Raw genomic sequence first — 72089 nt, forward strand, 5'->3', positions numbered from 1 at the left:
GTTACCACCTTTCTTCAAAAGAAAAACACACCATTAAACCCCAAACTACCCATAAATGCATAAACAACAAACAAAATATTTTATCTCTCACCCCTATTCCTACTTCTGCTATCAGAAAGTGTCTACATAAACCTATATGCACTACTAAGGCCACCGACTAATTGATTGCAGAATATATCAAACTTGTTGCCAACTAATTGATTGCAGAATATATCAAACTTGTTGCTGATGTTTTAGTATATCATGTCTCTATCCTGATAAATTGTTCCAATAAAAATGTGTCCTATCACTCTGGAAAAAATCTTGCATCATAACCCTGAACAAAGGGAGGGGTCTTCTATAGACCTCAAGAATTACAGGCCTATAGCAATACCCTGCACTCTGTTCAAAATCCTGGAAATGTGTACATTTACAACTCCTTAATTATAGCAAACAACCTTTCAACCTTTTCTCACCAAATCAGCACAGTTTCAGATCTAACCACAGTACAACCAATGCCCTACTGAGCTTTAGTGATATAGTTAATCACGATAGAAATGCAGGCAGCAGTGTATTTGCATGATTTTTTTTTTATCTCTTTTCTTTTGGTCTTGATGTATAGTCACTTGGTCAGTTACACAGCTACATGGCAGACTAAAAACAGAAAAAGAAATGGTATAATGCTTTTTCCATATTCTTACCTGTCTCATTTGGTGCTTGGCCCCTTCTGTTTATCCAATTCATAAATAATGTGCACACTGCCTCACAGCATGCCACAAGAATACAATATGTAGATAACTCAAAGCTCATCAGTACAGCCAAGACTCTAACAATGCTACAAGTAATCACCCAGCAGTCATTCTCCTCCAAGGAATTCTGCTAACAATACTACAAGTAATCACCTAGCAATCATTCTCCTCCAAAGAATTCAGGCTGGACAACCCTGAATTTCTATTGAACACCAAAAAGAAGACTAAACACATTTTATATACCCCAAAACAACTATATGACCAAAAATCTTCTTCACTGTAGCTTCAGCCAGCAACACAAAAAAGAAATGGATGCACATACAAAACTGCAAGCTGTGACCATAGATAGACAGGTGAAATTTAATCATCATATCCTTCAAAAAAATAGGGGAGATGATAAAATCTTTCCTCACTGATCTGACTAGAGAAAACATAGCCATAGAGTATCTACTTCCAACACTATTCTATGTCTCCCCAAATTTTGCAAACCTAAATTCATCTCTATCAAATAAAGTTGAGCAATGCTATAACAAAGTAGCAAAATTCACAAAAAGCAGTACAATAGAAGTCATCATTATTTTGCACTCATCATCATCCTTCGGCTTTTCCCGTTAGGGGTCGCCACAGCGGATCATCTCTTTCCATTTCTTCCTATCCTCTGCATCTTGCTCTGTCACACCAACCGCCTGCATGTCCTCTCTCACCACGTCCATAAACCTTATCTTAGGCCTTCCTCTTTTCCTCTTACCTGGCAGCTCCATACTTAGCATCTTTTTCCCAATATACCCATCATCCCTCCTCAGCACATGTCCAAACCAACGCAATCTCGTCTCTCTTGCTTTGTCTCCAAACTGTCCAACATGAGCTGACCCTCTAATATACTGATTCCTAATCCTATCCATCCTAGTCACACTGAGTGCAAATCTTAACATCTTTAACTCTGCCACATCCAGCACTGACTCCTGCCTTTTTGTCAATGCCACTGTCTCCAACCCATATAACATAGCTGGTCTCACTACCCTCTTGTAGACCTTCCCTTTCACTCTTACTGGTACCCCTCTGTCACAAATCACTCCTGACACTCTTCTCCACCCATTCCACCCTGCCTGTACTCTCTTCTTCACCTCTCTTCCACATTCACCATTACTCTGAACTGTTGATCCCAAGTACTTAAACTCATCCACTTTTACCAACTCTACTCCCTGCATCCTCACCATTCCTCTACCCTCCCTCTCATTTACACACATATATTCTGTCTTAGCCCTGCTGACCTTCATTCCTCTGCTCTCTAGAGCATATCTCCACCTCTCCAGAGTCTCCTCAACCTGATTCCTACTCTCACTACAGATGACAATGTCATCTGCAAACATCATAGTCCACAGGGCCTCCTGTCTGATCTCATCTGTCAACCTGTCCATCACCACTGCAAATAAGAAAGGACTCAGAGCTGATCCTTGATGTAATCCCACCTCCACCTTAAACGGATCTGTCACTCCCACTGCAGTCCTCACCACTGTCACACTACCCTCGTACATATCCTGTAGCACTCTTACATACTTCTCTGCCACTCCCGACTTCCTCATACAATACCACAACTCTTCTCTAGGCACCCTGTCATATAATTTCTCCAAGTCTACAAAGACACAATGCAACTCCTTCTGACCTTCTCTGTATTTCTCCAACAACACTCTCAGAGCAAACATTGCATCTGTAGTGCTCTTTCCTGGCATGGAACCATACTGCTGATCACTAATCATCACCTCCCTTCTTAACCTAGCTTCTACTACTCTTTCCCATAACTTCAAGCTGTGACTGATCAGTTTTATCCCTCTGTAGCTACTGCAGCTCTACACATCACCCTTATTCTTAAAGATAGGTACCAAAACACTTTTTCTCCACTCCTCAGGCATCCTTTGACTTTCCAAAATTTCATTAAACAATCTAGTTAAAAATTCCACTGCCATTTCTCCTAAGCACCTCCATGCTTCCATTGGTATGTCATCTGGGCCAACAGCCATTCCATTCTTCATCCTCTTCATAGCTGTCCTTACTTCCTCCTTGCTAATCTGTTTCACTTCCTGATTCACTATCCCTACATCACCCAACCTTCTCTCTCTCTCATTCTCTTCATTCATCAGCCTCTCAAAATACTCTTTCCATCTACTCAACACACTCTCCTCTCTTGTGAGTACCTTTCCCTCACTATCCTTTATCACCCTTACTTGCTGCACATCTTTCCCAGCTCTGTCCCTCTGTCTAGCCAATCGGTACAGGTCCTTTTCTCCCTCTTTAGTGTCCATTCTCTCATACAACTCTCCATACGCCTTATCCTTAGCTTTCGCCACCTCTCTCTTTGCCATGCGCCTCATCTCCTTATACTCATGTCTACTTTCTTCATCTCTTTGACAATCCCACTTCTTCTTAAATTGACCTGAGCTAAAACATAAACTGACTCACTCACAGTTACTAACAATACACAAGTTACTTTAAAATCCTGAACCAAAAAAAATCAGCATTAAACACTATCATTCAGCTTTAATTTCCAAATAAAGCCTACATGCCATCAAAAAGTCCTTGCTCCAAACAGCTAAAAAAAAAAAAAAAACACTGCAGGTCATTCACTATATTTAAAGTACATACCATATAAATGGAATTCTCTTCCAGCTCACTTGGGACAACCAACAACATAAAGGCATTTGAGTGACAGCTGGATACTTGGTTATATACCTGTGCACCCCAGGCTATACTTAAAAGTATACATTAATTATACCTCTATGGATTCCCAGAGTAGGCTACAGTAAGAATACAGTCTTTAAGCAAATCCTAAGTCTCCATGGGAATGTCTTCAATATCCTCTCAATTCTCATCCTTCAGACTACTAAGAAACCTCATCCCCTATCCATCTGTTCTTTACCTCTTACTTCCTTTCTTTCTACAAAACCGTTCATGCCTTCTTAAATGATACTTGCCTGTAAAGATTTACAAACAGTATCCCCTCTTCTTATTATAAATCAGTTTGTGTACTGCATTTTGCATAAGACATATGAAAAAAAATGACTGCTAACCAAACAGTAACAATTCTTCTTGTTTGGTCTTTATTATGGCAGATCTTCTCTTCCCATATATATGGGGTCTGTTGTACCACCACTCAGAGCATGTATAACTTGTAGCATTGATTATATTCATGTCATGTCTATACACCTTGACTATGACTAGTATAAATATTGTTTTATGACATGTATATCATATTGTTTCGTGTACTGTTTATCTCTCTTTAAGCTTGATTTAATGTGGATCTTTTTCTGTATGGACCTACACTGAAAAGAAATTATTGTGCAGTCAGACTTTCCCAATAAACAAATATCAAATAAATAAAGTTTGAATAAGTCATATACAATGGGATAGGTAGTATGAGGCCATATGCATTATGTGATACTGTAAAATCTTTAGATATTTTGCCTCATGGTGGCTGTAAGGTACACATTTAACTTTAGGGCACTAGTATTTGTTAACCAGGCTGTTGTCTCAGTTACAAAGACGTGCATCCTGTTCCATTATGCACTTTAAATATTGCTGTAGTACACTCAGTATGTTTATACCTTTGGAAAAAATAAATGCATGCTGAGATTATAAAACAATAACATGAGCTTTGGTCTCTAGAGTAGTGTGCTTTTGTAAAAAGAACATGACTGGTTTACATGGGTACTGGACAAAAGTCTGGGATACAGAGTTACCCTTGACAATTTACATGCAAGTCATACAGTATATTTTTCTTCATTAAGAATATCACTGACCAGTGGAACATGAATACATGTACTAAAAGTAAATATAATGACTTAATAGAAAGCATTCTAAGTAAAATAGATCATATCAAAATAATTAGTGAAACAGAGGTGATAAAATGCAAAGATCAGAACAGTTATCAGTAGAGGTTAGGACTGCAACTAGGACTAAACTAAAGGATGCTATGACTTCAGTGAGACAGGAAGCTGTATAAAGAAACACAGCCATAAAATAAACAGGAAAGCAGGGGATGCTGGTTACAACACTTGTAATGGCGACTCACTGCTATTAATGTAGTAAAGACTTAAGATTCATAAAGTAAAGCCTAAATGCTTTAATAATTGGAGGTATGTAGTGGTCGATGCATTGATTGTAAATCCTGCTACAGAAGTGAAAGCTGCTTATAAGGTTGCTGGCATTATTTTTATGGCTAGGGTGTAGTATATTAAGAAAAACTTAATGATGCTAGCAGCAATAGGTGTTTATAAATTATTATTGATACCCAATCTATTAACTGGTTTAATTCCTACTTAAGTAACAGACATCAAGCAGTACTCTGGAACTCCACTCTATCCTCCCAACTACCTGTCAACATTGGTGTCCCACAAGGGTCTATACTAGGTCCCCTCCTATTTTCTTTATTTATTAATGACCTACATAAGTTGCTCCCCTAGCTACATGTATACAATACGCAGACGATTCAACACTAATCTGCTCAGCCACATCTGTATCAGACCTTCACTCCCTCACACAACACATATTTAACTCTATAGAAGAATGGTTTTCCCAGCACTGTCTACTACTTAACCCTAAAAAAACTAAACTGCTCCTCTTTACACCTTCCAGCAAATCTCCCCATATTGATTTTACTATAACATCAAAAGATGGCATACCTATATCACAAGACTCCACTACCAAACTACTAGGCATTACCATTGACAACAACCTGAACTTTGATACCCATATTGACAACACACTTAAACCATTAACAAGAAAATAGGCTCTCTTTACAGAATCAAACCTTTCCTCACTCCTGAATGTAGAACAACTATCGCCCTCTCCCACCTGATCTCACCCCTTCTCTATGCCTCTCCCATATTTACCAACTTATCAAAAAAGAATCTATCAAAACTAGAAATCTCCTACCACAACATAGCCAGATTTGCCACAGGAAACCCCTACAGAACCCACCACTGTACCAATTTAAAACAACTAGGCTGGCAGGAATATCAACAGCAACTAAAAATTAACCAGCTTAGCATAGCCCATCAAATTCTTTATCAACCTGACAAAACACCTATACTTTCCTGTCTAATTCAACCATACCACAACCTAAAGTCCCTGAGATCTGCACACAAACTTCTGATAAACACTGTCAAGTCAAACAACAAGGCCGGAGACTGTCTTTTCTCAAACACTGTTGGAAAATATTGGAACCTGCTTCCCTCTGAACTCTCATCTATTCCTCAAAGTCTCCCTTTAAAAAGAAACTCAAGCTTTACCTCAAAACACAATGGCTGTGCCCCTGTACTAATCCTGACTAACTTTACTTCTTGTCAGCTGACTTACTTCACCCCTGACTAAGTTTCACTTTCTTTTCATCTATTTTTCCTCTATCCCTCTCTCTGTACATGTTTATTGTATACTTCTGTTTGTCATGTTCTACAATACTTTGTTCACTCCATCACTTTTGTACCACTTGTTTATTTTTTTTCAAAAATGCTTTTTAGCCTATTATTATGTTATTATATTTGCATGTAGTTCTTAATAGTTTTTACTTAGTATCATTAAAATTATATAAGCGGAGCTTATCTCCCCGGGCCTCTACTGAAAATGGACATATATCCAGCTAGACTAGCCCGGTCAACAAATGTAAAATAAAATAAATAAAATAAATAAATAATGTTATTACATATCAAAGTAGTTTAAACGTCATAGATATATTAAATAAAAGTTTGTATGAAATGTGTGGTAATGGGTAAATAAATGATGATTTAAGTTATTTTTAAGTAAGATCATTGACTTTTGAATTAACCGATGGCTTGTTATAAATATGAGTTGCTTCTTGGCATTCTTAGATCTTATGAAGTTGAGTGCAATAAAAGCTTACTTTTCAGTGTGTTTTGTTTTTTGCTAGTTTAAACAAAGTATTGTTTTTGGACTAACTTTTCATTTTGGATGCTTGTACTATTGGTCTGAATCATTGCAAATAATCTGTGTTTATCTGTGTATGTTTAACACAGAAGACCAGAAAAAGGGGGGCTGTACAGTAGTACAGTGAGTAAGACTGATGCCTCGGCTTGCTTTTCAGCAGAGATGTCCCATTTGTGAAGTCTGCTTGTCCTCTCAATGTCTGTGTGGGTTTTCACCTGGTGCACCTGTTTCTGTAACTTACAAAGAAATGCAGTAAGTGAACTGGCATTCTCAAACTGCCTGTATATGTGCATGTACCATATAAACAAGTGAGAATGTATGTTCTGTGATAGATCAATATTCCAAAATGTGTTTCAATGCCTTGTGCCCGGTGGCTGCTGGGATACATTCCAGCATCCCCATGATGGTGCAAAGGAAAATTAGGGTAACAGCAAATGGACAGATGGACAATAATTAAAGACAAACAGTCAGTGCCATGCTACATACATATGAAAAGGAGGCATACATTTCTAGTACAGGTTTGGGAAATTACAGTCAGTGTATGGTGTAGTTCTCATTCTGGTTATATAGATTACATGCTGTAAAGAACCTGCATTTAGTTTTTTTCTGAAGCTGAGAGAAAGTTGTGTCCCTTGCTCACTTTGGCATGAGATACACTGCCAGACATTTTGATCTGAGAACAGTGCTATTTGTTCATAGGTAGGTACTGGGCTATCGACCCAAGGGCCTACGTAAGCCTAGCCAACAAGGTATCCTGGCTTACACCACCCAAGAAAGTTATTTTCCTGTGCCACTGTCGAGCAGAGACACAGAAGTGATCCCTGGGGTGTATTTCTTATTTCCCATTCACTCATCAAGATTTTTCTTGAAGAGTGCTAATGAAGAACTTTGCTTAACATAGACGGGTAGCCTTTTCCAGAGTATGTGAAGTCTCTGGGACAGGAATCTATCCCTCCAGCATGCCCTGTTTATTGTGGTGACAAGGTTTAGGTCCCTAGAGTGTGTAGCTCGGAGGGATTGGGATTTCTTTAGGTGCAGCATGTCCAACAGCTCTGAGTTGGACATAGCTTTATATGTTAGGCAGAGATCACCTCGGAGTAGGCGATATGCTACGGAGTAAAGCTGGAGTTTTCTGAGGTGATCAGTGTAGGGCATTTGTTTGAGGCCAGTAATCCTTTTTGTGAGGTACTTCTGTGGCCTTTCCAGCTGCTGCAGATGTCTTGTGAGGTACATTCCAAAAGGGGTGTTGTACTCTATAATGGGTCTAATGAGTGTCGCGTAGAGGAGAACAATGACCTCTTTTTTCCTGGATGAGAATGCTTTTATGATGAGGTGTGCCACGTAGAAGGACTTCCTGACTACTGTGGTGATGTGACTATCAAAGGAGAGACTACTGTCCACCTGGGTCCCAAGGTCTCTTATCACACATTTGGTGTTAAGTAGATTGCTGCCTATGTGGTAGTTCATGGGGATGACACTGCAATTTTTGGCATTGAGCTTGAGGCCATGGCTCTGACACCAGGCATCTCTCTCAGTGAGGCCCTTCTGTAGTATGTCCACATCATTTGGAGACTTGACTATAGCTCCTAGTTTGCACTCATCTGTGAACTTCGTTAGCCAGAGGCCTTCTGTGTTACCCTGTACTTCAGAGAAGTAGATACCAAACAGGAGAGGTCCCAGGACGGAACCCTGTGGTACTCCACTTGTCACTGCTTTGAGGTCAGATTTAGAGTCTGCAACTTTTACAGTGTGGGTTCTGTCAGTGAGCGAGTTGGCAACCCATCTTGTGGCATAGGAATTTATACCTAGTTTAGTGAGTTTAGCTATAATTTCAGAATGGGGGATGGTGTCAAAAGCCTTGGCGAGGTCAAGATAGGCTGTGTGAACCAACTTACCCTCATCTCCGGCTTTGGTGACTGCCTCAAAGAAGTCGATCAGGTTCAGGAGGCATGATCTGCCTTTCACAAACCTGAACTGGGTGGGATCCAGAGTATCGAGGTTACCAATGTCTTTGTTTATGAGTTCCATGATGATACGTTCCATGGCCATGCAGACCAGGCTCGTCAGGCTAATAGTTTGATAGCTCCCGGGATCAGTGGTGGCTCCCCCTTTGTGGAGTGGGATAACTGTTGCTGTGTGCCATTCAGTGAGCACAAAGCCTGATGCAAGGCTATTATTGAACATGGTGCTTAAGTGGGGAGCCAATTCATTCTGAGGTTCATGTAAAATGCAGCCTGGGATGTTGTCCGGTCCCATGGATGCTATGTTTTTGGCTTTAGAGAGTGCAGCTTTTACCTGTGTAGTTGTGATTACAGGGACTCTGCATTCTTCCTGTATAGATATGGGCCCTTTAGGGGGGGGGGTGGGGTAAAGTTACCACTGAACCTATCTGCCAGGATGTTGGCAATATCAGTTGGTTCTGTAATTTTTGTGCCATTGTGCTGTAACTCAGAGCAGATCTGGGTATTGCCATCGAGATTCTTGACATAGCTATAGAATACTTTGTGGTTGTCCTTAGAATTAGTAGCAAATTTGTTTTCGTAGCTAGCTTTGGAGGATCTTATAAGGGATCTCAGCTTCTTACTGAGGCTGACCAAGGAGCACCTCCACTCATGGGATTTTACTCTCTTTTGCAACAGTTTCTTCCTTCTGTTCTACAGTTTGTTTATGGCAGGGGACCACCAGATTGGCTCCCTTTTTTTTGAGGATAGCATCTTGGTTCTGTTTGGGATAGCACGATCCATGCACTCTTGTAAGTGCTTATAGAGTGCATTTGTGTAGGATTTGTGTAGGATTCAGCAGTTGTAAATGTATTGTCCATCTGCATGGGTGTCATGAAGTTCACCACTTCTGTCTTAAGAAGCATGAAGTCGGCTTTGGAGAAATTTTTTACCATGGTTTCCTTAATGGGGGGTGGGGGCGGGATGTGGATATCAGGACTGATTAGCTTATGTTCGGATCAGACTAGGATATTGTTGCCCCTGGTGGGGGTGTGGATATGTTGATCCAGGGCATTGGAGTTTATGAATTCCAGAAAGCATTGAGCTAAAGAGTTGGTACAGGAGTAGTTTTCCCAGTTAATGGTGGGGTAGTTGAAGTTGCCCATTATTAGGGTGTTTGGTTGAACCCTAATATTTTCCAGTACATCAAGAAAAGAGGAGTGGGAATCCTGGGGCATGGTGGGGGATCTGTAGCAAGCTACAATTTGGATTGCAGTTTTGCCCAGAGTTAGTTGCACTTGGATAACCTCGGATGCATTATGCTGAGCAACTAGCCTGGAGGTGTGGATATCATTAATGAATATGGACATACCTCCGCCTTTGGTGTTTCGGTCCAGGTTACATGGCTGAAAAGTGTGGTATGAGTTATAGCCTGGTAGTGCAGGGGTGCTCTCTGGAGCCTTGAACCAGGTCTCAGTCACTGCACAGATATCAATGTTCTCCATTTTAAGGAGTGCCTCGAGTGCATGCATTTTGAGATTTAAACTTCTAGCATTGAGTAGCATTACCCTCGGTTTTTGCTTGCCTGTTCCTGTTATGGTGGTGAATTTGTTATTTGAACCTTGCCTAAAAAAGGCACTATAGGGGCAGCAAGAGCCTTAGCCAGTATCCGGAATCCCAGGGGCGACAGGTGCAGGCCATCTGTGGCAAAGCATTGTGGTCTGTCGACCATGTCATCCCAAGCAGACAGATACTGGATCCCCTTAGAATGACACCAGAAGCTTAGCCAATTGTTGAAGTCAATCATTTTGTCCTTGTACTGCAGTATCATTCTGGGCGATGGCAGAATGCTACTCAGGTCTAGGGTCATACCTGCCTGGGCTACAAGATCGGAGAGCTCTTCCATGTCTCTTTTCATGTAGTCCAGGGAGGTATGACTCAGGTCATTCACACCAACATGGACAATGACGGAGTCATATTTGTACTTGTTGTGGAGTGACCTGAGTGCGTGGGTTATGTGGCGGATCCTGGCACCCAGCAGGCAGCTGACAGTAACCTTCTCCTTGTTTAGCCTGGTGAGTGGAACATCAGTATGCCTGACTATAGAGTCACCTATGACTAGTGTGCTGGGTACGTTGTTTTGCCTTATTGGCTGTGGTTGAGTGGCACACTGTGTCTGTGGGCTATGTGTCATTTGGGTTGTGTTGGTGGATGGAAGCTGCTTGCATTTCTGCTTTGGAGGTCTCTGTTGCTTAGACAGATTATTATTGAGAGCCTCCGCGAATGTTTTTGTGTTACTATGTGTGGATTTTTGTGTTGTAGATTTAGTGAGACTATGTGATGAGTGTGGTGTGGTGCAAATGTTTACCTTCTCCTCATGACTGTCAAGTTCAGTCTTGGTTGGAGAAAGCTTTACCTCCAGTTTGGCTAGATAAGTGAATCTCTCACAGGTTGTAGTGTTGGGTGGTAGGAGGAGAGGGTTGTCTGTGTACATGAGGCAATTTCTACATTGCCTCAAGATGCCCAGATTCATCAGATAAACAGGAGAGAACACTGGGAGCTGACCCTTGGCCATGCATGAATAAAAAAATATTTTCCTCCAGATAAGTGAGGAAAGTGAGTACAACAGCTGTTTTTTCTCTAAGCAAGTGAGAAAAGTAAGTACAAAAACTGTTTGCCTCTAGGTAATGAGGAAGGTTGAGTGCTATAGTAATTAGTGCTTACAAGTTCTGAACAAGTGCTGAGCACAAATAAGCAAATTTAAGTGTTAAAACTAAGAATCTGTATCTGCACTACAGTTACAGGACAGAAACAAGTGCAAATGCAGGCTTTCAAATCAGAAAGTTGAGAGAGATGGAAGAGATTGCCCAAACTGCCAGTAACTACAATTTTTGGGCTAGAACCACTCCTTATGTGGTAGACAGGTTACCTAGTGCTTACCACTCCCACTGATAAGCTAGAAGGCTTTCCTCCAACACAGAAAGGCTTTGGGGGCTCAGAAGCTTACATACAGTCCTGGATACAGCAAATCTGTATCTGGAACACTAGTTACAGGAAAGGTAGGAAACAGGTTTAGAGTTTTTTTTTTTTTTTTTTTTACAGAAAAGTAGCAAAAACAGAAGTGAAAACAATTCACATGCAGTGCAAGCTAGCACACTTGAGTATGTAGCAATATTGGACCAAACAGTTTAAAAAAATGCAATTAAATTAAAAAGGACTAAAAGTAAGTGCAGAAAGAGTTTATTAGGTAGAATGTGGTAAAGAGATGGAAAAAGGTTGGTCAGTAAGAACTAATGTAATGCATATGAAGAGGTTTAACAATGAAAAATGACTAATGGGAATATGCAAAAGGGGAAATCAGTAAGGATCATTGCCCACTAACTACATTTATCCACTTGAGTCCAGATCAAGAGCATGAGGGACTTCATCTGAGCAACTTCTGACAAAAATATCCTTGACAGATGTAAACTCACAACATTGCCAGAATTAATCACTTGGAATATAGCAGGCTTATAGAAAATTCAAACAATACAGCAGAAACTTTAGCTTTATAATACCCTGACTTCCTTTTACAAGAAAAAGACTGCTTGAAAAACAGTGTTGCCCTTAGCATAACCTCATTAGCTGTAGAAATATATGTTAGAAATATATAAACTTGAAAAAGGTTTTCAGCAGAGAATTACGTTTTGAACAGCAGCAACTCTGAAAACTATCCTCATATTTTTCATTTGAGTGTTGACTTTTCCTGTTTCTTTATGTTAGCAAATGCAGCACACATCTATTAGTAGTACATGGCAGTCAGAGTTCACCACCAACTTCCATGTCAAGAGCAACAGTTTGTATTTAGCAATCAAAAGCAGAGTACAAACCTGTTGCTACAGATACCAATGGAAGCTACAAATCGTTCTTTAGTTATGTTAGGAAATTAAGGAATAGTATTCAATGATGCTGTGATCTCATTATAATATCATGTATTATGATCCCAAGGATATAGCCAACATGTTAGCAGATAAATTTAGTGCTAACTTTACCTCCACCTACCCCCATCGCTGCCCCAACTATCCTGGAAAATTTAGTACTCACCTTGGATCATGTTATAGAATCCCTCTTAAACATATCTGTCAACTGTCCAGATTTTTACCTCATATTTTTGGTCTGTTCCTTGTAAAATGTGTGGTTGTCTGGCAAATCACTGTGATGATCTAAGGAATGAAGTCAGTAAATAATGACATACATTTGAGTTTCAGATTTCATATCCTTCAGAAAAAATGCATGTTAACACACATTCTGTTACGTTATCAACTTTGTAAGTTTATAAGAGCAGTATTTAAAATCTGTCCCTATTTTTGGGCCTTTGCCTCCTCCCCCAATTATGTCAGGCTTTGTTCAGATTTCTTGTAATAACAAGTTGAGAAGTATACTCTTAAAGGCTAAAAATAATACTTCTATGGGACCAGATAACATACCAGGCTGCATCCTCATCAGTGTCCAGTATGTATTATCTGAGACTTTACTTCAAATCCAAATCATTTGAACCTGATGCTGGGAGAACAACCACTGTGTCTCCCCTACACAAGGATGGCCCCTCTTCAGGCCCTGGTAATTATAGGCCCATCAGTTTCACCAGTCTTACATAAAAAGTCAGTGAGTATGTCATTGTAGAACTCATTTAAGCAGGCATAAGTAACTTAATTGATCTAGATACCACTCAGTTAAGTTCTGTAAAGGCCATGTCCTGTCTTCTGGTCCTAGTAATCTCCTCTGAACTGGTTATAGAGGGTGTGGTTAATGCTCATGACATGTATGCTGCTTAATTTCACCAGGCCAAGGCTTTTGACATTATTCTTCATGCTGATATTATTGAAAAATTAGATATACTTAATGTTATCCACTATGTCTTCCACTCAGTTACAAATTTGCTCTCCACCAGATCCCACATTGTGAAAATTGTTGGTACCCTTTCTAAATGTAAACGTCTAACTAGTTATGTATGTCAGGAATCAGTGCTGAACCATCTCTTGTTTGACATTTACTTTACAGACATTAAAGCTAATCTGCCATAAGTGTGGTTGACCACATTTGCTTATGACTGCAACCTGGGTACCCTTATATGCTCATCCTCTTATAATAAATTGCACCAGCAAGGGTTGGAATACACATGCACCTGGTGTACTGAAAACAGTGTCAAGCAAAAGTGAAAAATTACAGCAAAATAGCATTAGGCTCCTACCTTATTTGTTATACGTGGTACTCCTTCAAAGAGAGATGGTCAAAAGAGACCAGGATACTTTTATTACAATTTTCTCTCTCTCTCACAGATTATGTTTGTCACTTTTAGACATAGGCTCTAAGCTCAGTTAGTGCAATGTATTCACCCTGTTATGGTATTTTGCCTTACTCCACAATATGTGTGACCTCAAAAAAGTAAGTACATCTGGAATACATTCAAAATGCCGAATTGCAAAACATTGACCACAAAAGGTCTAAACACAAAACATTTAAAACCTAGATACACACAAACACCAACACCATTCCACACTATAATGAAATCTCATCAAATTACTGTTTTTGACCTTTTGTGTTTGATTGTTTGCCATTTGGCATTGTGAATGTATCATATATATATATATATATATATATATATATATATATATATATATATATATATATATATAACTTCTCAAATGAAAAAAAAAAGGCAGTACAACTGATTGATAATCAGCTGATTGCCGGTACGTGCAATCAGCTGATCACACATACTGTCTTTTATCAGTGTGAGACTGCAGTACAGTGGGGATCAGGGAACTTGCTCTTTCCTGCTCTACTATGATATTGGAGTTGATATATATAATTGGCAGGGGGTATGGGGATTGGGGGGGGCTTGTCCCCCTGCAAAAAAGTAAAATTTGTTTTTCGTTGAATCTTGTGATTCAAAGTATTGTGCATTTAAATCTTTGTGAGTGAAGCAGTTTTGAGTGTGTAACAGATATTCAGATTTTTGAACATCTGTCATACACACAAACACACACACATATGTCTGTTTGCAAAAACATTGCATCTGTGTTGTGTTGTCTGGGAGTTATTATATCGCTGATCATCCATGGCTGAAGAATCAATCAGTTTATGGGTATTTGTGACTTGATCCTTTACATGTGAAGCCAATGGAACCTGGGTCCATCAGTCATGCCAGAATAGTTTATTTATTTAGTTGTTTGTCTAATCATTTATTTAGGAGTAAATAAACCTGCCAGACTGACAATCTCTGCTCTTATGCTCCAGACCTGTTTAAAAATGTGACATCTTACTTTTTAACAAGTCTGTAATAGCACTGAGACATCTGGCTGATATACTGTAAATATGCATATTTAAGTATAAGTGCATGAGTATGTGATTCACCAGTGGAGTTTGCTTTGTGCCACTTGTTTTATAGCAATGAGGATGTGTGCGGGTTTTCACAATTTTTTTTGAGCAAAGGGAAAGAGTGATATAGTGATGAAATATATATGTAACAACTTTGTGGACTAAAAACTGAAGTCTGGGGTTACATATTTATGGGATTAGGAAGATGACAACTTCATTCGCATGCTGCACCCTGGACGTATATTTTTCTGATTATCAATAGAGGCACATAAGAAAAAGATTACATTTCCAACACTGCCAGCTGTGATTAATGTAGTAGTATTACCATAGGTAGATGCTTCTACCAAGCAAAAGGAAGCTTAAACGGGAAAGTGAAGAGGTGACTTGTGCCTGGCCTATAGGACAAGTCTATGACCCTGCCCTGATGGATATGCTGCATATCCACAAGTCAAACGGCACAAGAGTCACTCACTCTAGGCATCTTAACCTAGCTTGTGACATCAATAGAACATGCTGGAGAAACAGGTATATCTCCCAGAGATTGCCGCTACTCTGGTATAAACTTCCAATGCACATGAAGCAGAGCTCCTCACTAACCCTATTCAAGTGCAACCTGGACAAATGGATGGGAGACCGCAATTTCTCCCCATGGGTCGCAGCCATGTCCCTCATTGACAGGGGTTGTCAGTATTTATCATAGATGTGCTCTGTGAATTACGTCCATCTAATCAAAGACAATCGAGGCAACTCGGTATTAACATGGCTAGGCTTGTAAGAGCTCTAGTGCTGCTAGCCTACTAACCTCCTATGAACCTAAGAAATTTTCAGTGCCAACGAACTGGGTCTATATTACAACATTGAACACTTAAAACAGCAAACAATGTTTCATCGACCCTATTTCAGCGAAAGCTGAAAATGTCAACACCTCAGAACAGCGATTTCTTTCCTAGGGAAAGAAATCACTGTTTCAACCAAAAAAAAAAAAAAAAAAAACAGTACACAGTTCCAAACAAATACACACCTACCTTAACCCTAATTCTAACCCCCCCAAAAAAGTAAACAGCTGAAAACACATATGCACTTAACTCAACCATAAATCTAACGCAAAATAAAAAAGTAAACTTTTTAAAACATATGCACTTACCTTAACCCACACCCTAACCCAAAGTCAGTAACTGTTGCACATTTACATAAATAGTTCCAAACACATGCACACTTACCTTAACCCTAATTCTACCCCTGCAAAACAAAAGTAAACAGCTTAAAACACATATGCACTTAACTCAACCATACATCTAACGCAAAAAACAAAAAAGTAAACACTTTCATACATATGCACTTACCTTAACCCGCACCCTAATCCTAAGGTCAGTAACTCTTGCACATTTATGCTCAGGAGCTATACCAGATAAGGGAATCACTGAGACCACACTACAGTGTAGAACACAGCAAAGCAACGAAACGGTCAGGCAACTTTTTTCCCAGGGAAAGAATTCGCTGAACAGACGCTTCACTGTTTTGCCTGTTTGCTCTTTAGATGTCGATGAAAACACATTTGACAAAATGCATTTTCATCGTTCTAATAGAAACCCCTAGGAATTAACCAGAAAATATGGAGAAAAAAGGACCTTGATAGCCTGCTACAAGAATGGAAGACTCAACAAATATATACTCACTGGAACAAGTGACAATTTCACTGATGATGAAAGAATTTAATAAATAAATGAATGAATGAATGAATGAATAAACTCTCATATAGAAGGTTTTACAAAAAAAAAGTTGACGAGAAGATAGAAAATAAAGTAATTGTAACTATGCTGATGAATTTAAATACTACAAATAGATATATGACAGAAAATAAACTAATTCGTAACTAACTACACTGATGGATTTAAATGCTACAAATAGATATATGACAGAAAATAAAGTAATTTGTAACTAACTATGCTGATGAATTCAAATACAACAAATAGATATATGATAGAAAATAAACTAATTCAAAACTAAACATATACTAGAAGAAGGGCACTTTTGTTCTGCCATTAGCTACTGAGTAAAGTGAAGTATAGTGATCTGAGACAGAGAACTTTCATTATGAGACCTTTGCAAGAGGGAGCATCAGGGACTCTTACAACTAAGCTGAGAACATATCTCTCAACTGCTATGATTTAAGCATTGTGTTATGACTTCACCTCACAGATTTACCATTTCTCCTCCTAGACTTACAGCTGTTCCTCATACAGTCAGACCTGTTTGTGGGTACATACCTTATTAAATAAATAAACTTAGCATGTATAAAAATTCCTGATCGATAACTGCATAGGGCATCGCAGTGGTACAGCAGATAGTGTTGTTGCCTCACAGAAGAGGGTCTCCTGTTCAGTTCTCTTCTGGGGTGATTTCTGTACAGAGTCTACATGTTCTCCCTGCACTCAACGTGGGTTTTCTCACACATTCCAAAGACATGCACTTGGAGTGTTTCTCCCCAGGCCTCCACAGAGAATGGGCTCTGTCCCAGTCAGACTTTCCTGGGAAACAAATGTTAAACAAATAAAAATAAAATAGTATCCAGCATATAAAAACCTCCTACAGTGAAAAGATAGAAAATGGCCCCGTTCCTGACTCTAAGATATATTTTTAAAGCCAGTGCTATGATTTTGGTATGATTTTTTAATGGTCACAGGTGGAGAGACACAGCAGTATGAGATAATATCACTGGTGCTAAATATAACAGCAGGCACATGTAGGGCATGTGAAGAACAGCTACAGGTTCGACTGCTTAAGATAATTAGACACAATTATACTAACTCCCTAGGTATGCCGTGAGATCTAGAGGGCTGGGTACATTAGCATGGTAATGTCTCCATCATTATTTTTAAACCCTACACAAGCTGCATCCTGTTTCTTGGACATTTTCTCCAAATGCTGATAATTCAGCTCAGTGAAAAAAAGAGACTGTCAATGTTCTTGCACATTAACTCCTGATCATATTCATCTTATTCATGCAGACAATTTAGGGAGCCGGTGATTTCTTGTAAACACAAAAAGTAGTACTTAGTGCTTCCATACCTCTCAACCTCTCAGTGCAAGAAATCTGGGCAAAGCTGGAAAGAATGGGGGGATAAAGGCCCAAAAATAGGGACAGAATTTAAATATTGCTCCTTTAAACTTACAAAGTTGCTAGAATAACAGGTTTTGCATTATTACATATTTTCTGTAGGATATAAAGTCTGAAACTCAAATGTCTGTCATTATTTAGTAACAATTAGTGATTATTATCTTCAATGATTTGCCAGAAAACCATAAGTTTTATGAGGAACAGACCAAAAAACTGAGGCAAAAATCTGTACATTCTGCAAAAATCTGTACATTTGAGAGGTATGAGTGCTTCCCTTTTGTTATTAGGGCAACACTCTGAGGTAAAGATATATATATATATATATATATATATATATATATATATATATATATATATATATGGGTCTACCTGAGATTGCCGACACTCCAGAATGCCAACAACCATATGGCCGACACCATATGATCGACATTCAGAATGCCAACAGTGTGGAACCGGCATCTCACTATAGTGTGGAATGGAAAGATTTCCATTCCTGCACTGTAGTGTGATCTCGGAGTTGGTATATTAAAGTTACGGGGGGTGGGGTGGGGGGAAGAGCAGTTGAAAGGAAATTTTATTTTCCTTTTACATGGTCTACTTACAATGTCGAGATTTCGGATGTCAGTCATATGGTGTCGGCCATATGGTTGTTGGCATTCTGAAATTTCAGCATTGTAAAGTAGATCCATATATATATATATATATATATATATATATATATATATATATATATATATATATATATATATATCAATATAGATAAAACAATGAGAAAGTAATAGAAATAACTCAAATCCAGCAAGTTAACTGACTTTATGAGTCTAGCGTTTCAGTTAGAAGACTTGCCAGAGTTTAAAAATGCATTGAGATACCTTACATAAAAAAGAAGAAAATGATAAAGAAGATCCACCAGAAAAAAATAATCAATTGCATAAATACTTAGATAATTCAATAACATTGTCAATTAAAAATTAAAAGATATTCAAAATAAAATCTAAATTCAAATAGAATCAAAGAATAGAATTTCAAAATCAGACTAACTTATTTCTTATAGAAACTTTGTTTTATATTCAAACCTTCTTTGCTATCTAAATGTCTTTCCTATATACTAGCAGACAAGAAATTTTGGAGTACAATAAAATAGCTCCTCAACCCAAGACAAAGTAACACTCCGGCTCCCACCACCAAAATCTAATCTGATTCTATAGCCACACAATTTAACACCCACTTTATAAACTCTATGATAACTCCACCTCACTAACAATTCCCCCAGGTTCCCAGTAAATCCACACTCTTTTACATTCAAACCAGTAAGCACAAACACCATCAGACAACTTCTAACTAAGCTAAAACCCACATCCCTTGCTGCTGATCAACTCCCCAACAAATACCTCAAAATTACAGCAAATGTAATAGCATATCCCATTACCATTCTATTTAATTGCTCCATTCTTGAACAGTATGTCCCCAAACTATGGAAAATCTCATATATAATCACTCTACACAAAGGCGGACCCTCAAATGACCTCTCCAGTTATAGACCAATCGCAATACCCCCCCCCAGCCAAAATCCTAAACAGAAATCTCCTCTCTAAAACACAACATGGCTTTTGACCTAAACACAGCACTACAATAGCATTAACCAGTTTCACCGATACCATTAACAAACATAAAACAGTGGACAATTTGTTTCAACTATTTTCCTAGACATGTCAAAAGCATTTGACATTGTATCACATCAAAAGCTACTATTCGAACTAGCCTCTCTAACTCTATCCCAATCTGCCCTATCTTGATTCTGTAGCTACTTTACTGATCGCCAACAAGCAGTCACGTCATCTAACACTCTCTCCACTTTACTGCCTATCAACATAGGTGTCCCACAAGAGTCGATCCTTGGACCATTGCTATTCGCTATATTCACTAACAAACTTCGCTCTGCTACAAATAATGCCACAATTATGCAATATGCAGACGATTCCTCCCTCATATGCTCTGTCCCTACCCTCCCCAAGCTCCTTGAAACAACACAAAAGAGCATTTTTAGATGTTGAGAAATATCTTTCAAACTATCAACTAATACTTAACTCAAATAAAATAAAGCGGATACTCTTTGCAAAAAGCTCAAACCAAGGAAGTCAATCACCATTTGCCATATACTCCTATAATAATACTAAAATACTACCTGTTGAGCACACAAAACCTCTAGGAGTCACAATTGATAACATTTGAGACACACTTGCCTGTAACCATAAAAAGGTCCACATTAAACTTGGTTGCCTCTACAGACTCAAACCATTCCTCACCAATACCACCAGGCAAGCCATAGCCAGAAAACACATTCTCTACACCCTTTTGTATGCCTCACCCTTACTTACAAATCTTAGAAAGTCAGAATTAACTAAACTGGAGGCCTGTTATAACAAAATTGCTAGGTCTGCTCTTAATCTCCCCAATAGAACACATTGCTGCACTGCCATATGTGAGGTAAACTGGATAAGTCCCCTGTCTACTATATGCAAGCCAACTAACTGTTGCCCACTCAGTAATATCTCAACCCAGAAATTGCCCAGCCCTCCAACATGTACTACAATCATATAGTAGTAACAGAGCTCTAAGATCCTCTGAAAACCTACTAGTGCAAGTCACTAAGGCAAATAATTCATCAGGCGAGTCACTATACTCACATAAGATATCAAAACTCTGGAACACAATCCCTCAACATATTCTTAGATCAAACAACTCTTAAGACTTTCAAATCTCTGCTCATGGATCACTTCAGAAACAAATGTCTCTGCTCTTGGACTTCTCCTGGGTAAAACTACTTCCTCTACCTCGATTCTCTTATTATCATCTAGGTATGAGTCTACCAACAAACTCATTGTGTCCACCCATGCACTGGGCTCCTCAAAACCTAGCACACTTATCTTATAATTCCCTACTTAAGTTCCCTTACCCATACGTCTCAATTTTCTATATAACTCTACAATAACTGTGAGACAACTCCTTGTTTCTTTGTCTGTGTTCTACAGTAGCACTGTTTAAATAATGTATCTTATTTCAACATATGTGTTTTATTATCATACTTTTATAACTATGTACAATTTTGTACTCTGATGGTCTTGCATTTTTTTGTAACTATATTGTAACTCAGTTTAACTTGTAAATTTTTTTTTTTCTGATATATTGTATGTGGAGCTTTTCTCTCCGGGCCTCCTCTGAAAATGGGCCTCTGGCCCAGTCGGACACTCCCGGTAAACAAATGTTAAATAAATAATAAATAAATTCTCAGTAAAGCTATTGTAGTATATTATTAATTATACAATGACTGCCCATTGATGTTTGAAAATGAGCATGCTGATTGGTCAGCCAAACCAGCATGCCTGTTGAAAATCGAGCTTATACCAATGGAAAAAATCCAGTCACTCTGACAGTTTTCCATTAATATATGCTATTAAAATTTTACTCTTCTTTCATTTAAAAAAACATATAAAGTTACAAAAAACAGAGACTTAAAATGAACAAGGGAGATGGGACAGAGACAAATACAAGGCTATAAATACTATACTAATTAGCCAGTACATTAAATGCTGTTACTATACCTTTCAGCTGTCTCAGTTGTAACTCTTATTTTTTCCTTGTCTCTCCTAAAATTGGTGATTTGTATAAAAAGAAAAGGACTGTAACAAACAATTAAGGACACTTATTACATCTGGAGACTTTTTGTCAGAAAATACAGGCTAATTTAAGTTTTCATATTCTGCCAGCCTTTACTTTAAATATGTCTCTAATTCAGCGATTTTTTTCAATTATTTTTCACATTGGCCTGACACTGGAAGCTGAGAGCTGTATCTCTTGGTCACTTTGCACTCATACCCATTTTTCACTATTGGTAATATAACTGGTAAGCTAAAACTCCCCATGTGTTACAAAAAATAAGATTGGTCTCCAATTTTAACTTTATTTTGTTATGTTTCTCATAGGTACATAGTTTGGTACTAGGCTATCGGCTCTAGGGCCTATACAAGCCTAGCCATAACAATTCCCTGGATATTTCTTCCCACAATATTTACTTCCCTGGTCCCCTGTCTAGCAGGGTGACTGACGTGATCCCCGGGGTGAATTTCCTATCTTCCATCCAATCGTCAAGGTTCCTTTTGAAGAGGGCCAATGAGGTGCTCTGCTTGACATGTATGAGTAGTCTATTCCAGAGTATGGGGAGTCTCTGGGTTAGGAACCTATCCCTCCAGCATGTTTTGCTAATTGTGATGACAAGGTTTAGATCCCTGGAGCGTGTGGCTCTGAGGGTTTGGGATTTCTTTAAGTGGAGCATGTCCAGCAGCTCAGGGTTTGACATGGCCTTGTATGTTAAGCAGAGATCGCCTCTGAGTAGACGATATGCCACAGAGTATAGCTGGAGCTTTTTTAGACGATCAGCATATGGCATCTGCTTTAGGCCTGTGATTCTTTTAGTGAGGTATTTCTGCGGCCTTTCCAGCTGTTGCAGATGTCTGTTGAGGTATATACCAAACGGGGCATTATACTCTATAATGGGTCTAATAAGGGATGAGTACAGTGGGACAATGGCCTCCTTTTTTCTGGATGAAAAGCCATTAGTGATAAAGTGTGACACATAGAAGGATTTCCTGACTGCTGTAGTGATGTGCTTATCGAAAGTGAGACCACTGTCTACCTGTGTCCCTAAGTCTCTCATCACATTTTCGATGTTTAGTGTACTGCCACCTATGTGGTAATTCATGAGTACATGTTTTTTTCCAAAGGGGATAACTATACATTTCTTGGCATTAAGCTTGAGTCCATGGCTCTGGCACCAGGCATCTGTTTCTATAAGGCCCTTTTGCAGAATATCCACATCATTTGGGGACTCAATAATGGCTCCCAGTTTGCAGTCATCTGCGAACTTTGTTAGCCAGAGTCCCTTAGTGTTGGCCTGTACTTCAGAGAAGTAGATGCCAAACAAGAGTGGTCCCAGGACTGAACCCTGAGGTACTCCACTTGTCACTTGTCTGGGGATGGATTTGGAGTCGGCTACTTTTACAGTCTGGGTTCTGTCAGTAAGCTAGTTGGCAACCCATCAAGTGATGTAGGGTTTTATGCCCAGCTTAGTAAGTTTATCTATGATTCCAGAGTGGGGGATGGTGTGGAAGGCCTTGGTGAGGTCCAGATAGCCTGTGTGGACCACCTTACCCTCATCCACAGCTCTGGAAACTGATTCGAAGAAGTCAATCAGATTCAGGAGATAAGATTGGCCCTTCACAAACCCAAACTGGGTGGGGTCCAGTGTTTGAAGGTTGCCAATGTCTTTGTTTATAAGTTCCATGATAATGCATTCCATGCCCTTGCAGATCAGGCTTGTCAAACTGATGGGATGGTAGTTCCCGGGATGCAAGGTGGATCCCTACTTGTGGAGTGGGATAACTGTAGCTGTGCGCCACTCAGTGGGCATGAAGCCTGAGGTGAGGCTATGCTTAAACATGACACTTAGGTGAGGTGCCAGTTCATTTTGTAGTTCATGTAGTTCACAGCCTGGGATGTCATCTGGTACCATGGATGCTGTATTCTTAGCTTTAGAAAGTGCGGTTTCTACCTGTGTGGCCGTGATTATCGGAATTTGGCAATCTTTTGGTATTGAGATTTGCCCTTTAGGGGGTGAGAGGGGGGTGAAGTTGGCACTAAATCGATCTGCCAGGATATTGGCAATATCCTTGGGATCGGTATATTTAATGCCATTCTGTTGTAGCTCAGAACAGATCTGAGCATTGCCATTTAGATTCTTGACATAACTATAGAATGCCTTGTGGTTGTCTTTGGAATCTTTGGCAATTTTATTTTTGTAACTAGCTTTTGAGGATTTTATGAGGGATTTCAGCTTCTTACTGAGGCTGGTGAGGGAGAGTTTTGCATCCTGGGGTTTTCCTCTTTTCTGCAACAGTTTCTTCCTTCTGTTGTATAGTTTGTTTATAGCAGGGGACCACCAGATTGGCTTCCTTTTTTTGGAGAAGAGCATCTTGGTTCTATTTGGGATGGCACGATTCATGCACGAGTGGATGTGCTCATACTGTGCCTTAGTGTAGGATTTTGAAGTCGAACTTTCAGTTCCCGTCTGCATGGGTGTCATAAAGTTTGTCACTTCTGACTTCAGTAGTATGAAGTTGGCTTTGGAGAAGGTTTTTACGGAGGTTTCCTTACTGGGGGGTTGGGGAGGGATGTGGATGTCAAGGGTGATTAGCTTATGGTCTGACCTGACCAACGAGGGGGTGACCATAGGTGTGGAGCATCTATCTCCCATGTTGGTAATGACCAGGTCTAGGATATTGGAGCCCCTGGTGGGACAATGGATTAGTTGATCCAGGGCATTGGAATTTATGAATTCCAAGAACCGTTGGGAAAAGGAGTTGGTACCCGAGTAGTTTTCCCAGTTAATGGCAGGGTAGTTGAAATCATCCAGTATTACGGTGTTTGGTTGTATCTTAATATTTTCCAGTATGTTTAGAAAGGTGTTCTGAGAATCTTGGGGCATGGTGGGGGATCTGTAGCAAGCTACAATTCGGATTGCAGTCTTACCTAGTGTTAGTTGCACCTGGAGAATTTCAGATGCATTGTGTTGGGCAACTAGCCTGGAGGTGTGAATATCCTTGGTGAATATGGACACTCCTCCACCTTTAGTGTTTCAGTCTTGGTTTTGTGGCTCAAAAGTGTGGTAAGAGCTGTAGCCTGGTATTGCAGGGGTGCTCTCTGGAGCCTTGAACCAGGTCTCAGTTACTGCACAGATATCAATGTTCTCCATTTTTAGGAGTGCCTCGAGAGAGTGCATTTTGAGGTTTAGACTTCTAGCATTGAGTAGCATTACCTTCAGATTTTGCATGCTTGTATCTGTTACTGTGGTGGTTTTATCCTTTGAACCTTGCCTAAAAAAGGCACTATATGGGGTGGCAAGAGCTTTAGGCAGTAACCTGAATCCCAGGGGTGACAGGTGCAGACCATCTCTGGCAAAGCATTGTGGTTTGTCGATCATGTCTTCCCAGGCAGACAGATACTGGATCCCCTTTGAATAACACCAGAAGCTTAGCCAATTGTTTAAGTCAATCATTTTGTCCTTATACTGTGGTATCATTCTGGGTGAAGGCAGGATGCTACTCAGGGCTAGGGTCATACCTGCCTGGGCCACATGATCCAAGAGCTCTTCCATGTCTCTTTTCATATATGTACAAAATCCATATTGGAATGTATCCAATATAGCATTAAGTTGGAAAGTATTTTTCTCTTTATTGATCTGGCAATGATGCAGTTATCAATATTTATATAGAAATAAGTCTATAGTGTTCAGATAGAAAACCATCTGTGCAATCTTTTTTAGTAATACAATTTTGGCTTCTTTCATAGATGGTGCTATCAACCAGTTAGGAATGGTTAGATAGTTAATCATTTGAAGAAATAAGATATAAAAATATGTATAAAAAGCCAGTTAAAACCCAGCAATAACTCTATCTGGACAAGGTCCTTTATCTCTTTTAATGATAATATACTATCTACAGTATCATCCATTGTAAATTCAAAATCTCATAAAGATTTGGACGCAGTCTCAAAAATCCAATTATCCTTTATTTGCTCATTATTAAGCCATGGGTTATGTCATTTTATAAAATGTTCTGATAGCCTATCTATTATACCACATTAAGTACTTATCTTTGTTCCATATTACTATAATGTAACTGGATGACATTACAGTGATGACAAAAAATTAAGAGCAAGTATCAGAAATAATTAAATTGTTAAAAGAGTATTAAAAAAGGACTAAAATTAGATATGGAAAAAATAAGGACTTTGAGTATATAGGATGAAGAGAAGGTATAGAGGGAAATCAGAGAAGACTGCAAACATTAAGGATGGTATTCACAGAAAACTATGATATAAATAAAAGTACAGGTACATTATTGAAGAAATAAGTTGCACTGTAGACAATGAAATGGACAATGACCCCTGAAAGATGCATATAGTAAAGGTGTACTCGATTACAAAAGCAATATATGTGAGAAGAACATGCATAGTACAAGAAAACTCTGAAATAAAAAATAATGGTAATGTTTTAATCCATGTGGGCAATTATGCTGAATCCTATTAAAGGAGAAGTGTTATACACAATAGAAAAGAAAATAACTTTAAATGTGACAAAACTGGTGTTATTCACACAATAAATTCATAAAAATTTGGATAAAGATATGGTAGGAGAAAAAAAACAAATATAATAAAGAGTACCATAAAATATAAATATGGAGAAATTATGGAAAGAAACATTTAAGATAAAATGAGTTTGGGTAAGGAATCTAGAAGGAAATCTAAAGGGTGCGGTATAATTAAGCAATAACCGATGGCGTCAGTGTGGTATGTTGAAGATTTACCCATGGTTGGCATGGTTTAATCATGAGGGTGACTTACTTTTCTTAAATAATATCTTTGTATAATGCCTCCATGGTGCCCTTCCATGTTTTCTAGTATCCTGGGGCTTTTTCTGATGTACTGCGTATGGGTATGGGACTTGTGTTCCCACGCTTATATAGTACATCATTGCTGTGTAACGGTAGCAACAGAGAAAGGAAGATCTCTGTTGTATTTTTGTTTTTTTTTTTAATTGAAAAGAAAAAAGAAACCAGGAGACTTTTAACATTCAGGAGTGCTGGGACAGACAAAATAAAAGGATAACCAGGTATGTTTCTTTAGTTTTGCAGAATGTACCTGAATATCCCCTTATTTTTGTCTGCGCCATCTCCCTCATTCTTTTGAGGTCTTCAGTTTTTTTCATTTTGTTAAAAAAAAAGAAAGAAAAGTAAAAAAATTATGAGATGTACTAATGAAAAAAAGTCCAGGTTACTAGACCTATTTCCGTTGGTATATTCTCAGATTTACAACAGGCACACTGGTTGGGCTGACCAATCAGCATGATTGTTTTTGAATATCAATGGACAGTCATTGTATAATTACCCTTTTAACATTTTATATGCATTCAGCAGTAGTTCACTTGTTTAAAAGACACTTACTATAAACAAAATTCTATCATAAAACCCAACAAATTAGAAGTTGCATATTTTGAGGTGAAGCTTCCCCAAGTGGTCAGAGATTCAGCTGCTTGCAAAAAATATATCACCATCTTTAGAAGCACATGGGAGTTATTTATTGTCATGACTGTGAGGCATGAGAGGGTTGATTTTCTTTCTCTCTGCTAGTTGAATTGTTTTCCAAAATAAACTCAATGGATTCCCAAAGAGGTATGACTGTCTTTATTTAACAAAGGCACCTTTGAGTGTATTACATGGTGTTTTACAAATCTGCTTAGTCATTTACTTTTTTTATTTTATTGTCTTTCCAGGCTTTATTCCAGGTGTGAAGATGCTATTGAGTTAATAACACATTGCAAAAATCTGGAATGCCATACCCTTTAACATAAGAACTACAGCCAACAAAGCCAACTTCAAAAATCTTCTCAAATCCCATTTAGCTACCTCATGGATATCCACCTGTTCGACACAGGCTTACACAATACATACTGACATTCTGCAATGCATGTATCCTACACATAAAGTAATACACAGGATGTTAGTCATATATGGCTAACACTAACACGCTTGTCTAATAATAGTGTCTTTTTTTACTGTATCAACACTATCCTATTATATTTCACTACCCCTAAAATCAAATCTTGTATATTACATCAGCCTTATACAGTACTAAATGAAACATCTCCTGTGTTCACTTACCTTGTTTGAAAACTAAGCTATGCTACTCAACATTAACATATACAGGCCTGGCTCAGCTTTTTTACTACTATTTCTTATTCTTTCTTTTTTTTTTTTTAATACATTTTATTGAAAGCATTTCTTAAAGATACAATTATTAACAAAAAAACTAATCATATTTTAAGATGAGATAGATAAAAACAAAAACATTGCTATAAAAGATCAAAATTAAGACAATAAACTATGTACACAGATGTTCACTTTTCTCTAGACAAATAAAATAAGTTAAAACAAGTGAATAAAACTGAATATTATATTCCTATTATCGATTTTCTAATAATTCAATTATATTCTTCCATTGATTATATACTGCTGTATTCCTAGAAGATCTGGCTTTTATTGTCATTGATTCTAGTTTGAAAAGAGGGAATACGTGATGATTTCCAATTTCTTGTAACTTCTTTCCTGGCTATGGACAGTGCAGACCAAAAAAGCATATATTTACTAAGCTTTACACAAGGTGGGACTGAAGTGTTAAATAAAACTAACATTTTGATAAGTAAAAAGTTATCAGTGAATAATACTTGGAGGAAAGAATTGATATCTTCCCAGATTTTTTTCATATGTAAACAATCATAGAAAATATGTGCCCAGTCAGCATTCTGTACCTTTATACATCTCCAACAATTAATATTTTTTATACATCTTATTTATGTTATGTGGAGTAATGAAGGATCTATTCAAAATTCTCCAGGTAAATATTTTCCATTTAGGTGATGAAGTAGTTTTACCTGCTGAGTGAAAAAATTTGATTTGTCTTTATTTGAGGGGTTACACTTATTAACGTCAGAGAAGTATTTCCAATAATTGTCTAGAATTATATCTAAATCAGTTTTAATAGTTTTATATATAATTAACAGGCTAATTTTAATCAAGTTATTTTGTTGAGTTAAAGCAATCAAGTACTGAATAAGTTTGGGGATTCAATTTTTAACTGAGGAAGGTATTAAATCAAATTTATTTTTGATATAATTTCTAGCTTCTTGTAAATCAAGCCATAAAGATGAATCAAAGTCATTTTCTAGCAACAAGGTATTGATGGATTGCAATTCATTGTTTTTTAACATTTGATGCCAATAAATCAGATGTTTTTGTTCAAATATTGACATTTTATGAAAATTTGTAGTGAAGATAACCCCCTGTGTATATGGTGAAAATAAGAATAACCAACTTTCATATGATTGAAACCTATGAATGACGTTTTTTAAATATTTTAAAATGATGTTAATATAGTTTGAAATAAAATGTTGTGTGGGACTAAGAGAACAATATTCCTTCAAATTCCATATGAAGTTATTTACTAGATTTAGTTTAAAAAGATTATTGTTATTATTTAAAGTTTGTGATGAAGACAAAATAAAGTCCTTCCATTTTGCTGAGTATTTACTATCTATAAGGTACAGGATGGTTTTAATAACTGAGGAAATTGAGTATAGTTCCAAATTTGGCAATGCAATACCACCATTATTCCAGCTGTATACATGATATGTTAAAGAAATTCTAGGTTTAATTGGGAACCAAAGAAATGTTTTAATCATATTGTTAATTTTTTTAATTATTGTATAAGGTGGGAGGATAGAGATTGATTGTACTATGTATAGAATTTTTGGTAGAAGTATCATTTTTATAATTGATTGTTCCTCCTCTATTGAGAATTTTAATTTATACCATTTCTATATTAGTTTATCTATTTCTGTTAATCTATTGTCGAAGTTCAGTTTTTGAATCTCTTTTATATTTTTGGCAATAATTATACCTAAATATATTATTTGCTGGGATTGTGGGATATATTTTTCAAATTCCTTTTGAATATTAAATTTATTTGAGCCAATTAACAAGATCTGTGTTTTATTGTGGTTAAATTTTAGACCTGAGTTTTTTTTAAAATAATCTATATCATTAAATAATTCTTGAATTGGATTTTTACCCCCCCCCCAGAATAATCAGAATGTCATCTGCAAACATTTGAATCTTTGAAGATTTATTAAAACTCATTTCAAAACCTTTAATATTACTATTTGCTCTGATCAAATTTGCCCAAGGCTCCATAACTAAAGTAAATAAAAGAGGGGATAAAGGACAGCCTTGTTTAGTCTCGTTAGTAATAGGTATGGATTGTGATGTATTAGAACCAATTTTAACATAAGCAAGAGAGCTTGAATGTAACTGGGTGATGAGATTTATAAAATTATTTGAGAACCTAAGTTCCTGTAGAAGAATGAAGAGGTAATCCCAATTGACTGTGTCAAAGGCACAATTTATATCTAAGCTAACTATAGTTAGGTTATTTTTTAGGTATTTAGTTGATTCGATTAAGGTTATTATTCTTTTGATATTGTCATATGTTGTTCTATTTATTATGAAACCTGTTTGGTCTTCATCCACTAGGTTAGGAAGAAAATTTTTAAGCCTCTTTGCATATATGGACATAAACATTTTATAGTCCGTGTTTAATAACGATATAGGTCTATATGAACTACACTTTACAGGGTCTTTATCTGATTTTAAAATGGGAGAAATGAATGCATATGTCCGTGATGGAGGAATAGTATTATTAATTTGTATGTATTAAAAACTGAAAGTAACAATGTAATAACTTTGTTTGGTAGAATCTTGTAGATTTCTGGAATAATAACATTGTTACCTGGTGCTTTGTTTTGTTTGAGTGTATTAATTTGTTCTTGAATATCTTTTAATGTAATTTGTCTATCCAAAAGCTTAGTTTGTTCTTCTGTTAATCTCTTTTTGGAGTGTTTATTTATAAAAGCTTGAACATCTTTCTTTGGATTTATAGGGGCAGAAGATTGGTTTAGTTTAAGGAAAAATTCTCTAAATTCAATTAATATGTTATTTATATCAGATACCTTTTTTTCTTTTGAGGTGAATATATTTATTTAATGTGATTAAATTTGTTTAATCATTTAACTTTGTTAGCTAAAATATTCTAAGATCTGGGATTTACTGAAAAAGTAATAAAATTTTTCTAGACTAATCATAGTTTTATTTTTTAATAACTCAAGGTATTTCTTATTTAGAGATTTTACTTCATCTAGTTTGGATTTTTCATGTAGATTTTTTGATAACTCAAGGTTCAGAATATCAAGTTTAGCTTGTATCTCTTTTAAATCTTTATCCTACAAAAGTCTTTTTTTTTATACCAATCTGTTATTCTGCCAAATAAATATGCATTCATTGCATCCCAGACAAAGATTTCAGGTGTATTTGTGTTGGAGTTAAGAACTATGAACTTCTTCAAATAAGAAGGAGTTAAAATCTTTTAACTTGGTGATGTATGCTGGTATCTGTTTTATCTGAACATTGGTATATGCATAAATGTATATATATATATATATATATATATATATATATATATATATATATATATATATATCAATGGTTATTGAATTGTGGTCCGAAAAAGGGACATGTAATAATTTTTACATTACTTAAAAAATCTGTTAAACTGTTAGAGATAAAAACTCTGTCTGTTCTTGTGAATGTATTATCTCTGTGTGAAAAGAATGTATAAAATAAAGACTTAGGGTTAGCATAATTATTAATATCTTTCAATAAGAAGGAATTTGAAAATTCCTTTAGTAATCTATCTGAGCTCAAAACTCTTCTCTTACCATTAGAAGTAGAGTCAGAACTATCAAAAATGCAGTTAAAATCAACAGCTAATATAACATTATCTTTAGAAAATTGAGTAATATGATCTATATATTGTTGTGCTGAGCTCTGTCCAAGGCCAGGAATCCAGTACATATTAATTAGAGTAAAATTAAATTATTGAATTCTATGACAAGAGAAGCTATCATACCTTTGTTATCTTTGTATGAGCCTATTATTTTAGGTAGAGGTAATTTGTTATTCCAGAGTATTGCAACACCTCTTTTTTTTTGGGTGTGCTCAGAACTAGTAAGTAAAGAAAAATATTTAGATTCCAATTTAGAAACATCATCCTCAATCAAATGAGTTTCTTGCAAAAGATTAATTGTGAGTTATTCAACTGAAGATACCTGTTTAAAGACCTTCTCTCATTGGGGTTATTTAATCCATTTATGTTAAGGGACATACAATGTAAAACTACCATATCTTATGTGTATTATGGTGTAACAAATATTGATTCATACATAAAATGAACTTTGACCTGTGAGATGACATTAGAATAATGTAGAGAATACAGCAATATATAGAGTGTGAAACATAGATAAAAACTTTAAAATTAAAATTACATGAATAATATTTTACTAAACTTGTTTTAGTGAACATCAGAAACAAAAAGTAATTACAGAATCTTCTAGCATTAAGACCATCTAGACCCTACCTGGAGTTATAAACTCCTAATTTGAGTGACATTAATCACCCAAATCAACAAACCAACTAGCTGCATATTTCAGTCAAGCTCCACCTAAGTATGATCTATTATATAATTAAAAACATGGCTTTTAAATAATGATGTCTGTAATATGCAAAAAAAGAACTCACCATATATTCATTAAAACTCTAGAGTTATAACATTTACTGATACAGCAAGCCTACACTGCTTTAGAAGTCACTATAATCAACTCATTACAAAAAGTGCTTCACTTGATATATAGAGAAATATATCACGATTGTTAACAGACATGTAAAAAGGCTACTGTAAAAATAAATGTAACTAGATTTTCCCTTTGTTTCTTAAGTTGTCTTATTATAAGCCAAAACTATATCAAGCCATTCATTAATGAGAAAAATGTAATATTATAGTGAATATACTATATGTAGTTAAGCTAAAAATCTAACTAAAGTGAGAGAAATAGTTAAACATAATCTAAGACATAAAATATAAATAATATTTCCCAAACCTGCAACTAAAGCTATACCCATACTGTAAAATATAGCAGAAGAACAGCAAAACCCATTTTCCTTTTACTCAGCTTCTCCTTTCCCTCCCTCCTTCCTACGTCATCAATATGCATGCACATGTATAAAAAAAACAAGAATATGTATAGACAGACATACAGTTAAAATGAATCGAACCTGCTTAACTTAAGAACTCTAAGCATATTACAAAAGCTGCAACAAAGTAGATGGCATAAATTCCACTAGTCATTAAAGCATGTCACATCATTAACACATATCAGGAGAACATGAAAAGTAATGTGTAAATAATATTGCTTTAAAGTAATTTGAAGTTAAATATAAAACAAAAGGAATCCTTGTTTCATAGAATAGATTCTAGTAATGTATGGGCACTTTTTAAAATAATCTTCTATGTAAATGTTTTACATCTACTAACTACATAACACTAGTACACAAAGAAGCATTCTATTGTAATGAAAAGAAAGCTGAATTAGTTTTATTTTAAATTGGCCCTTTTTACCCATCAAATAATCTAACAGATCAGTTACTTCCTGTTTTAGCGTAAAATGTATCATGCAGATATTAAGTCTTTATAAAGGGATTTCTGAAGGTTTTACCTTTTTGGAGGGGGCAGGACAATGTACATCTTGTTGCTTAGTACGAGGATAAGAAAGATACAGATCCTACCATTTAAAAGGAAACAATGAGCTGAAGGTGACATCATGTTGCTCAGAGGAATTGTTCAAGGTGCGTGAGTTTATAAGTCTGAGCCGTAGTTGCTTCAAACAGTTTCAAGCTTTCAGCAGGAAACTGCAGCAGAAGAGACAATATCCGAGGGTTCCAACTGTATCGAGAGCCTCCTGAGACACTTCAGCAGCTCACCGAAGCCTTCTCTTCCTCAAGCCAAGGCATTGAAGGGGGAAAAAAAAGGAGAGAGAAAGAAAATGGAGATAGAAAGGAGAAAAGAAACAACTTTTTAAACTACCATGCCTACAATTCCACTATAAACACAAAGCCACCAATGAACGGGGCTTAACCAAACCATTGCAGTAACACACAACAAAACATCCAAAAACAACATCAACCCCAAGGAAATAACATGAAAAACAACCATATTATCACAAAAATAATGAAGACCACACTTCCCAGCACTACAAATAAACACACGCACTCAATTACTTTAACTAAGTAATCAGGCAGAAACACGGCAGTGAGACAACAGAAAAAAATCATCAACAGATTTTGTAACACACAGGGCGGCCACGGTGGTGCAGCAGTTAGCATTGCTGCCTCACAGCAAAAGGTTCTCTGGTTCGATCCTCGGCTGGGGTGCCTTCTGTGCGGAGTCTGCATGTCCTGCCTGTGGTCGCGTGGGTTTCCTCCGGGTGCTCCGGTTTCCTCCCACATCCCAAAGGCATGCTGTAGGTGGATTGGATACACTAAATTGGCCCTAGGCATGAGTGCGTGCGTGCGTGTGTGTGCCTTCTGTGGAAGGTTGGGTGTCGGGCTGGCAACTCGACACCATAAAACTCCACTGCCAATCATGAGCGGACGGTGATCCGCTGTGGCAACCCCTAACCGGGAAAAGCCGAAAGAAGAAGAAGAAGAAGATTTTGTAACACACAATTCCTACAGCCATTCAGAGATATATAAATAAAACTTATAATCAAAAGGGCATAAAGACTATGGGAAGAACAAACTTAAAACAATTAGTACCTGCACTAGTTTAACTAAATTAAAGGGTAAAAGCCAACGGAACACTTAGAATACAGTTAAATCAATATATAGCTACTTAGTATCAATGAAAGAAAACAAAATTAAACTAGTGCATTTATTGTAGTCAGAAATATATGTAAACTAGAAACAATAAACAGAATTTTTTATCCTGTAGTATATAGAATATAGGTTTACTATCAAAATTTCGAACCGCACTCCGTCGACTGTACTATCGTCGAACACGGAAGTTCAAAAACGGGAATGTCAAAGTCAAAAAAACAATCTAGGAATGGTTTTAACATGGGTCGAGGTAGGTGTTCAGTATTATTCAGAACTACAAACATCTCACCTACCTCAATCCATGTTAAAACCCATTCCTAGATTGTTTTTTTGACTTCGACATTCCCGTTTTCGAACTTCCGTGTTCGACGATAGTACAGTCGATGGAGTGCGGTTCAAAATTTTGATAGTAAACTTAGAATATATTATAGTGTTAGTTTATATAGGATATAGACTATATGGGTTAATAATGAAAGCTAAGGCTAAAATAACTAAATACTGTTAATAAGGTTATAGAATAGTACAAGATACTAATAGCTAATATAAATCAATGGAAGCACAGGCTAGAACCACTATACAATAAAGAATATAACAACACTCACCTGTTGAACCATTTTCATTTTCCTTGACTACTGGGTCATGAGAAAAATCATTTGTGAGGAAAAAAAATAAAGGAATATAAATTCCTTGATGTAGGAAATTATTTTTTGAGTTTCTTCTTGTGTTCTACTGTTTTCCAGGTGCTATTTTCAGCAATTCTCGTAAGGCTTGGACTAGCCCAGTCCATTTCATCTGTTTTTTTTCAGTAGTTTGTTTGATTTTATATACTTGATAGCTGTGTCTAGTTCCTCATATATCTTCGGACCATCTTAAAGGAAGATTCTCAACCTTGCAGGAAAAAGCAGGTGAGACTTTATTTGTGTTTTTTTAAGTTCTTAAAGTATTGGTAAAAATTGTTTCATTTTAGTTATAACAGAAGTAGAGTAGTCATCATCGAAATGTATGGTGTTATCTTTGTATTTGATAGGTGTCATAGACCAAGCAGTTTTCAAAACAATTTCTTTATTATGAGTAGTTAGAAATTTAACTATTACTGATTTTGAGGAATTGCTTTTGGTAGTTTTGGATGTAGACAAGGACCTGTGGGCTCTTTCTATACCAAAAGAAAGTGCTTCAGGTAGTTGTAAAATTTCTGGAATCCATGAGGTTAACAATTTTTCCATATTATTTTCTTTTATATTGTCTGGTAACCGAAAGATTCTGATGTTATTTCTACGAGATCTATTTTCTACATCATCTATTTTTGATTGAAGCAGGGTATTTTGCTTTAGAAGAAATTCTAAATTATGTTCATTTTATTGTATTCTAGTATCCATGGCGTTTAGAGATGATTCAATACCAGTAATTTGTTTCTTCTGCTGTTTAAGGTCTTGATGTAAAGTCTCCATTTGGTGAGAAGTATTTTCCTTAAAAGCATCAGTGTTCATGTCCATTTTGTCAATTTTTATTGATAGTTCCCAAATAGTGGTTAAAAGAGTTTGAAACTCTTTTTTTATTGCTGAGTCCTGGTGAAAGGATTCTGTGAAGCTCATGCTGGTAACAAATGCCAGAAGCTAGTCTCTTAATGTTTGACAAGAAAAATTAAAAAAACTTGAAAAATATTATAATACTAACTAACTAGACTATTACAAGAAACCAAATATATAAAAAATATATTTTTTAGTTCGTTAAAATAAAAAAATTCCTGTCATAAAAGATATGATAAGGCGAGCTGAAAGAAAGTGCTACAACTCAAGGCTTATGCTAAGCCACGCCCTCTCTTATTCTTTCTTATCTCAAAAGTGTTATCACTATTACTTGTGCATTTGAATGTATCTCAGTCCACTGTATAAAGTGCTATATATTACTATATACAACTACCACTAAATGTAACCACTGTGAATGTTGCATAACAACAATTTTCTAATGTATTAAGATAAGTGTTTTATTGTACGCCTACTGTAATACATTCTTCCTGTTTTGATAATCTTGTACTGTTAACAATGGAGCTTTTCTCCTGGGACCTCCTCTGAAAACAGACTGCCTGCCTAGTCGGACTTTCCCAGTAAGTAAATGTAAAAATAAATAAATAAAGAAAATAAAATACATAAAGAGTAAGCCATGGGCCAAGCTCTGCTCTTGCACTGTTGTCATATTGGGAATGGGGAAATAATATGTCTTCAAGGAAAAGGAAGATATTTAAAAGAAATTCCAGTACTGCAATGTAGTCTGAGACAATCTACAGTTACAAGTGCAATAAAAAAAGGAAAGCTTAATGTTAAACTTGATAAAATGGTGCATAATAGCTACTAATAGCTGGTGTATCATGCTAGCTGAAAATAGATAGTAAAGACACTGCAATCAGTAAATAATTGTGAGTGGAATGCATGGAGAAAGAATCTGTCATGGAATTTTTTGCCATAAACCAGTCACTTACTGTGCAATTTGATATGTTCAGTTTATATTATTGTTAGTGAGAAACTGTATATTATTTTATATAGTACATCCTTAAGTCATCTGATAAGCAAATCCTCATAAAAGGTTAGTCACATTAACTGTATAAGTTATTCTTTGAAATATGTGCTATAGATGTGCAGATGTGTAACAGAATATAGTAGAGTTGGATGGAAGTTTAGTGAGCAGATAAGCTCTCATATGCAGTGCTTCAGGTGTCACTTTAGAACTCATCCTCTGATACCACTTTACTCATGTCAGCTAATCCTAAACCTAGCTCTACTTCTGTTCCTAACCTAACAATAATTCTGAGAACTAATTGTGTAGAAGATTATTTTAGTTGCTTATGCTTCCACTGTATACAAGCTTTGATTAATTAATTACTTGTATGTGTGCATTTTGTAGGTAAACTTCATAGAACCCAAAGCTTCCTTACAGGATACTCATTGAAATCTGACTCCATTTTCCTTTTTCTCATGATACAGATTTTTGAGATTTACTAGGGTTGGTCATGCATTCCCAAGGACAGTTGAGGTGTGCTGAGGATCGCTGCAGAGTCCACCTCTGCAGCAAGAGCAGTCACAAGTACACACATCAAGTGTACTAATGTGCATTGGTGACTTATGACTTTATGTGTTACTGAGATTCATAGAAATAAGCCTGACTTCCATACAACAGGTCTAAATGACCCTGAATGTATGGAAATAAGTTTAAGATCACCATATTTACTTGCGATCACTTCAATATGAAAGGAAATGTTTTAGTTAATTGCAAATTTATTCTAAAGTAAGAAAATAATAAAAATAATAGCAATTAGTTGAAAACAGTTGATACTGACTTTAGATAACAGTGATTACTAGGAATAATTTGTATTTTATTGATCTGATATGCAGGATGAGAATTCATGACAGCAACACTGAAATTGTGTGGGAAATAATTCCTATGTGAAAGGTATTTTCTAAATTATAATTATAAAATTCACAATTATTTTGGAGCCATTTACTGATTATGACACGCAGTTTATAAGTACATACTTTGAAGTGGTTGAAGTCTGAGGTACTATATCTTCTTCATTATATTTTTTGTCAGAATACTTGTTGCTTTACTGTGGGGATTTGTGTCAGTCATAAATGAAAAAGGGCTATATAAATACAGAAAAGTTGTTGGTGAAGGATAACAGTCTGTTTTCAATGGTGTAACATGACAGTGCAACGTTACATACTTGCAATGCTACTATGAATTTGTTGATGATGAACAGGTTACTACCAACTGGCTAAATTTGGACTTGTAATATGTGTATATAATTATGGGTGATGTGTCACCATGCACGTTATTGCACTCAGATCTTTGCTTTATTAGTTATGAAAGCAGACATACTTTCATTACTGCATCTTTTGGCTGATGAATGGATCAATAGTTTCAGTAAATGACTTTGGTATATTGTTTTAGGTAAATGAATGATGCAGCAGCAGGGATCCAGACAGAGAAAGGACAACTTTAGCCATGAGAAACCACATCCTCAAGGCAGCCCATTGGTTATATGGGAAATGCCATTTGGCAAAGTTGGACCTAAATGAGTGGAGAGGGAAAAGACATCGAACCAGGTAGTTTTGGATATAAATTCTGCTGGAGGAAGGAACTGTACATTAACACATTATAAGAAAAGAGACAATGATATGGTAGGAGGTGCAAGATCCAAGGCAAGGCAGAATACAGTTGACTGTAGCTGTACTGGGGAGGGGGGTTTCCACAATCATTTCTTTAAACCCTGAAGAGGAATACCTCCTCTCCATTCATAGGAATGATTGTGAGTCTGATAACAATGGTACAGGAATTATTAGAGGTATTTTAGACACTCGCTGTTACCCACATCCACAATATCCACAGACATCAGCTCAGGAAGGTTGGTTTCACAACAGTAGCATATAACTATATACAAAATAGAAGAATAAAATAAAATGATTTAATGTAACTCATGACAATTACTATTATCAGGTGAACCCTCCATTTCTTTCCACAATGGTTTTAATGAGCACAATGTACATGGTAAGTATCCTCCACAATACATTACAAAGTATAAAGTAGTGTACACAACCATCTGAGTATTACATATTCAATTATTTACACAGTCAGAAGCAAACAGTTTTACTATACCAACAAATTAGAGGATATTAACAGTAAATTGTTAAATAATGCTGAGGATGATGATGATGATAGCATTGTTAGATTTATGTGGCAGCCTGATGAATGTAGTGTACAATAGCCAAGTTTAATGTCAGGATCTCACACCCCACAACATGGCAGTAACTGTGCAGGAAGTGACAGTGCATCACAGACTCACAGGAACACCTTATGGATATTAACAGAAATTCAGATGCAGAAGTTTCCATAATGATATCTTTACAAATGAGTGCAAGGTGTAGGCACTTGTCACAGCTACTCCAGGAAACACATGAAGCACTGGCTGCCAGAAGCAAATGTGCAATGACATTGTTAAGGCTTAGTGCACTGCTAAAGAAGTCAGCTACCAAGAGTTAGAGTTCTCCAGGATTTACATGGGGATTACAAAAAAGCAATCCTGGCCATAGCGACTTCGATATACTCTACACATAAAAAAACACCACTACACAGTAAAATAAAGCATAGTTTCACAAGGAACAAAACGTAATCAAGCGCTTTCATTTTTTATTTCAAACTTCATCAGAAATACATTAAAACAAGTTCTGTACACTGTATAAATCTGAATCCACACATCACATGACAGCCACACCTCCATATAAAAATTCTTCTTAAAGTAAAATCACATCATTTACTACATATATGTGTGTAATACATTTATAACAACACAATTTCCTAAAAACTAAATACATTTAAAACAATAAAATTTTATTTCCTTTAAAAATCCCCTACCTGACCAAAGCCCTTAATTTTAAGATACAACTAATTGACACATATTCATTTAACCCTGGCCACACACTAACATTCAACAATAACTGCCTTTGTATCTCACACTTCTCTAACAATAGTGGCCAATGACTCCCATGTTCACTCTTTTCAACCTTTTCCATAACAACAAATTTAAAACTATGCCCTGGATTTTCCATTAAATGCTTAGCCAAGGCATTTGTTTCCTTTTTCTTTTTAACATTATTAATATGTTCACATACTCAGTCCTTGTGCCTATGCTCATGTGATGTGAGTTCACTTTAAGAAGAAATTTATACAGAGGTGTGGCTGTCATGTGATGTATGGATTCTGATTTAAACGATGTACAGTTTTTAAGTGCAGATTGCGCTGGAGTCACTGTGGCCAGGTTTGCTTTTTTGTTGTTGCTAAGTTTGTTTGGTTCATTTGTGGTGATTTACATGGGGATTTGCAGCACTACATGGCAATGGCAGAGAGTAGGGATAATCTCAATTATCACATTGATCCATATTATGGTTGCAAGGGATAATCTCAATTATCACACTGATCCATATTATGGTTGCTTTGTTGTTGCTAAGTTTGTTTGGTTCATTTGTGGTGATTTACATGGGGATTTGCAGCACTACATGGCAATGGCAGAGAGTAGGGATAATGTCAGTTATCACATTGATCCATATTATGGTTGCAAGGGATAATGTCAATTATCACATTGATCCATATTATGGTTGCAAGGGAAAATGTCAATTATCACATTGATCCATATTATAGTTGCAAGGGATAATGTCAATTATTACATTGATCCATATTAATAATTGATAACTGACATTATCCCTTGCAACTATTTCATTGATCCATATTGAGAACTGCGGTGGTGTTGCTGCGGTAGTGTTGTCGCCTCACAGTTAGACGTTGCCCGTTCGATTCTCAGTTAGAGCGTCTTCTGTGTGGCAACATGCGTGAATGGGCATGCCTTCATTAAAGGTTGTGCATTAGGCCCGGCAAGCCAGCACATCAAAATCTACTGCCAATCATTAGTGGACCGGAGTTCCGCTGTGGCGACCCCTAAAAGCCGAAAGAAACAAACAATTACATTGATCCATATTATGGTTGCAAGAGATAATGTCAATTATCACATTGCTCCATATTATGGTTGCAAGGGATAATGTCAATTATCACATTGAACCATATTATGGTTGCAAGAGATAATGTCAGTTATCATATTGATCCATATTATGGTTGCACAACAAGCATCCTTGGCCATCTCCATTCATATACTGCTGAGGACTTACCAGGCTCAAATAGAAGTCAGTCTTGGAAGGTGAAGAGGACAGGTCACTGCCCAGACAGGTGCTGGCATATCACTTCAAACTGCAAGTGGTTTGCAAGAATATGGTGGTAATACTGGCAAGGAACTAACTCAACAAAAGTAATTTAGGGACAAGTCACCATTCCTCAACAAGAAGCACAACTTTTCATTCAAGGCCCTGGTCCCACAATACTGCAAAATCAGTGTCAGTAGGATCACCTGGCTCAAGTAGGTCATGACATCACAGCAAACCACCATCCACTTCAGATGACAGCCTCTCCTCCAGATGTGTAGATTCACCTACCCTACCCTTAGAAGAGGTTGTCTGTGATACATTTGACATTGATCTGCTGTAATTCAAGCCACATCATTCATGCAATTACAATTGTACTTCTACAGACAAATATGAATAAAGGAAAAAAGAAAAAAACTTTTGTGCAAACTGTAATACATTACTAAGACATTAATAAGGCAAGCATCTGCCTGCATTTCAGTTCAAAAATGATGTTGCTTAGAAGTGAAGGAAATATCTGGGAAGAAAAGTTTATGTTATAACATTCAAATTGCACTGATTTACACTAGTAAATAAGCTCGTATGAAGTTTCTAGGCTAATGGCCCTAAGACCCTTACAAGCCTAGCCAAGTTCTACCCTTATTTCCACGATCAGCACCTATTGCCCCTGTCCAAGATGGACACAGGTGGAACCCCCAGGTGAATTTACAGTTAACTATCCAATCATCCAGACTGTGTTTGAAGAGGGCCAATGAGGTGCTCTGTTTGACATAAAGTGGGAGTCTGTTCCAAAGGTGTGGTAACCTCTGGGAGACAAATCTGTCCCTCCAGCAGGTTCTATTAATGTCACATACCAAGTTAAGGACTTTAGAGTGAGTAACCCGTGTACCATTTGATTTGTGGATATACATCATTTCCAATAAAACAGGGTCAGAGATTGCCTTATATGCAAGGCAGAGATCACCTCTGAGTAGTGCATATGAAATAGAATAAAGTGCCAGTGATTTCAAATGATCCACATAGGACACATGGTGAAGACCTTAAATTTTCCTTGTGAGGAACCTTTGTGTCTCTCCAATTGCTGCAGGTGCTTGCAAAGGTACATACCAAAAGGGGTGTTGTACTCAATTATTGGCCTGATGAGGGAAGAGTACAGGGAGGTTATAACTTCTTTTTTTTCTGGAGGCAATGCCCTTGCTTATGAGATGAGCAATATAGAATGCCCTTCTTACCACTGTGGAGACATGGTGATCAAAGGTAAGGTTGCTGTTAACCTGTGTGCCCAAGTCTGTCACTGAGTGTATACTTAGGGTGTTGCTATTGATGTGGTAGTTAGCAGGAAAGGGATGATAATACACTTTTTGCATTGAGTTTAAGGCCATGACTTGGGCACCAGTCATTTGTTTGTGTAAGAACCTCTTGAAGGATGTTGACATCATTTGGAGATTCTATGACCGCTCTGAGTTTGCAGTCATCAGCAAACTTTGTCATCCACAGACCTTTCATTTTTGATTGTACTTCATAGGAATAGATTCCAAACAGTAGAGGTCCTAGGAATGATCCCTGTGGAACACCACTTTTTACACGTCTGCTGTTGGAGGTGGTTTCCCCTATTTCGATTATATGTGTTCTATCAGTGAGATTTAGGTACCCATCTAATGATATAGGGATTGCTATCTAGCTGAGTGACTTTGTCAATGATGCCTGAATGAGAGATAGTGTCAAAAGCCTTGGCTAAGTCTAGGTAGGCTGTGTGCACACATTTCCCCTTACCTAGGGCCTTGGTGACTGTTTTGAAGAAGCCCACCAGGTTTAACAGGCATAATCTCCCTTTGAGAAATCCAAATTGAGTAGGGTCAAGTGTTTGGAGATTACCTATATCTTTGTTGATAAGGTCCATAATGATTCTCTCCATGGCCTTGCAGATAAGGCTAGTCAGGCTAATAGATCTATAGTTCACTCAGTCAGTGAAAACACCACCTTTGTGCAAGGAAATATTGGTGGCCATTTTCCATTCAGCTGGGATGAAGCCAGTGCTTTGACTACGATAGAAAAGACTACCCAATGGTGTTGCTAATTATTATTAGAGCTCATGTAGGACACAGCCTGGGGTGTTATCAGGTCACATAGATGCTGTGTTTTTGGTATTAGAAAGGGCATTATGACCTGCTCTTTAGAGATACAAGGTAGGGGACAGGTGGTAAGAATGTTATGGGGTACATGTGGCGGGGACAGGGGAGTGAAGCTTTTATAGAACCTGTCGGACAACAGGTTAGCTATGTCCACAGGCTCAGTATATATGGTATCATTAACTACCAGTTTGGCACAAATCTGGGCCATTTTTTTTAGGTTATGGATGTAACTTAAGAATGCCTTATGGTTGTCTTAGTTGAAGAAGCTAATGTGGATTCATAATTTGCTTTGGAGGACATCACAAGACGTGTTATTTGCTTGTCTATGCTGAGGAGGGAGTTTTTCCTGTTCCTCAAAGACAATAAATTCCTACCATTACCATAATTATCAGTTCAGCAAAGCTACACCTGACAAATAACCATAACATACAGCTTGGAAAATGTGCATGATTATCCTGCCACATTAACTAGCACTGTTGCCACTTCACCCTCAGCACTGCACAATGACAGATCTCTGAAGAAACAACTTCTTGTATAGGATAAGATGAAATAAGCTGATGCACAGTAATTTAAGAAATAAGTAAGAAGTCATTTTGAATATGGAAAATTAAATTGAAGAAAAGTTGCATAATACTAAAAAAGCCTGTGAAACATTTTCCATTAAAGTGCAAAGTACGAACTCATGTTAACTAATGAAATAACACTTTTTATTGCGTATACAACCTGGTGAGAATCAGTATGTGCATACTTAAATACACCACCTAAGCAAAAATACTTGGGAAAATCAGTTAAAAATATATAATTATTCCTTATATTATACCTTATGACGTCACTGAATGGGTGTCAGTGAGCACTCAGGCATGACTTTTACCTTTTCTGTAATAAAAAAAATATTTAAATGTGAAAGGAAATGTTTGAAGAACTGTGACAGTAGACCATGCACCACACAGCATAGCCTGCATGTATTAGTGCATGCATCAGTTGTACTCTGTGTTTTTTTACAAGAAAGGAAACACTCAACAGAATGCCCATAGTTCTGGACTAGACAATGCCTACTGCTGCAGACTGGTCATCATTAGTCAGAGTGGGACTGGAACTGGAAACTCCAGTGACAGTATGGGTCATTTCACCAAAATGTTGGTGCTTGATAATGTTATGCAGAATGCAGCATGTAGTAAATGGCTTGCATGCAGTAGCTGGGTCATGCAGAAGAGCACCCCAGATCCATCCAAGCACCTACATCTGTTCTTTAATATTCCAAACACATATTCAGTAACAATATGTTTCTGGGAGAGACCTGTACTGAAATTCTCTTTTGGAGTCCTACTTGGAAATTTCACCGGTGTCATGAACAATGGCTTCTGGGATATCCAGCATCACCTGGGAAAAAAAAAGGAAAAAATAGAAAAAAGGTGGGAGATAGAACAGAAATGTAATTTAGTATTAAGCCATTGTATTTAGAATGAATAAAAACTTAAATGATAAAAAAAAAAATATATGTTCCACTTCCAACAAGATGACCACTGCACATCTGACCATGTAGGAAGAGGCAGTAAAGTGAGCTAGTATGTCAGAACTGGGAATCATGTGCACTGCAAATTTGCTGGACAGAGACACTGGTGATGCTTCCCAATGCATCACAAGCTACCCATTAATTGACACAATGGTAGCCCTTGTTATTGCAGTTTCACTCACCCCATAGACTAGATGGAGCCCTAACTGGAACATAGTTCCAGTCTATTGCATTGAGTACCTGAAAGAAATTTCCCAACCTATAAAAGGCATGTATATTCTGGGCTCGGTCTTGAGGTGACACTGGAAAAAAGATGTACTAGTTAACATATGCCAAGAGTAAATCCAGGAACTGCTGAAATATTCTTGAGGCAGAACCCTGTAAGATGACTAGTCTGTCTCCAGAAGGTGCCTGTAGCAAGTATAGTAAGGGCTACACATAGATAGGAAGTCCAGGCATCCAACCAGTACTACTATGGGGGGGTCATACATGTTCACTAAGACCCTAAGACCCTTATATTATGCTTGTCCACTCTGAATCTATCAATGATTTCCCGATTCTCAAAATGATGTGTTATTTTCTGCCTATATCTCCAGCTTCTTGGTTGATGAGTACCTCTGAGTGCAAGCAGTTCTGGTCTGATCAAGTTAAGCATCTCACATCAGGAAATAGCAAGGCTAACAGCAAAGGACAGCATCATCACAGATTGCAAAGTAGATAGGAAAGGAGAGATTCTGCCTGTTATAGTGAATTTGCGCTTGGTACATAAAAGCTTCAGTCTGTAACTATAAATCTCAAGCAGGTGGGAGAAAGCTTATTAGCATATGTGATTTTACACCACTTCTCATTTATATCTCATAATTTCAGTTCCTTACACCTATTCATGACCACCTCATGTTGGTGTAAATAGCCTCTATAAATCACTTCTTTGCTACATTTCTTTGCAAAGTCCCTGCACACTTTTGCGTAATGACTAATGAATACCAGGCTAAGACTCAGCATGAAAGAAATATCCATTTTGAATATGAATGATGAATGGAAGGGACAGAAGGAAATAAGAGAACAGGGTGACATTCACAGAAAACCATGACATTAATACAAATAAGTTGTGTGGTAGAAAATGGAACAGATGCACAATGACATTTAAATAAAACATATGGTAAAGGTGCACATGATTACAAAAGCAGTACATATGACAAGAATATGCATAGCACCAGAAAACTGCAAAGCAAAAAAAAATTACAGGATTTTTTTTAGCCATATAGAGCATTATGCCAAATCCCATTAACAGAGGAGTGGTATACACAACAGACAGGAGAGGACTGGTAAAATCAGTGGTACTTCTCACAATATTCATAAAAGTGTGGATAATGACATAGTTGTAGAATAATAAAGAAATTATAGTAAATAAATAATAGTGAAATCAATACATAAGAAATAAATACTTAAGAATTAATAATAAACAATTAATAATGCACACACAACACACAGAGTTCCCACACTAAATAAGGGCACAACACATAAACCAACATATGCTTGGGTACTCAGTAGTAACTTACCATAAGATCAGAGGCCTCCCAATGGAAGCCAGTTACACACATAACAATGCAGAAAACTACCACAACACATAATAACACACACCAGTCTCTCACCAAATAAGCCCATAAGGTGTAACACTGCAGAACTTACTGCATTAGTCATAGGTGAATCCATTATTTGACACACAGATGTTCCCCTCAGCAGGCTGGATAAGGAGTGGGTTATGATTAGCTGCCTGTCAGGTGCCAGACTCTGCCAAGACACTCAATCATAAGTAGCGGCATGACTCAGTCATGGTCTGTGTGGGGGTGAACGACTTGAGACATACCTCATTGGGCTATATGAAGAGACATGGCTGAACTCTCAGATTATGTGTCACGGGCAGCTGTTTACTTTTAAAATATAAACTTGTGCTATTGACATTGATGAAAGGCGGCAAGCTATGCTAATAGCCTGGGTGATTAATTGAATGTGGATGCAGGACAACTGACATTTGACTACCATACACAGGCTAAAAGCTCTATCCCCTATTCTGTCTGTTTCCACATACCTCTCAGTGGTGACCTCTGTCGCACCACTCAAGTAACCCACAGCCTGGTCTGTGACATTAATAGGACTTGTTGGTGAGACAAAATAGATCACTGGGATTCCCATACCCCTGCTGCTAGAGGGGCATCAGGTGCTGATTGTCTATACATGGGAAAAATTCTTGGTATATAAGGACTGCTGCTTGCTGCTTAAAAGCTAAACAAAGAATGCACTCCCAAAAAGCACTCTTCATTTGGAAGATGCTGATGTCTGTGCAGTCACCGAGACATGGTTCAAAGTTACGGAAAGCACCCCTGCCATGGAGGGCTACAATGCCTTCCATATGTTCAGACCACAAATTGAGCATGAAAAAACCAAAGGAGGAGGTGTATCCATCTTCATTAAGGATAAGTATACCTCGAGATTGGTCAAACAGTATTACTCTCTTGAGCTACTTCATAGGTTCATAGGTTCATAGGTTCATACTAGGCTGCCAACTATACCCATTATTTTGCTGCTGTGCCTCTGTCGACAGTGACAAGGTATATCCCATCTATCTCTCCCATCCATCCATCAAGATTTCTCTTGAACAAGGCAGCCAAGGCCAGTGCTCACTCTATTACACATTTGCGTTCCACAGCATAGGAGTCTTTGGGTGATGAATCTATCCCTCCCCCTCCAGCACGTCCTAGCCGTGTCAGGTTCAAGGTCTCATCTCCTGTGGCTCTGATGGATCTAGATTTTTTGAGGTGAAGCCTAATGTCCAAGAACAAGAGGGACCTGACTCAGCAGAGGAAGAAATTCCTCTGTAGCTTAAACAAAGTAGAGATATTGTCAAGTCAGTGATGTTAATATACAGATAAACTGCAGAAGCCAAAGCCACAGATAAATGCAAAATGCAAAAAAACTTAGTTAAAAAAAATACAGAAAAAATACATTATTAGAAAATATTATTGGTCTCAATCCCTGTATATTATATTATGTGATCTATCCTCTAAGTATAGACCCAAAGTGATGTGATCTGGGTCCTTGAAAGCACAATCGAGTTTTGAAACCATCATCCACAGTAGTAAAGGAAATCATTCTTTGCAGGCACATCTTATATCTAAGGATATTCTAGATCTAAGGATGTGTAATTATCATCAGACCTGTAATTGAGTACAGTGCTCCTGTGAGTACAGTACCCTGCAATATCGCCTCACAGACACCACCAATAAGGTTTCTCACACAGAGAATTCTCACAAGAAAAACAAGGGTTACATGAAAACTGTCTTACATGAGAAAAGACTGAAAGCCCTATATTAATTCTCTAAGTGAGTTGTTGCTGGCTACAGAGTGATTGCCTGGCTTACAGGCATTCTATGACCAGCCCTGATGGATCAAGCTACAGCTCATAAATCAAGCGATCTAAGGGTCACTCTCCTAGTCTCTGCTGACCTAGTCTCATGAGCAGGCAGGTGTGCATCTCCCCATGCATAAAAAGAGAGACAAACACCCAAAAAAAGCGCTCCCAAGTCTGTAAATGTTTGAAACATTGATTGAACGTGAAAGTGATAAAACTACAATTTTTTTTATTTAAAAAAGCCATTTTTCATGAACAAACACATCACTTCAACTTTCTCAAAAACAAAAAACCAAATAAAAGCTAAACAGTTCCTCCAGTCATTTAAAATTTATTATATATTAAAAGTCAAAACATAGTAAAATTAAAAAATTTCGAAAAAAAGGAAAAATAAAACAAAATAAACATAATGCCATAATATTCAACACATAGTCATTAACAATAATACAAATTAATATAAAAAATAATATAATATGAATGAGAATGGGAAAATGCCTCATTAAACCATACAACCACACACCAAACCAAAAGGCTGCTGCTCAAAAGCGGCGTGATCGAAAACTTCATGTCACCAGTCTCTCAATCCTGGACATAGATACTGTACAATAAAGGTAAACAGGGTCTAGGTTGGTAATCAAGGATTTAATGCTTTGATTTGACAGGCAACAGGGCACAGCACAGCACAGTGGTATATTTAGCCCAGTGTGCCTGTTGTCCCTCCCATGTGGCCTTCCAAGACCGAAGTTTGAGGAGCTGTGATATATGAACATCTTTACGCTATTAGGAGAAGGCAAAATGGACAATGCCTTGGCAAACATGCTATGGAAAATCCTGGTCACAATTTCCTATTCAGTGTCACATTCACATCTAATTTTATTCTTATTATTTATTTAGTTTTTAATTTTTTATTTTTATTTTCATTTTTAATTTTACTTGCTTATATATATTCCATCATTTTTTAGTCTAGTAACCTGCTATGAACCCATGAACCTTTAAATAAGATAACAAAAAATGCTATAAAACAAAACTATGGATAAATTATGAAAAAAGTTTATTTATTTATTTTATTTGTGTTTTGTTAACGTTAACCGGGTTAGCTTGTGGCCCATGGCCCATTTTCAGTAGAGAGGAGAAAAGCTCTGAATACAAATACAAAATATAAGTACAGAGATTTGTAAAACAAAAGGAAAAAAAAAAAAACACAGAATTTTGCAGTAAAGTAAAAAGTATATGAGTATATATTATATCAAAAATTACAGTACAGGATTAATTTACATTATACATTAAGATACTTACTAAAGAAGAATTAAGAGTGCCAGCCTGTAAATAAGTAAGGAGGGGGGGAGGGGCAAAAGAAATAAATAGTTAATTGGATTGGCAATGGAAAGGAAATCTAAAGGAAAGTTTTGTCCAACAATTTTTAGATTTTAATCCTAGAATTGCAAAACGTCAACACTCCAACCAAGGTGACAATATACTGGACCTGGTCATCCATCACTTCAATGGCGGCTTAATTCCACGGCACAGGGAGGTCAACCCTCGCTGGTTAATCTAGACCAAACAAATCACACCTGACAAAGGAAAACCACCACCACCGTGGAAAAAACTTTTCAAAAGCAAACTTCACGCTCCGAGGTGGAAAGTTGGAAAAGCAAAAGCCCCATGCTATAAATAAAGTCCAACGCTGCAAATCAAAATCCTTACTAATGCATTCTAATGGCACCTACAAGAATGCATACCCTAAGCTATCCCAAGCAAAAACCAAGAACGCTCCAAGAAAGAAAAGGAAACCAGTTGGACCCCTGCCATAAACAAGCTATACAATAGAAGGAGGAAACTAGTACAGAAAAGGAAACTATTCTATAAAACTGTCCAAGAAAAGCTCTCAAAGAAAAATTGCCAAGGACTCCAAAGATAACCACAAGGCATTCTTTAGCTATGAGAAGAATCTAATAATGTTCAGATCTGCTCGGAGTTAATGCAGAAATGGCACAAATACACTGAACCAACTGATATTGCCAACATCCTGGCAGACAAGTTCAGTGCAAACTTAGCTCAAAGATGAACTAACCCCTCACCTAAACACACTGTTCAAACTCAGCCTCTCCACAGGTGACGTACCCATAGAGTGGCACACAGCAACATTTATTCCACTCCACAAAGGTTGAGCCAAAACAGACCCCGGGAGCTATCGCCCTATAAGCCTGACTAGCTTGGTCTGCAAGGCTATGGAGCACATCATCATGGAACTCATTAACAGAGAAATTGGGAACCTCCAAACACTGGACCGTACCCATTTCATCTTTGTTAAGGGCAGATCATGCCTCCTAAACCTGGTGGACTTCTTTGAGATAGTTACCAAGGCTATAGACGAGGGAAAGGTGGTACACACAGCATATCTAGACCTCGCAAAGGCCTTCGACACCATTCCCCATTCTGGTATTATAGACAAGCTCACCAGCCTGAACATGAACCCCCGTGTCACAAGATGGGTTGCCAGTTGGCTCACAGACAGAACCCACATGGTGAGAGTTGCAGGAGCTAGGTCTGACTCTAAACCGGTTACAAGTGGCGTTCCCCAGGGCTCAGTCCTAGGACCCCTCCTGTTTGTCATATACTTCTCAGAGGTACAGGCAAGCACAGGAGGACTATGGCTGACCAAGTTCACAGACGACTGCAAACTAATGGCTATAATTGACTCTCCTGTTGACAAAGACATCCTCCAAAAGGGTGTCTCTGAGACAGATACCTGGTGTCAAAATCATGGCCTCAAGCTAAATGCCAAAAAGTGCATAGTCATCCCCTTTGGAAAAAAACAAAGTACACACAGACTACCACATAGGTAGTAGCCCCCTAAATATGAAAAATGTAATAAGGGATCTGGGGACCCAAGTAGATAGTAATCTCTCCTTTGATAATCACATTGCCAAAGTGGTTAGAAAATCCTTCTGTGTGGCCCACCTAATCACAAAAGGGTTTGCATCCAGATCAAAAGAGGTCATTTTGCCCCTCTACTCATCACTCATCAGACCCATCATAGAGTACAACGCCCCATTTGAGATGTACCTTACGAGATACCTGCAACAGCTGGATAGACCACAGAAGTACCTCACCAAGAAGATCACTGGCCTCAAACAGATGCCCTATGCAGCTTGACTGAAGAAACTCCAGCTGTACTCAGTTGCATACCGCCTACTCAGAGGTGATCTCTGCCTGACATAAAAGGCCATGTCCAACCCAGAATTGATAGACATGGTCCACCTAAAGAAAACCTTATCCTCTCGAGCCACATGCTCTAGGGATCTAAACCTCACCACAACAATAAATAGGAAGTGCTGGAAGGATAGATTCCTGTCCCAGAGACTTCCCATGCTTTGGAACAAGATTCCAGTCTACATTAGGCAGAGCTCCTCGCTAACACTCTTCAAGAGAAACCTTGACGAGTGGATGGGAAACAGAAAGCTTACCCCGGGGATCACTTCAGTGGCACTGCTGGACCGTAGCACAGGGAACTAATCTAAGGAGGTGGCAAAAGCCAACACATTCTGGCTAGGCTTATAAATGCCTTTGGGCAGATAGCCTAGTACCTACCTATGAACCTACGTCTGCAGTAGAAAACAACAAATTAAAAGATGTGTATTTTAAGAGGTACCTTTCCCAGATAGTCAAAGATTCATTCAACTGCTTGTGAAATATATGTCAGTATCTTTGGAAGCACATTGTGAGCTATCTAGTTTCATGACTGTGAGACATAAAGATTTTTTTTTCTCTTCATGGTAGTTGATTTCTTTTCCACAAGAAACTCATTGGATTCTCAAAGAGGTCCAACTGGTTGGCACTTTTGACTGTATTTCATAGTGTTTTACAAATCTGCCTAGTCATTTACTTTTTATTATTTTATTAACTTTGCAGGCTTTATTCCAAGAGCGAAGAAGCTACTGAGTTAATAAGTAAGTGAAGAGTAAACCATGGGCCAAGCTCTGCTCTCTTGTCATATTGGGAATGGGGAAGTGATATATGTCTTTCCAGGGAAAGGAAGATATTTAAAAAATATATTCCAGTACTGCACTGCCATCTGAGACAATCTAAAGTTACAAGTTCAATAAAAAAAAGAATACCTAATGCTAAGCTTGATAAAATGGTACATAATAATTACTACTAGCTGGTGTATCATGCTGGCTGAAAAGAGATTAGTAAAGACACTGTGGTCACTAAATAATTGTGAGTGAAATACATGGAGGGAGACTCTGACATGGAGGTTTTTGTCATAAACCAGTCATTTAATGTGCAATTTGATATGTTCAGTTTATAACACTCTTTGTGAGAAACTGGATATTATTTTTTAGAGTGCATCCTTGAGTCAACCGACATGCAAAGCCTCATAAATGATTAAGTCGCATTAGCTGCAGAAGCTAAACTTTGAAATAAGTGCTTCAGACGTACAGATGTACAGCAAAATTTAAGACAGTTGGCTGAAAGTTTAGGTAGCAGATGAGCTCTCAGATACAGTGCTTTAGCAGTCACCTTTAGGCTCCTCCTGCTCCCCATAACACTAACCCCAACCCTGTCCCACCTCTATCCCCTATATTATACGCTACCTTCCAAAAAAATTATTTCCTTAGGAGTACCAGTAAAGAAGACACTCACAAACTACATAGTCACCAACACACTTCTCCAGTACAAAATATTCCCCTTAGCAAGCACTTACTGTAACCCTAACCCGGAAGTACTTGTACACACACACACACACACACACACACACACACACACACACACACACACACACACACACACACACACACACACACACACACACACTTCCACTCTTAATGCCAAAACATTTGGTACATCTGAAAATGTTGGCATGAACACACACTCACTTATAGTAACCAAAAACATATCCCTTAAATTACATAACCATTCAGCATTTGCCCTTCTAATAAACCATGTACTCCATAAATCACTAAATAGTGATTTTGGTAGAAAGACATAGCAGATGAATACACTGAATGTCTACTCCCAAAAGATCAACCCCAAAATATCAAAACACACAGTCACGGAGCCATGTGCTACCAGCTTTTTCAGAAGTTTGAAAGAAGACGGCAGCTTGTTGTATGAGACTGCAGTACAGTGGAAAACATTTTTTGTCCATTTCTCACTGTAGTACAGTCTCAGATTTGGAATACATATATATATATATATATATATATATATATATATATATATATATATATATATGTATATATAAGAATATATATAAGAAACAAGGGTTGTGGGAGGCGTAGAAGGTGACTTGCCCAAGTGCTTTGTACTTGTTTGAATTTATTTTTACTTGTTTGTGATTGTCAGCTTTGGCCTTTTGGGGTTGATTGTTTAGTATTCAACATTCAGTGCATTTGATGTACTGAATGTATTATATATATATATATATATATATATATATATATATATATATATATATATATATATGTATATGTATATATGTGTGTGTGTGTGTGTGTGTGTGTGTGTGTGTGTTTATAGGTGTATGACCGTATATTGAAAAATTACATTTTTGAATGGCAAGTGATTGAACAAACAAATCGATCAACAGCCGATCAAAAAACAAACAAGAAAGTTTACACATGCATTTTGCCGGGGAACAGCTCCCTCCCCCATGCACCCTCACACACCCTGCTAATTATATACACCTACTTCGAGATTGCCATATAGTGGGGAAAGTGTAAATTACCTGACCCCTGCTATACCACAATCTTGCAGTGAAAAAAAGTCAGTACAAGAGTACAGCTGTAAAGACTTTTTTCCTTTCCAGAATTGTTATTTTCAACCAATTGTCAGCAATATATATATTTCTCATTGTGGAACAAGTTCACATTTTTTGAAGTGCATGTTATTCGAATCCAAGTGGTCAAATAACATGCACATCCAAAGAAGAGTGCATTAAGTCCATCTGTTTGGTGAGATCACAGAATTGTGAGGTAAGGTAGTTTTACCCTGTCCCCAGTACTGTGTGATCTTGGAGTTAGTATATATAAGTTACTGACACTGTAGTGTGCAAAGAAACAGTTAAAACATAGTTACGTTTATTTTTGATAACTATGTGTTTTGAATTAATTTAGTATGAAAGTAATTTAACTTTTGGTGGGTTACCTATAACCCATATAGATAGATATAGCTAGACAGATAGAGTGTGTGTGTGTGTGTGTGTGTGTGTGTGTGTGTGTGTGTGTGTGTGTGTGTGTGTGTGTGTGTGTGTGTGTGTGTGTGTGTGTGTGTGTGGATCTATAACAGTGACTGCAAACCTTTTGGGCTTGGCATGTCAAAAATTCAGAAAATGCCTATCTTGACTCTGTTGTCACCCCCCCCCCGAACAAAAGAGAAACAATTCTTTACATATTCATTTATTTAAAAAAATACAATGCATTCATGTGTGCTGCTATGTATTATAAAAGTAAAAGAAAAATCAGTGACTTACATTATTGAAAACAATATGTGCACTGATAATTGGGCTTAAAACAGAGGGAGAGCAACAGAGAATTACCCTACTGTTAATAGTAATTTTGAATTGAACTGAAAAAAATATGGAACACATTGCATTTGATTTGATTAACATCAGTTAATGACTTTTTTGTTGTTGCGTTTTAATAGATAAGTGCAGGGACACATATTTCTTATATTTTTGTTCATTCAGTTTTTTTGGTAACTGGTGTGTTCGTGAATACCCAAAATGTCATGGTGTGTCACCTTTGACACGCATGTCATGGGCTCACCATCTCTGATCTACAAAATATATATATATGGATGTTTGTCAGAAGATCAAAGTTTCAGAAATCTGAATGTTATGTGGTGCCTTACCTTCAACTACTTCTAACTTTTTTTCTACCACACCATTTCAGGAAGGGTCAATTGTATAACTGCCGCTCAATGTGTCTTAAACATGAATGTAATGTTATGTATATATAACTTTGAAAATAATGTTATGCTTTGTAAAGTGTTTTATAATAAGTTAGTACTATATGTGCTAAATGCTGGTATTGTTTATGACTGTAATCTGCTTGAATCTAGCATTTACTAAATGTTCAATATGTATTATTATCTTGGAGCTTTTCTCCCCGGACTTCCACTAAAAATGGACATATGTCCAGTCGGACTATTCCGGTCAACAAATGTAAAATAAATAAAATAAATAATAAATAAATAAATATGGTCAAAACCATATGATCAACTTCCTGAAATGTCGAACAACACTAAACAATTAAAATCTACATTTTTGCAGGGAGGGCAAGCCACCCTGCACCCCCCACATCCCCTGCATATTTTATATACCCACCCTAACATCACATTACAGTAGGGAAAAGGGTAAATTCCTGGTTCCCACTTACCATGACCTCCATACAAAATTTTTGTTATCTTGGAAAGTCAGTCATATGATCTTGACCATATGAAGTTCAACTTTCTTAAAATTCAATCTTCTGAAGGGGACTCGTGTGTGTGTGTGTGTGTGTGTGTGTGTGTGTGTGTGTGTGTGTGTGTGTGTGTGTGTGTGTGTGTGTGTGTGTGTGCTGCTACTATAACAATAAAAGGTAATCATGATGCGCATAGTATACATTAACTTTTTGAAATAGTTATTTAGAACAGTATTTTAGTCAATTACACTTTGACAGTATGCTTTACAAGTGTTGTTCATTTAATTAATTAACTATATCTCTGCATTTTGTGGGTTAATTCCATACAGCCAAAAGATTACTCAGAGGAGAGAGTCAGAAATAAAAGTGACCTAAAGTAATGCTCACAGATTTGGATATGTTGAATTCTGCTTGAATTCAATAAATTAGTTGGAAGAAAAGTTAGAGTCATGTATACATAAGAAGAGGAAAACCTCAACATGCTGTCCATTCAGTCCCCCCCCACCCCACCCCATAAATCCTAACTAAATATAATTAGCTTTGAGGTTACTGCATCCTGAGAAATGAAATGTTTCCATTGAAGCATCCTCATTTGAGAAGAGTATTTGACAATGATTGACATTCACAAGAGCATCTGTCACAATATAGTCTATAGAAAAAATCCCCTCAACAGTTTATCACAATCGCCAACTCATCTAAAGAATGTACCTTGGTGATGTAGTAGATAACTGGATTATCCACAGAAATCAACAAAGACACAGAGGAAAAAAAACATTGAGAAGCCTGTATTCACTTAGCAGATCAATACTAACTCATATGCTATTGTCTTTGGACAGGCAATTCCACAGAATTCTGATTAAATAATTTTATGCCACTGGCTGTGGGTTTGATTTTTTTTTTTTAATCTTGATATGATTGCTGCTAATGACTTAAAGAAGACATTAGGGAAAGCTAAGAAGACTGAACCCAGAATATTATGCACTGGTTTACTGAAATGGATAATCTTCACAGATACATTTAATAACCAAGTTTCCAAATTTAAATATTTAAATGATTTGCTGAACGCTGGCTCTGAAACATAGTTTTGTTAGTCCATGCTATATCTAGGCTACCTCATAGCATAAATGAGGTTTACAGAGCAATTTGAAGCATTTTCCAAAGGTAGACTGGTGAGTGCCTAACAAGGAGCCTAAAGTAAAAAAACAAAACAGGCAAATAGATGCAAGTGTTAAAACAGTCATGAAATGTTACAGTGATTAATTAACTAATTTAATTACTATAGACCAATCTGACTCTCCTGAAAACAGTATGATTAAAGAAAATGCAACGCCTCTTCATGACCAAAAATGTATTAAAGGAAAACCGTAGAAAACTAAACCAGAGAGGGAATTAAAATTGTTTAATTACAAGAGCTGTTTGCTCAGTTAAGAGGAATAAACCACTGGATAAAAAACTGAGAGGCAAAATCTTGCCACTAGTGTTTTAAATTTGCTAGACCATACCATATCTTGAGGAAACTCAAGAAGTTGTATATAATAAGAACCCTTTCAGATATTTAGTTGATATTATTAATGATTCTGAGACATTCTTAATAATAAAGACTTTTAACATGAAACTGGTTGAAGTCCGAGCATAGGTATCTTTCCAGGTATGTTACTACACTGGCAGATACTCTGAACACTCTGTATAGTGCTTGAGAACTTAGCTATGAAACAGTGGCATTCTTCTTAGAACTTGCCTCAATGTCTGACACAACAGAATGGCTTGGGATTTTGAAATCTGACAGAAACCTTGGAAGTGAAAGAATAATGCTTAAATAGATTCTATTTGCTTCATGCTTTAGAATCTATTAGACAAAAAATAATAGTGTTTATGTTATTAAAAAAGGTGAATGAGGAGTTCATACATGTATTCATCCAATTTCTGTCTTTCATACTCCTCAATGTTTTGACATCTGTCTATGAGAATATACTGGCTGTCGATTTTGCTAAAGGCATTGTACTAATTCTATTCTGAGAATAGTCTAGATTAAGATCTGTGTCTTTTTTGCTGTTGTTGTTACTAAGGGGTCATAGAATGAGATTGCAAACATGCTTATACTATAGTATTCCAAGGTTTGGAATATGTAAATGGGAGCTGTAACAAACAGTGCTCATGTGTGATATATATGAGAACTGCAACTGGCGATGAAGGTTTTTATACAATTCACTAGTTTAACAATGTTAGTTTCACTGTTGTTTTCAAGCACCTTACAACAAACCGTAACAGTTCACTTTCTGTATTATGGTTTCCTAAGTATATTGTATTAAAGTTATACTATTAAATATCTGACATCAAGAGCTTTATTTAATAAGGTGAAACCTTCTTTAATTCTCTCTGTATACATAGCAAAAATCTCCATTCATATTGAGCACTATTATTATTATTATTATTATTATTATTATTATTGTTTTCCAGTTCTTCCCTATGTTCTTTTGTTTTTTTTTTGTGCTAGTTTCTTGTTATTGGATATTCAGCAGCCATCTTGTATTCTCTTGAATTCTTAGTTCAGTCTCACCATAGGAAAATAATCCTGTATATATAGATAGAGGCCTGTAGATTTGATAGTTCTTACAATGTTTCCTAATGCAAATGTGCTGTAGAACAAGTATTAAACATGTTTTATTTCCCAGATTCATGGTACTTATCTTGTGCTGCAGTTTTGTTTTGTCACTCTTACTTCATATGGGGCAGCCCAGATAGAAAGTACACTAAACTATCTCACATTGTATTTTACAGGCTAATCATTTGTATTGCTGAGTGTTTTATATAAGATTGTTGTAATAATTTGCTGGTTCCATGGCACAAAGTACTAAAGTCCTGACTGTGAACCATTTGACCCCAAATCACTTTGCATTCCTGGCCTTGAAGAAGCAGCTGGAGAGAGAGAATGACTAACAATAGCTCACCCTTCCTGATAGGGAATTGAAGCGGTTTGTCCTAATGCATAATTGACTGTCAACAGAAGTGAAGGATTCAGTATGTGTCAGGACAGGCTAAGACACATATTCTTACCAGCTGAGCATATACAGTGGACACTGTTTGATCCATTCAAGGAAACCTGCACAAGTCAAGACAACAGTGCTGTAGGCCTGTCAGGCTACCCACAGGATATAATAGGCCACGGAAAAAAAAACAGCCATCCTCTAACACTACCTGCACTGCATGATTACACCCTTATCGATTCAACTTTCAACCTCAAGGGCATCCAGCTACCATTGCAAGCACCACAAAGGAAATTCCCAGAGGAGAGCAAGTATCCCTCAAAGAGGGTGATGTGGGGAGCAACAGCCAAGAGCATCAGGGAGTGAATGGGTATCTGAACAGAAGGAGAGGGCTCTTACTTGTCACACATAAGCAAGCCTTTACATAGATATCATGTCTTTAAATCATCTGTATATTCCCTATGCCATACCAAAGAACCAAAGTATAGATGGGATGTATACATAGTAATCAGGTGTGTTCACTGTGCAGGACCCTGCAAAGTGTCCTTTGTGAAGTGACTCTATTTACTTGTTTTCTGTTTATTTTCTTCTTCCAGTGCAATGTATTAATCAGGACTTCAATAACAAAATAACCAACTTAGTAAGAAATATTTGGATTTTTAAGCTTAAACAGTTGGATGCAATGGACTTTGCAATCAGAGGCACTGCCAGAGTGTAGCTGGACAAAATCAACCAATGAACTCTTGACTATGGCCATGGGAACCCATTCAGAAAAGCGAAAGCAGTTACTACAATACAATGTACCTTTCCTAAAGTTATGCTGATAACTGTTGTGCTTACGGTTGGGTTCCAGGTATTTCAGCAGTTGTCAGAGTTGCATATATATTCATATCCCACACCCTGCAGTTCATGGGCAAGGCTTACAATATGCAATTACTGATAAAATATCCTTTGTTTAGACAGAAACAGGTGGGTACAATGGTGGTGCAGAAGGCTTCAAAGGTAGATGCTCTAATCATGTTCTTTTTTACCTAGAAATCTGTTGTTCAAATATAATAAAAAGCAGAATAAACCAGTCAACAAAACATTCTCGTGGCTGTATTATGGGGCAAGAGTAAGAGTCTCTGGTCATATTTAACTAAACAAATGGCATACAGATTAGCAGTAATGAATGTCAGAAATCTAGGCATTGCTTAAACAAAGTGCCAAACAGAAATCAATTATTTCTAAAAAAAAAAAAAAAAAATCAGATTGCAAAGCAGGGACTTGTGTAGACATTTTCCACTAATACTAATCCAAGAATAACTTTTCCTCAAAACAACAGCAGGATGTTTCATACATTGAGAAAAATCAGAATTACTAAAAAGGATGCTTTCCCAAAGATCAAATAGCTGGAGCCAGCTTTAATAATACAAGAGCAACAAGTGAGCAGCAGCTCTAACAATTCAGCTAAGGAAATGGAAGTCAGCTTTGTTGATCATCTGAGTTACCACCAGCTGGTATTTAGCCTCTAAACTCCTTCTCTTCTCCATGGTTCATGTCTGATACACGGGAAGGTCAAGTCAAGTTTGTTTTATGACTCCTAGGATGACTTTGTTTATTTGGTTATGACTTAAAAAGAAGCTTGCAAAACATAGTGTGTAAGCAGACCTCATCTTATATTCCAGACATGTAACACTTTTCTTTTGTGTATTATTTATTGGTCAGTATGCTTCTACTAATACCGAATTGGTGTAGAAAAGTGTCATTCTCCAGTGTAGCTTATCTTTCTATTCATGTTGTATTCTAATGTGGAATCATTTTGTGTCTTGTAGCATGTCTAAATGGTGTGATAGATACTACAGTATGTCGAAAGACAGAGAACAAATAGCAGGAGCTTTTCTTTCTTCATACAAATGTCCTAATGAATAAATGATGGAGAGCATAAAAGCAGAATTCCACTGAAATGGTTAGGCTGTTTATGGTTACTGATTTGCTAAAGCTCTTCTGAAGTGTTAGCTACTTTTTCAAAACAAAATATATAAACAATGCTACTTAATAGGCCAGTGTAGCAAGTCAAAGTGTAAGACTGTCTTACTTTTTTTACAGACAAATTGGCCAAATGAAAGAAGTAAAATCATATGTTGTCTAGTTGTTTCATTACAAGGACCAATAAAACAAGAATGTTTCAAAACTAGCTTCATCTGACTGTTAAGGCATCTGTGTAAACTGCATACAGTCAGTTTATCATGCAGACGTGGTACTAAGTCTACGGTAACATCCCCCTTTACTTGTTTTCCTAATGTGCAATTGCACCCCAAAAACTGTTTCCTACTCAGAAGGTAAACTGAATGTTTTGACTGTATTTCCTCAGTGACATATCAAATACTTGGATGCACTATGTGTGAGCAAACCAGACATTTCCATTCACGTTCTGAAAGTGTACTTTTTGAGTGCCAGTATTTAGAAAACAATTGCCCCTAATGTAGTGGTTTGACCACTGTTTGATATGCTGTACAGCCTCCATAGTGACTACCAGGGTCTAATGAAGCTGCTGTCCCGTCATGCCATCATGATAGCGAGTATGATAAAATTGTAGCCCCCATTACCGAGAACAAGAGCAACAGCAGTGACTCATTTGGATAAGCAAATCCAGGCGCTATTTAAAAATAAAACTTTCAAGAATGAGCCTCATGCATCACAAAAACAACATGTGGCTGTAACACCATCTCAGGAATCCCATGATGATGTTACAGGCCTGTAACAGTTATAAATTCCAGATGTTATTCTATTTATGTCATCCAGTGACATACATCAGTTGAAGATTATTTTGCAAAGGCATGCAGATTTTTTTTCATACTGGACTTGTGTAAAGGACAAGGTAAATGACTTCTTTTTCATGATAGACTAAGTCCTTATCATATCAGGCCATTAGTATATTACTGTGGAAGGTCTGGGATGATTAGAGTAAGTGTTTTCCCAAGATTACAGTTTGCAAAGATGAAAAGCAGATTTATAGAAACATGTACCTATTTTGCACTAATCACTCATGGGTTTTAGATTAACTACCTTTTTAAAATAAATGTCACCATTAATGTAATATATACATTAAACTGTTCCTCACTTTTCAAAACTCATATAGATATTAAAGCTTTCTGCTTAGTAAAGAAAACAGGTTAATTGTTTCATGATAGCTTGCTGCAAAGCTTGTGCTCATAGCTATAAATTACTTACTAATCATGCTAATAACATTTTAAAATTAGTTAATTCTATATTTTCCATTTTTATCATGGTCCAATTCACGTTCCAGTTATCCAGTAGATTAGCTTAAGTTTAGGTCACATTTTTAGATCAGTGCCCACCCCCCCCCCCTATGTGTCTGCAGTTTGTACTTGGTGTTACTAGTAACATGATGATGGCACAAACTTTTTTATCCACATTGAAGCATTCTTAGCAGATGCTGCATACAGACTGACAAGATATCACCAATATGTGTGCACATCTCAAACCCATAAATGTAATATATTGCTTAGTAATCACTAGGCTAACAGCCCTAAAGCCTTTTTAAGCTTAGCCATTCATGCTCTAATGTTCCTGTTTATCAATGCCCAAAGAGTAGAATGGCTTTGGTATATATATATATATATATATATATATATATATATATATATATATATATATGCCTGTGCCATAAGGCATCTACAAGCTGTCCCTGTCCATATGGTACACAAGTAAGGATGAATTTGCCATTTCTCATCGACCTGTCCAAATTACATTTGAATAAGCTTAGGGAAGAGCTCTGCTTCACATGAATGGGGTGTCTGTTCCAGAGAAGGGCCACTCTCACAGATACATACCTGGGCCTCCAACATGTTTTGTTTTGTTTTGCTTGTATCATAGATGAGGTTTAGATCTTTAGATAGATTCATAGGTAAATACTAGGCTAGCTGCCCTTGAGGGCCATTTTAAGACTAGCGGGTTTTCCACAGAGTTGAGAATCAAACGCTGTACTCTGTATCTGTGAGGTAAACACTTTAACCATTATACCAAACCCAAACCTCAAAAAGCCATCCCTGCAGGGGGCACCTGGATTTGAACAAGGAACCTCTTAATCTGTAGTCAAATGCTCTACCACTGACCTACATCTCCATTTCACACAAGAATCAAACCCTGTATTTGTTGTCAGTGAGGTAAACATCTCAACCATTATGCCAATCCCCAACCTAGATCAGGTAATTCTATTGCTTGCTTGTTTTGCAAATCTGTAGCAGATCCACTAGGGCAGGAATGGAGAAGCCTTATAATCAGTTCCCTCAGTAGTCTGTAGGAGACCATGTATACGGACAGGTCTTTGGGGCAGTCTGCATAGGACATGTTATTTACACCATGTATTCTATTAAGGAGTAATCTCTGTAGCTATGCTAGCTCTTGCAAAGGCCTGGTCAGGCTGAAGGATGCATTGTACTCAATTACTGGTCTAATTACGGCTGACTGTAGTGAGACTATGATCTCCTTAAATCTGGAGATATGGATATCCTTACCTGGTTTTTGTCACAAAGTTGGCTTTGGTGGACTTGACTAATCCCCCAAGTTGCTTGTTAAAACAGTCTTTTGTCTGTTGGGCATAGCCTTCCTATTTTTGGACAGGATTTTCTTTCTGTTGTTGTGCAACCTGTTTATACTGGGGGTCCACCAAAGGGGCTTTTTTGTTGTTTGCTCTAAGTTTATTTCTGCTTGGTACTGCTGTTTATATGCAGTTGTTTACAAGCTTGTACTGGGTTTCCTTAAACACTTCTACATATGCTGGGGTGCCTTCTCTGCAGAGTCTGCATGTCCTCCCTGCAGTCATTTGGGTTTCCACCGGGTGCACCAGTTTCCTCCCATATTCCAAAGACATGCAGTGGGTGGATTGGGCACTCTAAATTGGCCATAGGTGTGAGTTTGTGTGCGAGTGAGTGGTATGGATAAACTACCACAGCAGGGCTAGCCACCTGGTGGTGTAAACTTTGGCTAGAGATGATTGTCACTGTTGAAGTGACACCCTGACCCCATATGCAAAATGGGTAAAAGAGGTTGAGGATGGATGGATGGATGGATATGCCACAGTGTTCTCTGAGTTTGGGGGCTTGTAATGTAGCTATGCCATGGCTTAATAGGTGGTGGTTGGCCTTGGAAAAAGTACTTAAAGTTTCTGGGGTTTGCTGGGACTTTGGGCTTTATATTTATTTCAAGACTGACCACTTTGTGATCTGATCTGACCAGTGAGGACAATTGCCCTAGGTGGTGTGCAATATTTCCTCATATTTTTGAGTACCAAGTCCAGGATATTTGCACTTCTACTTCGTTTGCTGACTAGCTGTTCCAGGGTGATTGCATTGACAAAATCCAAAAATCTTTGAGCCTGCGCATATGTGTTCCATTTCATGGTAGGATAGTTGAAATCACCCATGATTAAGGTGTTCAGCTGAATGCTGAGTGACTGCAGTACTTTCAAGGAAATGGCCGTTCGCAATTTTCAGACTTCCACAAACGAATTTACTATGTCAGATGGTTTATCATATTGGAATTGCTGAAAAAGTAATACATTGCTGGATTTTGTTTTGGTCAATATCCAAAAGCCTAGTGGAGACAGATACAGACCATCCTTGGCAAAGCAACATGATCTGTTGATCATGTCCTCCCAAGCTGACACATACTGGACCCCCTTAGAATGACAACAGTAACTAAGACAATTGTTAAAGTCAATCATCTTCTGTTTACATTGCAGTAGCATCCTTGTGGAAGGTAGAATGTTGCTCAATGCTGAGCACTTACCTGCCTAGGACACATAATCTAAAGGCTCTATTATACCTGTCTTCATATAGTCCAGGAAGGTACGTCTCAGGTCACTTAAACCCACATGGACTATGACAGAGTCATACTGGAGGTTCGATGTCCTGAGTATGTATGCGATCTGGTGGAACCTTGCCTCTGATAGGCAACTGACCATGACTGTCTCTTTGCACAGTCTGATGAGTTGGTCATCAGTCTGTCACACAACAGAGTTTCCAATGACTAATATAGTGGGTTGTATGGCAGTTTGCCATAGTGGGTTGTGCGGCAGTTTGCCTTAAGGGCTTAGAGATTGAGACATTGTGAGATGTAGTTGTATGTGTCCTGGGGAGTGTTGTCTTTGAAGAGTGTTTGGAAGGTTGCTGAGGACAGCGTATGGGAGGTCTTTGAGGTTTGGGTAAATTGCATTTAAGAACCTCAGCATATGTGAGTTTATGTGTCTGATCCATTGTACGTGTAGTGTGCATGTTACTGGTAACTTATTTAGAGATATCAGTGTCTGTAAGTAAGGGCTTTGCCTTCAAAAAACATAGTGACGTTACATCTCTCACATAGTCCTACTTGTCCTAACGCTGAGACCCTTAAACTCAGTGACAATCTCTCCTTTAGCTTCCAAAAAGTTCTGACTTCACTCATTAGAGCCCTAATTAAAAAACTCAAACCAACCACCTTTTCAGCTGACCTCCTTCCTGCAGACTACCTGCAAAATGCTGCTGATGTCATAGCATACCCTGTCACTATTTTGATAAACAGAACCATAACTAAAGCCTCTATCCCCTTTATCTGGAAAATATCCCATGTCATATCACTCCATAAAGGTGGCAGCTCCATTGAACTGTCAAACTATAGAGCAGTAGTTATCCTTTCCCCTCTGGCTAAAATTATGGAAAAGTGTATCCATAAACAACTCTTACACTACCTTATTCAAAATAATCTCAGCCCTCCTCTCCTTTTCTAATGTCATAAATTCCAACCGTAACAACAAGAAACTATCTTCTGCCCTGTTTATCCATCTTTCCAATGCCTTTGACATGGTTTACCACCAGCTACTCCTACTTACCCTAAAGAAAATATCCCTGAACAATCATGCCATACAATGGTTTCAATCTTATCTTAGTGGAAGACAGCAGGCTGTCTTTTGGTAGGACAAACTCGCCACCCTTTTTCCCGTTACACTTGGTGTCCTTCAAGGCTCCATATTAGGTCCCCTTCTTTTCTCCCTCTTTATCAATGACCTCCACACTGTAATCCCAGACGCAACCTATATACAATATGCCGATGACTCCACCCTGATCTACTCAGCCTCTACCCCTACAGATCTCCTTAGTTTAACCCAGAAAACCTTTAATACAGTGGAAAACTGGGTCTCTAATCAACAGCTGATATTAAACCCTAATAAAACAAAGCTATTGCTCTTCTCCCCTACTCGCAAATCCTCTCAACCTTCATTTACTATAACATCTAACAATGGGACCATACTCTCACCAGATATGTATACCAAACTCCTGGGTGTTATAATAGACAATAACCTCAAATATGATATGCACATAAACCAAACTATTAAAGCCATTAATAAAAAACTTGGCTCCTTATAAAAAAACAAACCTTTTCTCTCCCCTCTAGCTAGGACTGCCATTGCCCATACCCATCTGCTTTCAACTCTACTATCTGCCTCACCAATACTCACTAACTTGAACAAAGCTGATCTCAGCAAACTCTCTAGCTGCTACAAATTGCCAGGTTTGCCATAGGAACTCCCTACAGGACATACCATTGTCAAAACCTACACCTCTTAGGTTGGCTAGAACTCTCCAGACTAATTCAATTTAATCAACTTACTGTAGCATTCAAGGTTATTAACCATCCAGAAAAAATGCCCTCCCTTGAAAACATTATCCATCCCTACAAAAACGCTAGGCCTCTTCATTCCACTACAAAACTTTTGGTTCAGTCTGTTAAAGCTAATAACCTATCTGGAGAATCTTTGTTTGCAAATTCGGTAGGCAAAACCTAGAATTTGCTCCCATCTAACCTTACTCTGAAACCCTCCCTTAATCAGTTAAAAAAAAATCTAACCCAGTATTTTAAAACTCACTGGTTATGTCCTTTTTCTAACTCTGACTAAAGCCTCATCTACTTCCATATCAGTGCAATTTCTTATTCATAGCAACTAACCTCTTACACTAAAAGGTTTGAAAAGACAAACTGTAATATCTTTGCATACACTCTGTATATAAGCTGCACCTATAGGTTTGATAAGAGAAACTGTAACCTACTTGTATATATTTCTGTATATAAACTGTATTCTTCATAAGCTTGAAATGTGAGACTGTAACTTGTATGTTAATACAACATGTTTGTGCATATACTGTAACTTGTAAATCCACAAAAAAGCTCACACCAGGTGTAGTGCAGCAGGCAAAATTGTAGGCCAAATTCAAACACAGTGCAGCAAACAACAGTGATGCAGCAAGCAGAGATAAACCCAACGTTGAACTCCAAGTTTAATCCAAATTCAAAACGTAAGCACTTTTGTCCCTTGAAACATTAATACAGGAACTTCATCAGACAAAGTACTTTACATTCAGCTTTCTTTTAAAAGGTAAAACTTGTGACCTCACTTCCTCTCCTCCATTCATCTACAAAAAAGTTTTTAAAGGACCACTGTTTTTTTTTTAAATGCAAGTACAATACAGTAAGAAACTACATGAATAAAACCAGATAAATAATACAATGCTATACAAATACAACACAATAAAAAGCTGCATTTATAAAATCACATAAATATTACAATAGTTTGTCATGTAATCTAAACATGAAAAACAGCTGTTTTAAAATCCTAAAATGCAAAAAGAATTTTTAAGCCATCAAACTCTAGCTTATTGAATGTGTTGATAAATAATTTAAGTATTAAGTACTGAACATTTAATATTTAGCAATATCAAATCTTATCTTTTCAAAGCATTAAGTTTTAATAAACTGGAAATTGACTGGCTGCCATTCAAGCCTGGCCAATGAATACAGTCTAGTCGGATTTGTCAACTTAATTCTGCTTTCTCCAGTAAATAAGGCCATGCCCCACCTCTAACTGAAGGAGATATTGATTGTAATATAAAAAACTTGAATTTATGTTCATTATATTGCCCTATATGTTTAGCAAGTGCATTATGTGGGCATTGGTCCCTGATATTCCTAAGGTGTTCGCTTATTCTGTTTTTGAGTTTGCGCTCCGTTTTTCCAATTAAAAGCACAAACATAGTTCATAAAGGGCACAATAGACCACTCTTTCAGTGGAACAAGAAAATCTGTTCCTAATTTTTATTTTTATTCTATTGATGTTTATTTCATTAACCTGTAAAACATAGGAACAAAATTTACAGGACCCACATTTGTACATGTACCCAGTATGTTGTGCCTCTTTTTGACGTTCAAGTAGTGTTTTGATGTTATGTCCTTTCCTGAACACACATGTAGATTTATCACCCAGAATTGCTTTTATATCCCTTTCACATACTAAGAGTTTCCAATTTTTTCACTAGTATGTCCTTTACAAAGTAAGCATCAGTGGAAAAAAGGATTTAAACTCATTTCCCTTTTCAATTGTTTCAACATCCAATTGACTAGAGTGGTAGACTACAGACACAGATCTAACACTAATACTACTTGTATTAACTTCAAAATTTGTGTCTACATTACATTCAGAATTTAACAGGGTACAAAGTGTCCACTTGTTCTTTTTTCTATTACTTCATTCATGATGTTTTCCACTAAATCAGATGGATAACTTCTTTTCAAAAACATTTCCTTCAAATTACAACATTCCTTTAAAAAGCATTCATTTAATGACACCATACGAGCTGCCCTTACAAATTGTCCATTAAGGACTCCTCGTTTTTGGAGGAATGGATGGTAGCTCGTGCAGTGTAAAATATTGTTAGAATATGTATCTTTACAGTATATTTCAGCTGTAAATCTATTATGCTCCAAGTCTTTTTTAAGTAAAATGTCAAGGTAAGCAATTTCTTTATCATTCACAGAATGCGTGAATTTTAAGAAAGATGTAGAATTATTTATATAATCTAAGAATGGATCTATTTGTTCTCTTGGGCCATTCCAAAGGATGAATATGTCATCCAGGAAATGGGTATACATGTGGCAATGTTGGAAAAAAATAGACAGTAACTAGAATTTATTTTCCCACTCCAACATTACCACATTTGCGTACATGCCTCCACATGCCACACCCATTGCTACTCCCTCTATCTGGATGTAATACTCATTATCGAATACAATATAGTAGTTTCTTAAAACTATGTCTAAAACTTGTTCCGGCATATTAGTTTTATCTTGACTGACTCCCTTTGACACCAGATAGTCACAGAACCAATTTATTTCTAAGTTGTGAGGGATGACAGAATAAAGGTCCCTTACATCAATTGTTATGAATATGCAAGAGTTATTAAACTCAATTGTACTGATTTTCTTTAAGAAATCCCATGAGTCGACGCATAATCAAGGTTCAGATTTTAACAAATACTTTAGCTGTAGATCTAAAAATGTTGCCAGTGAATGTGTTATAGAACCTCTATCATCAACAATGAGACAGAAAGGGGGTTGGTGTATGTCCTTATGTATCTTTGGAACCCCAAAAATAGTAGGTGTGATTGGAAAATCTGTGGTTAAAAATCTATGTTCCTCTAAAGTGATGAGCCCATCAATGAAGAGGTCTTCGAGAAAGCCACGGACTTTCCTGTATGCTCCATTTAGTTCATTCAATGAACTGTGTGCATATGTCTTACTACTCAAGATTTCTTTCATCTACATGCATAAAACCACATAAATAATGCCATGCTATACAAATACAACACAATAAAAAGCTACACTTATAAAATCACATAACTATTACTATAGTTTGTCATGTAATCTAAACATAAAAAAACAGTTGTTTTAAAATCCTAAAATGCCATCAAACTCTAGCCTACTGAATGTGTTGATCAATAATTGCAGTATTAAGTACTGAACATTTAATATTTAGCAATTTCAAATCTTATCTTTTCAAAGCTTTAAGTTTTAAAGTAGGCTAGAGTTTGTTGGCTTAAATATTCTTTTTGCATTTTAGGATTTTAAAACAACTGTTTTTCATGTTTAGATTACATGACAAACTATAGAAATATTTATGTGATTTTATAAATGCAGCTTTTTATTGTGTTGTATTTGTATTATTATTTATGACTGTGTTGTACTTGCATTTAAAAAAAAACAGTGGTCCTTTAAAAACTTTTTTGTAGATGAATGGAGGAGAGGAAGTGAGGTCATAAGTTTTACCTTTTAAAAGTAAGCTGAATGTAAAGTACTTTGTCTGATGAAGTTCCTGTATTAATGTTTCAAGGGACAAAAGTGCTTACGTTTTGAATTAGAATTAAACTTGGAGTTCAACGTTGGATTTATCTCTGCTTGCTGCATCACTGTTGTTTGCTGCACCGTGTTTGAATTTGGACTACAATTTTGCTTGCTGCACTACACCTGGTGTGAGCTTTTTTGTGGATTTACTGGTTTGTCTTTATCTTATATACTGTAACTTGTTTGTCTTTATCTGTTTGTAAGTTTGGAGCTTTCCTCCCCGGGTCTCCGCTGAAAATGGGCATGTATCCAGTTGGACTATCCCAGTGAACAAATGTAAAATAAAAGAAATAAATAAAATAGCCTGTCAGTCCATTTAAGTATAAGGTGGTTGTCATTAAACATGAGTCAATTACCAGATTGTCTCAGGATGAGCATTTCCACCAAGCTGGCTACAGTGACAGTAGGAAAATGCACATGAGAACAATCCTCTTTATTGTAATCTATGAAGGACAGTGCAAAAGGGGCTTGTAAATAACTAAATTTGGAATTATTAGGCTTGGGGGAGTGGTCTAGGACTTATCTAAAACCACACTCTTGGGGAAATGTTTCTCAGTGGGCAAACTAGCTGTTTTATACTCATTTAGATGCATGAGAAAATAGCAGAGGAATGTTTATATGGAACATTAAAACTCTAGGTGCCTGTGTTTGTACAGGGGACTGAAAACTACTGCTGCACAGCTCAGCACAGGTTATAAGAGATGCAACAGAGAGGAATCCAGTCAGTAAACAGGAAAAATGCAGTATAAGTGTATATATAAGGCTCAGATCCTGTTGCAAGTCACAATTCTGTCACTATTGTACTACAAGACTAAGGTCCCCAGACTAAGTAAAATGCATAAGGAAAAATTCAGTAGGAATATAATAAATGAGGCTTGGATCCTGCAACAATTCATAATCCTCTCACTATGTGTGTGATAATACAAGATTAAGGCCTCCAGACCGAGTAAAATACAAACAGTAAAAATGCAGTAAAAATTAAATAAATGAGATTTAGAACCTGCAACAATTCACAATGCTCTCATTATTGTGAGTGATGCTACAAGACTAATGCCCCAGACTACATTAAAAATGCAAACAGCTGAGTTTTGGTTAAAACAAGGACAAATGCAGAAAAGAATACTATACAGATGGGAGTAACACTCGGAATATTGCAATGCACACTAACTGAAATGGAATTATATAAAAAAGAAGCTAACTCAAGCTTTAAAAGTCTAACGGAATGTGCTTTATCAGTGTGAAATATTAGTGGCCAGTAGAATTCACAGTGGGAGGGGTTTCCAAAGTCTACAGGAAGGGTGGGCAGCTAATAAGCCACCATATCTAAAGGTACAGTAAAAACTGGATGGGTGCATGAGAAAAATTCAAAAATCAATGCAGTCAAACAGCAGTTTTAAAATAAGAGCTCTTGTAGCTGAAGAGGAATGCAGGTTGTTGTTTCTTTTGGCTTTTTCCCGGTTAGGGGTCGCCACAGCGGAACTCCGATCCGCTAATGATTGGCAGTTGATTTTTATGTGCCGAGTTGCCGGCCCTGATGCACAACCTTCAACGAAGGTACGCCCATTCACGCATGTGTCCCCACAGAAAATGCTCTAGCTGAGAATCAAACGGGACAACGTCTTGCTGTGAGGCGACAACGCTACCGCATTACCACCACCACGGCCTGAAGAGGAATGTAGGTGAATACCTTAAATAAGAAAACTGGTTCACAGCTCCTGCCACTAATTAACTAAGTCTAATTCCTATTCAATCAATGAATGTAAAAAGAAGGTTTCCTAATTGACCCTAGCCAACAACTTTTAAGACTCCAAGAAAAAAAAACTTTTCAGTAAAGCAAAATTTAAAACACAACAAACTGTGATATAATAAGACCAAAATCAGAAAGTAATGGAAATATCCAAACCTTAAATGTAGAAAATCCAAAAATCAATGCAAACAGCAGTTTTAAACTCTGAGATGAACAAGAAAATTATTTTCAATTGAGTATTATTATTTATGATTTCCATTGTATTCATAGATGGTAAAACAGAGAAGAAAATCTGGAATTTGTTTACAAGTGTATTACAAGTGTAATATGGTCTGTGTAATCATAGGCAAAGAAACAGGGATACTGGCACAGAAACGGTTTTGAGGAAGACAGAAGAGTAGCTCACAACATGAAGACCACGGTGCTTTGTCACA

The sequence above is a fragment of the Protopterus annectens genome, chromosome 13.part0 (assembly GCF_019279795.1).
Source record: "Protopterus annectens isolate FY-2018-M chromosome 13.part0, PAN1.0, whole genome shotgun sequence".
Taxonomy (NCBI): domain Eukaryota; kingdom Metazoa; phylum Chordata; order Ceratodontiformes; family Protopteridae; genus Protopterus; species Protopterus annectens.